At 33.6% G+C, this 72,089-nt stretch overlaps 6 protein-coding genes and 1 pseudogene across 9 annotated transcripts; 2 read left to right on the top strand and 5 right to left on the bottom strand.

Moving 5' to 3' along the window:
* Nucleotides 1-666: 666 nt before the first annotated feature.
* Nucleotides 667-4,680, bottom strand: LOC150027259 (uncharacterized; annotated as a pseudogene).
* A 17,788-nt stretch (nucleotides 4,681-22,468) lies between these two features.
* LOC137831150 (GCN5-related N-acetyltransferase 1, chloroplastic) lies at nucleotides 22,469-23,205 on the bottom strand. The gene has a single exon (XM_068638708.2). The coding sequence runs from the start codon at nucleotides 23,177-23,179 to the stop codon at nucleotides 22,595-22,597; it is 585 nt and encodes a 194-aa protein (XP_068494809.2). The 5' UTR covers nucleotides 23,180-23,205; the 3' UTR covers nucleotides 22,469-22,594.
* A 973-nt stretch (nucleotides 23,206-24,178) lies between these two features.
* On the top strand, nucleotides 24,179-31,352 carry LOC137831148 (ruBisCO large subunit-binding protein subunit beta, chloroplastic). Of its 3 annotated transcripts, none has more exons than XM_068638704.2 (14): nucleotides 24,179-24,551; nucleotides 24,617-24,742; nucleotides 25,238-25,375; nucleotides 25,615-25,710; nucleotides 25,880-26,122; nucleotides 26,342-26,576; nucleotides 26,938-27,107; nucleotides 27,230-27,307; nucleotides 27,414-27,485; nucleotides 27,566-27,670; nucleotides 27,847-27,939; nucleotides 28,629-28,721; nucleotides 30,138-30,357; nucleotides 30,448-31,352. In XM_068638704.2, the coding sequence occupies exons 1-14, from the start codon at nucleotides 24,393-24,395 to the stop codon at nucleotides 30,468-30,470; spliced, it is 1,851 nt and encodes a 616-aa protein (XP_068494805.1). In that variant the 5' UTR covers nucleotides 24,179-24,392; the 3' UTR covers nucleotides 30,471-31,352. The 3 variants fall into 3 exon arrangements, 2 of the variants coding, with proteins under 2 accessions (XP_068494805.1, XP_090159108.1); XR_016521294.1 differs by having other exon boundaries at nucleotides 24,256-24,551; nucleotides 27,393-27,485; nucleotides 30,448-30,755; XM_090302982.1 differs by lacking the exon at nucleotides 24,179-24,551 and having other exon boundaries at nucleotides 24,617-24,759.
* Nucleotides 30,631-31,324, bottom strand: LOC137831149 (GCN5-related N-acetyltransferase 1, chloroplastic). Its single transcript, XM_068638707.2, has one exon. It carries the CDS (start codon nucleotides 31,322-31,324, stop codon nucleotides 30,740-30,742), a length of 585 nt encoding a protein of 194 aa, XP_068494808.1. The 3' UTR covers nucleotides 30,631-30,739.
* A 13,044-nt stretch (nucleotides 31,353-44,396) lies between the features above and the next one.
* Nucleotides 44,397-46,185, bottom strand: HVA22F (HVA22-like protein F). The gene is made up of 5 exons (XM_068638702.2): nucleotides 46,044-46,185; nucleotides 45,582-45,608; nucleotides 45,296-45,418; nucleotides 44,729-44,981; nucleotides 44,397-44,622 (listed from the first exon to the last, which is right to left on the bottom strand). The coding sequence occupies exons 1-5, from the start codon at nucleotides 46,088-46,090 to the stop codon at nucleotides 44,596-44,598; spliced, it is 477 nt and encodes a 158-aa protein (XP_068494803.1). The 5' UTR covers nucleotides 46,091-46,185; the 3' UTR covers nucleotides 44,397-44,595.
* Nucleotides 46,186-46,641: 456 nt separating this feature from the next.
* Nucleotides 46,642-50,519, bottom strand: LOC137831146 (large ribosomal subunit protein uL14mz). 2 transcript variants are annotated; one of them, XM_068638700.2, is made up of 4 exons: nucleotides 50,327-50,519; nucleotides 50,152-50,212; nucleotides 47,416-47,507; nucleotides 46,642-47,199 (listed from the first exon to the last, which is right to left on the bottom strand). In XM_068638700.2, exons 2-4 carry the CDS (start codon nucleotides 50,183-50,185, stop codon nucleotides 46,825-46,827), a joined length of 501 nt encoding a protein of 166 aa, XP_068494801.1. In that variant the 5' UTR covers nucleotides 50,186-50,212; nucleotides 50,327-50,519; the 3' UTR covers nucleotides 46,642-46,824. The 2 variants fall into 2 exon arrangements, with proteins under 2 accessions (XP_068494801.1, XP_068494802.1); XM_068638701.2 differs by having other exon boundaries at nucleotides 50,152-50,240; nucleotides 50,327-50,444.
* Nucleotides 50,520-57,039: 6,520 nt separating this feature from the next.
* On the top strand, nucleotides 57,040-60,901 carry LOC137831145 (zinc finger BED domain-containing protein RICESLEEPER 2). Its single transcript, XM_068638699.2, has 2 exons — nucleotides 57,040-57,226; nucleotides 58,739-60,901. Exon 2 carries the CDS (start codon nucleotides 58,748-58,750, stop codon nucleotides 60,737-60,739), a length of 1,992 nt encoding a protein of 663 aa, XP_068494800.1. The 5' UTR covers nucleotides 57,040-57,226; nucleotides 58,739-58,747; the 3' UTR covers nucleotides 60,740-60,901.
* Nucleotides 60,902-72,089: the final 11,188 nt, after the last annotated feature.

Raw genomic sequence — 72,089 nt, 5'->3', positions numbered from 1 at the left:
ATTACTTAAGTATCTACCCAATACTCCCACAATGAATGCTATATCGGGACGAATACAAACTTGTGCATACATTAGACTCCCTATAACAGATGCATAAGGAATCTTCTGCATTTCTTTTCTTTCAAGATCATTTTTAGGGCATTGTTTGAGACTAAATTTGTCTCCTTTGGCTACAAGTATATCTCTTGGCTTACTATCTTTCATGTCGAATCTACTCAGAATTTTATCGATATAGGTCCTTTGTGACAATCCAAGAATACCTCGAGGGCGATCTCTAAGTATTTGAATCCCTAATACAAAAGATGCATTACCAAGATCTTTCATTTCGAAATTCTTCGTCAGAAATTTCTTGGTTTCATGCAATAATCCTACATCACTACTAGCAAGTAGAATATCATCGACATATAACACCAGAAAGATATTTTTACTCCCACTAAACTTGTGGTACACACAATCATCAACAACATTTGTGGTAATGACTTGATGAAACCCTCTTGGTTTTAAATATCCATTTGCAGCTAATGGGTTTCGAGCCTTTAGGCAATTCAACGAGATCCCAAACGTCGTTGTCATTCATAGACTTCATCTCTTCATTCATGGCATCGATCCATTTAGAAGCGTCTGAACTACGCATGGCTTGATAGAAGTTGATAGGATTTTCCTCTGTTAAACCAATTGCATCCTCATGTTCTTGCAGAAATACGATGTAATCATCCGAAATCGCATTGTTCTTTCTCTAATGGATCTTCTTAATGGAAATTCTTGAGGTTGTTGAGTTTGATCATTAGGTGGTGCGTGAGGAAGAACTTCATTGTCATTTTGTTGTACAACAATGTCAGGGATAGGAGCCTGAACATCGTTGTTGAGTTCTGGTGTTGTGTCATGAATAACAAATGGTACAATGACCTTGTCATTTTCAACAACAAACTCTTCCTCAAAACCGACATTCCTTAAATCTTCTTCCCTCCCAAACTCAATTTCCTCAAGAAATCTCGCATTTCCCGTTTCAAAAATAGATCTTGATGTGGGATCAAAAAACTTGTAGCCTCGAGAGCATTCAGCGTACCCAACAAAATAACAGTTAACTGTTCTTAAGTCTAGTTTTGCTTCGTGCGGCTTATAAGGTCGCGCTTCAGCAGGACAACCCCAAATGTGCAAGTGCCTAATGCTAGGTTTCTTGCCTGTCCACAACTCATAAGGGATTTTGGCAACTGCCTTACTTGGTACTCTGTTAAGGATATAAACTGTGGCCTTTAATGCTTCTCCCCAAAGTGATTATGGTAAAGAAGAATGAGCAATCATACTCCTAACCATTGTTAGAATATATGGCCTTAAACGAAAAGGGGGTGAATTGTTTAAGAGGGATTTTCGCAAACTTTGAAGGTATAATGAAAATCAATGCTGAATTACAGAGAAAGAAATCAAAGAAACAAATAACCAAAAATGTTTCAAGATGATATCAGAAAAACAATCGGTTGTTTCTTCGAAACAATCGGTTGTTTTTATCAGCAGTTTATAAAAACAACTTAAAAACAGAATTTAAAGAGTTAAGGGTAAGAGATAAGCACACAAGCAATTTATACTGGTTCACTCTTACACCAAGAGCTACATCCCGTCCCCAGAAACCACTGGGTATTCCACTATGCAATCAAAACCAGATTACAAACACCAACACACCAAAGTAGTGACCTTGAAACCCTCAAGAAACACACTACCTTTGGCAAACCACACCAAGAGTGTTGATCTTGAACCCCTCAAGAACACACAACACTCCTTAGCAACACCACTACAAAAATACAGTAATCAAGGAAGAAGGGAATAGAATACACCTGGGTATTACAAAGCTTAAAGATCAGAATTACAACCCAATCCTATTCCACACACTTAAGAATGATCCAAAGCTCTTTCAAATCTTGGAAAAACTGTTTTGATAAAATCTTTCTGTTATTCCAAGATTAGGAGCGTAAAACCACCTTTATATAGACCCACGAAGTGGTCAAAAGCATTTAATAAAGGAGCCAAGTTAGTTATGATCATTTAAAACATATTAAAATCGCTTAACAGAATTCTGTTAAGGTTTTCAGGAAAACAATCGGTTGTTTTGTCGAAACAATCGATTGTTTTGGTTTGACAGCAAAGTCAACCAAGTTTTTCAAAAATAGCTAAGGTAAAACAACCTGTTGTTAGGTAAAACAACCTGTTGAATTTTTTACAGCTTTTTAGAAAACACATCTTTTCAAAAGGTTAAAGATTCAAATGAACTTGGATCAACTTAAGAAGTGAATTAACAAGTTTCAAACAACTAGACAACACACACACACCCAGCAGCAAGGTCTTCAACCTTTCCTCTTGGATTTGGAGACATCAAAGCATCTTGTTCAACAATCTCCCCCTATTTGATGAAGACAAATCCCTGGTTTGTTTGTGTTGTAGTTTTTGAACTTGAAAGGTCCTGCAAAACAGAATTTGTGCATATACAAAGCAAGTATACCAGCAGAATACCAAGGCACACAAAACCAGTTTTCTGCATAAGCCTTTAAGCAGAAAAACCAGTCAAATAACCATAAAAACCAGTGCCAAAATGAGACTTGTGTGTAGTAGAACTATGGTGAATAATAACATGGCAGCAGCAGAATTTAAACCATGATAAAACCAGATAACACCAGAGTGTATCAGCAGCACCACAACACATAAAACCACACCATTCTCCCCCTATTTGTCTTCTCAAATAGAATGAAAGAAGGGATACAAACAACAGAATTTCCAGCATTGAAAACCAGCATATAGCAGCAACATAATAAACCAGAAAACCTGTGTGTTGTAGCACCACCGTTGCAGCAACAAATCTTTGATACCATATCAGAATTGCAGCAAAATCTATGGTGTATCAGAGCTATGACAGCAGCAAAATCAATGTACCATAGACCCCAGAAATTTCAGCAAGGAGACCACAATTTCTCCACCTATCTTTTCTTCATCCAGCAATACCAGTTGGTCAAATGATTGCTCAAGAGGCGGATTTGGTAGAAATATTCTTTCTTCTGTTAAGAGCAAACCTTCCAGATGTTCCAAAGATTACATTCACAAATATTCATCAACCCCATGACCACCAATGTGGTTACCATTCATAAAAAGCTTTGAATTTCAAGGAAAACAAAGAATATATCTCTTTATGATCTAATTCAGAGGCACAAAGAATGCATATTTGACTCATAATGGGTTATGAAAGAAAAGAAATAGTTGTAATCATGCATAAGAAATCATGATAGCTTTATTCATATGTTCCAAAGGTAAAACAATCGGTTGTTTCGTGAAAACAATCGGTTGTTTTTCTGAGACAGCAAGAAAATGTTATTTTTCAAAGCAAATCATCTTTCAAAGTGATGGGAAATGCATAATGAAATACATTGATACCTTTGCATTACCTCAAGCATTTTAGAATCTCATTTGGTCTTATGAAGCCAAAAGCATAGGATGAACATATATAACTTACTTTACATAGGTCATGAATTTTTGACTTGTCAAGAATTTGAGTAAGGTGTATGCTCTTGAACTAGAAGCATCACTTTGATCATTCTTCATCATAGCACTTGTACTTGAAGGGTCCTGTAACACAGAATTGATGCATATACAAAGCAAGTATAGCAACAAGATAACAAGACACACACAAACCAGTTTTCTGCATATACAACATTAGCAGAAAAACCAGAAAAAAAAAATTTGAAGTAATCAAGTGCTTTCAAGTGCAGAGAAGCAACAACATAATGCATCAGTTTTAAAGCTATCTTATACAACCAAATCAAGCATAAACAGCTCCCCCTATTTGATCTACAAATAGACAATGAGAAGGGTTGTACAAAGCAGAAATCATAATGATAATAGAGTAGTCCAGCAATACAAACAATTTTAGGACACTGCCTCTTCATGTGTCCCAGCTTCTTACAGAAATGGCAAATGAATTCACCATTCTGCATCTTTGTTTTCTTCTTTTGAGAAGTTCCCTCCGCAGTATCCTTAGCTCTCCTTTTCATCTTATTCTTCGAGGTCAAAGCCAAATGAGCATTATCAGCCTTATCTCATTGATGTCTCTCTTCCTCTTGCATGCAATGAGAAATAAGCTCATTTAAGGACCATTTATCCTTTTGAGTGTTATAACTCACCTTAAATTGACCAAAGTGTGTAGGCAGAGAGATCAAAACCAAGTGCACAAGCAAGTCCTCAGACAACTCTAACTTAAGTGACTTGAGCTTTGATGCGAGATTAGACATCTCCATGATGTACTCTCTTATGTTTCCTTTTGCCCTGATACTTCATGGAGACGAGCTTACCCAAAAGGTTACTCGCTTCCAATTTTTCATTCTTCGTAAAGTACTGTTCAATTCCTTCAAGGAACTTTTTGGCATCCCCACTCTCATAAATAGAGCCCCAAAACGCTCCCGGAATGGAACACTTCATGATCATCAGACACATTCGGTTAGAGCGATCCCACTTCTCAATTTTAACCTCATTTGGGTTATCCGAAGTAGGAGTGGGTTGTTCCACCCTAAGTGCCAAATCCAAATCCATACAGCCGAGAACAATTTCCACGGTTTCTTTCCAAAATTTAAAGTTTGTCCCGCTAGGCATAGAGATATTATTGGCTTGAGCAGAAAAATACGGAGCAGTAGCAATAGAAACTAAATTTAGAACAAAAGAAAATTCAATAAATCTTACATAAGTTTAGAAAATCATAAAATTAAATAAAGGTAACCCCATCCCAAGATATCGGGCACTCCAATAACATTTTATCTTTGGACAAAATATTAATTTGTAAATGACATCTTGGTGTTGTAATCAAATGATGGCAACAATAACATGTTAAATAATAAATCTTCCTTTGGGCCGATTTAAAATTCACATGTAAACCAAATAGTCATCACTCATTCTATCACAACAATCGTTCACGTAATTTCATTAAAATTCACCTTCCTTTGGGCCGATAAATAATTACAAAATTACATGTACGAAAACATCTATAATTCAAAACAAAATAATATCCACAAAAGAGGACACTTTGGAGACATATTGATTCAATTAAATTGTTTTAATTACAGACTTACCAATATTTAATTATAAAAAATAAAACCGTAAAATTAAAAGTAAACCATATGAGAATTAAACTAATGGGATTCTTCTGCTTAATAAACTGTATGACAATCACGACAAAGTTTCACCTGTATTGATTTATAACACTAACAAATTAACAATGATTTGATGGATCCAAAGTCCATATCACAAAAAATGATCAAATTTCATTAGTGATGGCCAAATAATTTAAATAATCACAATAACAACAATAGAGAATTGTTAGGCTTTAATAAAATTTATCAAAGAACCGCTTATGCCATATATATCTCTTGACATGTAGGTTGAATTAAAAAAAAAAATATCAATCAAAATAAATGCACACAACGCACGATTTCGGAAAAAAAAATTGCATAATTTGTTTAAAGCGCATTCCACATAAAACAAAAGCTATAGCATAATCAATAGTCCACTGGATCCACCGAAACAATAGTCCACAAAGAGTGTTATGAATTGATTTTATCAATATATACACAGCCATCAAAATACAATGGTTGGATCCATCCACTGAAGAAAAAAATAATAATAAACCAATAAAAGAATATGAGGAATTACATTTTACATATAAAACAAAAAAATGGATCCATAGTCACCCAATGAGAAGACCCTTAATATTGAATGTTGACTGTAAAGAGGCATATTCATAACTCAAACCAAATAAAAAAAATAGGGTTTAAGATGATAAAATTAAATATGTCTCTAATTCATCAAACATGATCGGCTCTGATACCACTTGTTAGAATTTCTAATTCTTTCATGCCAATTATCAAGAATATGAATTAAAATACCTGGATCCATGGTGATGATCGCCGATTGTTGCGGAATCTCTACGACAATCAAGAACAAGAGGTTTGTGGTATTCCTCAACCAAATAACCTAATTCCTCTATGGGACCTTAGTCTCTCTTCTTGATGGGGAGAAGAACGTGTGTTTTTATTTGGTGTGTTGGAGACCATAGCCACCAATAGCCTATATTTATATTGCTAATTAGAGTTCCCATAATCCCCTTAATTAGGCAATATTGATATCTACTCATTTAATCCACATTATTAAGTTAAATAGGAAATATAATTGTATATTATAACCCATTAATAGGAAATCAATCTGTTATTTCCTTACAATTATTTGCTAAGTATGTTGAAAAATTGTATGGAAATATGAATCTTGTAAGGAATGTGAAAGATATGAACCTATACAAGTGCCTATATATATGAAGCTCCATGCAATAGTTGAATCATGGCTTTTTAGAGGACCAATAATTGATCTAATTGTGCAAATATATTCTCATTATTTGAAAGAACATAACTACATATTAATATCAATATATTATTTCATAAAATAGGTTGAAGTAATTCCCTTGAAAAATGTAAAACAAATAGATGCTATAATTTTCATCGAAAATAAATAGATTTGAAATATTAAAAATAATTACCACTTATAAGGGGACAATTTTGTTAGAGATATAAACTAAAAAGTTATGAATTGAACTTTCAATAATTTTAAATTATTTTCACCAATGAATGAGTTTTTTTTTTAATTAAGATACTCTTTATGAAAAAACAAATTTATGTTTTAAGAGATACCAATAAATTTTTTTAAACTTTTGTATGGACGCAAATATTTTTCAATTTTGATTAAACATATAAGAGGGAAAGAATGAGAAAAGACATAAATAACTATATTAGTTTATTCTCATATCAAGTTGTTTAATCACTTTCATTAGATTAATTCACTACATTAAAACAAAACAAAAAATAAGAAAGAACACCAATAAACATTAATATTTTGAATTCTACAAATCTTATACCGCCACGACTTCTGAAACACTATCACAAGTTTTCACAAGTAACATTATTGACAACTTCAATCAAGATCAAATACAAAGGTCAAGATCTTGAATCCTAGAAGATCTCTTACAACCACTTGAGAAACACTATTACAAGAAACACATTGATCATCCCTAGTTAAGAACAAACAAATTCAAGAACATAAAAAATGGAACAAAGTCACTTGGATAAATTGTAGCACAAGACGAGAAAAAAATATACAAGCTTGATTTGGAATGTGATTATATGATCCAAAAGTCATTGATTCACTTTAATAATTCCAAAAAGAATTTTTAAGCATATAAAGTTTATCTTAAAGTATTGAAATATTCGAAACAATTTTCAAATTAAATGCTCAAAGATAGATCGAGATAGTTCTAATATAGATTTATCAGTTTTAATGGATTAAAATATATTTTATTGATGTCATGTTATTGAATTTTAATCCATTAAAATATTTTTTAATAATTAAAACAACATGATCATCGTACCTTACAGTGTTTTAATGAAAATTAACAAATTGAAATAAGTTTTTAATTGATTAAAATGCTTCTTAATACAAATCCAATAAATTTAAGAATATTTTAATAAATTAAAATATTTTTAATCTATCAAATGAATTAATCAATCAAAGCAAGACCTAATATAAAGAAACTATTTACAAATATGAAACACACAAATTACAACTCAAATCCAAGAGTAGACACCAAATCAATGTTTTCAACACTTGTGTCGGTTAGAATGTATGGCTTTAAACTAGAGGGGGGTGAATGGTTTAAAGAGGGTTTTCGCAAACTTTTAAGCCAAGAATGAAATTACTCCGAGAATAACTTGATTAAGAAATCAGTTTGCCAAAACACAAAGCAAAAAACACAACACCAGAAAAACAATCGATTGTTTTTGCGAAACAATTGATTGTTTCGCATAAACAATCGCTTGTTTATACCAGTTCACAAATATAAAACTGAAATTAAAGAGTTAAAGGATAGAGAGAATGCACACAGAGGTTTATACTGCTTCACTCTTAACCAAGAGCTACATCCAGTCTTCCCAGAAACCACTGGGGAATCCACTGAGTAATCAACCCTAGATTACTTACAACACAACCAAAGAAGTGACATTGATCCCCTCAAGACACACACTTCCTTTGGTCCAGCATAACACCACTAAGAATGCTGATCTTGATCCCCTCAAGAACACACAGCACTTCTCAGCTATACACACAGAGTTTCTTTCAAAAGTACAAAGGATTACACTTGTTACAGAACAAATCTGAAATCAATACAAGATGAAAATCCTATCTCACACTCTTTGATCAATGCAATCTCTAAGCAATTCTCAACTTTTCAAAATCTCAAAATCAGTTCAAAACTCCAATCTGTTTTTATGTATTTAATCAAAGTTGTTTGTTGCATAATCTTAACAAACTATTAATTGCATTTAAAGATTGGTCAAAGCATTAAAAACTGGAGCGTAAACAGTTAGAAAAACATATATTGCTCAGTCAAAGCACAAAACAATTTTCTGTTATGGTCCCAAAACAAACAATCGGTTGTTTCCATGAATCAATCGGTTGTTTTGGTTTGACAACAAGTCAACCATCAAAAACAGTTTTCAACCTTTCTAAAAACACCTAAGTATAAAACAATCGGTTGTTTTGACAAAACAACAGGTTGTTTTTAACTTAGTTTGAAAAACACTTTTCAATTAAAAGGTTTGAGAATGCTTATGCTTTGGATTCAATCAAGAGTGGATATATACAATTAATCTACCCCAGACCCTATCTACAGACAGCTTAGCAACAACAAGCGCATCCAGCCTTTCATCAACATTCAAAGGGTTTGGATTCTTCAAAGCTTGAACATACTTGGTTCAACAATCTCCCCCTATTTGATGAAGACAAATCCTTGGTGCTTGTGTTAGATCTGATTGAATCTGAAGCAGTACTTGCAAAAAAAAACATATATACAATCCAATGCTTCCTACAGCAGCAGTTTAGATTTTCACACATTGAAAGCTCATTTTCAGACAAACAATTGGTTGTTTATACGAAATAATTGGTTGTTTCTATCAGCAGAAGCATAAACAAATTTAATATCAGAGATTTGAGCATATTTAAACAGTTTCAGAGAAAGATACACAAGAACCAATCAATTCTCCCCCTATTTGTCTTCACAAATAGACTCTAACATGTATTAAAAAAGATTTAAGAGAGATTATTAAGGTCAAGGATACCTAACTCATTTCTTAGAAAGAAGAACCTCTCTTTTGGTAATGGTTTTGTGAAGATATCAGCTAACTACAGTTTAGTCTCAACAAACTTCACTTCACAGTCCCCATTGCTTACATGATCCCTGATGAAATGATGACGTATCTCAATATGCTTAGTCCTTGAGTGTTGAATCTGATTTTTGGTAAGATTGATGGCACTTGTGTTATCACACATTAAAGGGACCTTGTTGATTTGCAATCTAAAGTCTGCAAGTTGTTGTTTGAGCCACAGAATCTGTGCACAACAGCTTCCAGCAGCTATGTACTCAACCTCAGCAGTAGAGAGAGTTACACATGCTTGCTTCTTGTTATGCCATGACATAAGGCTTGAACCAAAAAGGTGGCAAGTGCCACTTGTGCTCTTTCTATCTAGCTTGCATCCTGCAAAGTCAGAATCTGAATAACCAATTAAATGAATGGGAGAGTGAGAAGGATACCATAACCCAACAGTTGATGTTCCTTTGAGATATTTCAGAATTCTTTTTGCAGCTTTGATGTGTGACTCCTTAGGATTTGCTTGATATCTTGCACAAAGACACACCGCAAACATAATGTCTGGTCTACTTGCTGTTAGATATAACAAAGAGTCAATCAACCCTCTGTATTTGGTTTGATCTACTCCTTTTCCAGCAGCATCTGCATCCATGTAGCAGCTTGATGGCATAGGAGTGCTTGCTTCTTTGCAATTCTCCATTTCAAATTTCTTGAGAATTTCTTTGCAATACTTTGATTGGCATAGAAAGATCCCATCCTTTGTTTGCTTAACCTGCAATCCAAGAAAGAAAGACAATTCTCTCATCATAGACATTTCAAACTCACCTTTCATAGCAGCCACAAATTCTTCACACAGACTATCTTGTGTTGCACCAAAGATGATGTCATCGATATAGATTTGCATAAGGATAATTTCAGAATTTGACTTTTTGATGAAGAGAGTCTTGTCTATCATTCCCCTTTCATAGCCATGTGACAGCAGGAAGTTGCTAAGCCTCTCATACCACTGCCTTGGAGCTTGCTTCATTCCATACAAAGCCTTTTTCAAGTTGAAGACATGATTAGGATGTTGATGATCTTTAAAGCCCGGTGGTTGATCCAAATACACTTCCTCATTGATGTAGCCATTCAAGAAAGCACTCTTGACATCCATTTGGAAGAGTTTAAAACCACTCATACATGCAAAGTCCAACAGCAACCTCACAGCCTCCAATCTAGCAACAGGAGCAAAGGTTTCACCATAATCAATGCCCTCCTCTTGATTGTAGCCTTTGGCAACTAGCCTTGCTTTGTTCCTTATGATCACACCATCTTCATCCAACTTGTTTCTGAATACCCACTTCGAACCTATGATGTTCATCTCAGCTGTTTTAGGGACAAGAAACCATACCTCATTCCTTATAAACTGATTTAACTCTTCATGCATAGCTTCAACCCACTTTTTATCCTTGAGAGCTTCATCAATTGACTTTGGTTCAATTTGAGAGACAAAAGCAGTGTGCCTGCAGAAGTTTGAGATGGAGCTACGTGTTGAGATACCTTCCTTTATCTGCCCTATGATGTTTTCCACTGACAGATCTCTAGGAATCCTCCATTCTTTGGGCAACTCACTCTGTTGCAGAATTTCAATCGGTTGTTTCTGCGAATCAATCGGTTGTTTTTGCGAATCAACCGGTTGTTTTTCTGCACTGATGCCCAGCTTTTCCAAACTGATGTTTTGCTCATCTTCTTCAGCACTGGTCTTCGGGATTTGGATGCTTTTGTGATCTACCTCATCAAAGACAACATGAACAGACTCTTCTACAGCCATTAGCCTCTTGTTATAGATTCTGTATGCATGACTTGTGAGAGAATAACCTATGAAGATGCCAAGATCAGCTTTTTCATCAAACTTCCCTAAGCTTTCCTTTCCATTGTTGAGAACAAAACAACTGCAACTGAAAACTCTGAGAAGATTGATGTTAGGCTTCCTTCCATTGAAGAGTTCATAAGGACTCTTCTTAAGAATTGGCCTAATTAGCACTTTATTCATCACATAACAAGAAGTGCTAACTGCATCAGCCCAAAAATACTTAGGAAGAGAAGATTCACTAAGCATTGTTCTTTCTAGCTCTTCAAGGGACCTATTCTTCCTCTCTACCACTCCATTCTGTTGTGGTGTTCTTGGAGTAGAGAAATTATGCAGAATTCCCATCTTTTCACAAAACTTGCTGAACTTTTCATTTTGGAATTCTTCTCCATGATCACTTCTTATTGAGTCTATGTTGTTGTTCTTTGTGTTTTGCAACCTTTTTGCAAGCTTCTTGAATGCAGAAAAGGCATCACTTTTTTATTCCAAGAAGAGAGTCCAAGTGAACCTAGAAAAATCATCCACAATAACAAGAGCATAATAATTTCCACCAAGGCTCATGGTTCTTGAAGGTCCAAAAAGATCCATGTGAAGTAGCTCAAGAGGTTTTAAAGAAGAAACAACATTTTTTATTTTAAAAGAGTTTTTCACTTGTTTCCCCTTTTGGCAAACTTCACAAATATGATCCTTCTCAAACTTGAGCTTTGGTAGCCCAATCACAAGATCCCTTGAAATTAGCTTGTTCAAGGGATTCATATGAATATGAGCAATTCTTCTATGCCAAAGCCAAGACTCATCTTGATTGGATAGAAGACAACCAATTGAACATAGTGAAGAGATATCTAGAAGATAAACATTATTGATTCTTTTACCTACCAACATTACCTCTTTAATGTTGGGGAGACAGATTTAACATGTGTTTGTTTTGAAGATAACTTGAAATCCCTTCTCACACAACTGACTAATGCTCAGCAGATTGTATTTTAAACCTTCTACATAGAGCACATCATGGATGACCAAGATATCTTTGTCTCCTATGGATCCTCTCCCAAAAATCCTCCCATTGTTGTTGTCCCCATAGGTAACGTGCCCTTCTTGCTTAAAGGAGATGCTCAGGAACTTTGAATTGTCCCCAGTCATGTGCTTGGAGCATCCACTGTCCAAGTACCATTGTTGCATACTCTCCTCCAAGTTTTCCTACAAAGAAGATTTTCAAGTACAAAGATTTGGTCCCCTTATGAATGTGGATCCATTTGGTTTACATTCATCATTTGAACCTTTACTGCACTTAGGAATCCACTTCATAAAGCCCCTAGGAACAGCATATTTCCTGATTTTACAGAACCTAACATAATGGCCTTTTTTTCATGCAGTAGAAGCATGTAACAACCGGTTGTTTCGATGGTCCAATCAGTTGTTTTTCTGGCATTTTCGAAAATGACTTTGAAAATCTATCTTGCTTGTTTTGCGAGTTAAAACCCAATCCAGCTTTTCCAAAAACAAAATTTTGAGATGCCAAGACATTCTCAAAGTTGGATTGACCTTTAGAAAGCTTATCCACAGTTTTAACAAGATAGTGGACTTTCTTTTCAAGATTTTCGCAATTTTCACAAACAAGAGTGTCACACTTGCAAGAGGAGTTTTTGTAAACTATTTCAATGTTTTCAAAATCTGTTTTTGAATTTTCCAATTCCGGTGTCTTGACTCTGTTTTCAAGCCAACTATTCATTCCCTTTAACCGGTTGTTCAAGAGGGCCAATCGGTTGGCTTCTTCATGTGTTTCTTAAAAGGCTTGAAGCAATTGACTATAGTTTTCAGAGTTTGAGGAGTTAGATGAACTTACACTACTTGAGTCATCTTCCTTTCTGGACATGAAGCAGAGGTTGAGGCTTTTCTTGTTTTGCCTTCTTTTCCTTCTTGCTTGACTTCTTGACCTTACTTCCTTTGATTCATTGATGTTCCCATGAGTAGCTTTGAGTGTGTCCCACATCTCTTTAGCAGTTTTGCATTTTGATATCCTGAAAAACTCATTAGTATCTAGTGCAGAAGCTATTATGTTTTGAGCAGTACAATCAAGCTTGGCCATTTTACATTCTTCATTGGTCCATTGGGACCAAGGTTTTGCAATCAAAGAACCATTCTTTTTAAACTTTGGAATGAAAGGACCATTCTCAATTGAATCCCAAATTCCTTGATCAATAGATTCCACAAAGATTTTCATTATGGCCTCCCAAATACTTGTAATTCAATTCACAGAATAAAGGTGGTTTGTAGATGGAAGCACCTTCCTCAAAAGATAGTTTTCCAGCCATAGAAAAAGATTTTCGGATCAAACATGATTAACTTTCAAGTACCAAGCTCTTGATGTCAATTGTTAGAATGTATGGCTTTAAACTAGAGGGGGGGTGAATGGTTTAAAGAGGGTTTTCGCAAACTTTTAAGCCAAGAATGAAATTACTTCGAGAATAACTTGATTAAGAAATCAGTTTGCCAAAACACAAAGCAAAAAGCACAATACAGAAAAACAATCAGTTGTTTCACAGAAACAATCGGTTGTTTATACCAGTTCACAAATATAAAACTGAAAATAAAGAGTTAAAGGATAGAGAGAATGCACACAGAGGTTTATACTGGTTCACTCTTAACCAAGAACTACATCCATTCTTCCGAGAAACCACTGGGGAATCCACTAAGTAATCAACCCTATATTACTTACAACACAACCAAAGAAGTGACATTGATCCCCTCAAGACACACACTTCCTTTGGTCCAACACAACACCACTAAGAATGCTGATCTTGATCCCCTCAAGAACACACAACACTTCTCAGCTATACACACAGAGTTTCTTTCAAAAGTACAAAGGATTACACTTGTTACAGAACAAATCTGAAATCAATACAAGATCAAAATCCTATCTCACACTCTTTGATCAATGCAATCTCTAAGCAATTCTCAACTTTTCAAAATCTTAAAATCAGTTCAAAACTCCAATCTGTTTTTCTGTATTTAATCAAAGTTGTTTGTTGCATAATCTTAACAAACTATTAATTGCATTTAAAGATTGGTCAAAGCATTAAAAACTGGAGCGTAAACAGTTAGAAAAACATTTATTGCTCAGTCAAAGCACAAAACAGTTTTCTGTTATGGTCCCAAAACAAACAATCGGTTGTTTCCACGAATCAATGGTTGTTTTGGTTTGACAACAAGTCAACCATCAAAAACAGTTTTCAACCTTTCTAAAAACACCTAAGTATAAAACAATCGGTTGTTTTGACAAAACAACAGGTTGTTTTTCACTTAGTTTGAAAAACACTTTTCAATTAAAAGGTTTGAGAATGCTTATGCTTTGGATTCAATCAAGAGTGGATATATACAATTAATCTACCCCAGATCCTATCTACAGACAGTTCAGCAACAACAAGCACATTCATCCTTTCATCAACCTTCAAAGGGTTTGGATTCTTCAAAGCTTGAACATACTTGGTTCAACAGTGTCTTCATCAAAATAGCATATTTTGGTTGAAAGTATCAAATCTCCATGCTTAAAAACATAAAATTTTCAAACTCCTAACTTCTACGTCAAAGTGTTTTCATTGATAGAAAAACAAAGAATCATACAACCTCTCGAACACCTAATAATTCTTACTTCAACCCCTTATTCTTCACAAGCAAAATTAACAAGCCAAAACTATTAACAAAATTTTCATAAGTTTGAAAAAAAAAATATTTTATCATTTATTTTATTATATTTCAAATCTAGTAATATAAAGTTAGTTTAGTTCTTAGTATCACATTAAAATTTTGATAAAAAATATTTATCATTTATTTTATTATATTTTAAATATAGTAATATAAAGTTAGTATAGTTCTTAGCATCACACCAAATTCTTGTGAATTTGATACTTTTACTTACTTTTAAAACTAGTGACAACAATGATAAGTAAAAAAAATCAATATAAATTCCAATTAGATTAGTTTTAGAATAGATTTTGAAGTATCAAATTAATATCAATCAAAAGATTAAGAAATTAACTAATATATAAATGATATTAAAAAATATTCAACAACTAATATTCAAGGATAATATGGTCGAACAAGGTCATTTGGTGTCTCCAAATCCAAGTGGAATGCATGAAGATCCTTGTTGTTGGTTGTGTGTGTGTCTAGAAGTAGTTCAATTTATTAATTCACTCCTTGTGATGATCAAAGGTTAAATGAATCTTAATCCATTTGAAAAAGATGTTTTCTAAAGAAAGTGAAAATTCAACCTGTTGAAATGTCGATTCAACCGGTTGTTTTACACTTAGTGGTTTTTCAAAAGGATTTGAATATCTTGATTTTGTTTGACTTTGTTGTCAGGTCAATTCAACCGGTTGATTCGTGATTTCAATCGATTGATTTTCTGAAAACCTTAACAGAATTTTGCTAAGCTGTGCAAATCTGTTTTATATGATTCAAACTGATTTTGGTTCTTGAATTAAATGCTTTGACCAACTGATTGGAGTATAAAAATGTTGTTTTACGCTCCTTGTCATTAACTAACTAAGAAAGATCAATCAAAATCAGTTTTCAAGATTTCAAAGAGCTTTTGGATCATTCTCAAGTGTGGAATATGATTCTCTGTATTCTCTGTACTTTAATATTTTATTGTACCCAGGTGTATTCTATTCCTTTCTTTCTTAATCACTGTAATTAATTGTGAGTTGGTGTTGTGCAGTTTCAGAGGTGTTCTGAAAATTGTGTTGATTGTCAAAGGTGGTGTGTGTTCTTGAAGGGTTTAAGATCATCACTTTAGTGTCATGTTTGTACTCAAGGTTTGATTACTTAGTGAATTCTCATTGGTTAGTTGAGGACTGGATGTAGTTTTTGGTTAAGAGTGAATTAGTATAAATATTATGTGTGAATTTCTATTTCCTTACACTCTTTAAATTGCTTTTTATAAACTGCTGGTATAAACAACCGGTTGTTTCACAAAAACAACAAGTTGATTTTCTGCAATCAAACTAAAAACAATTTTCTAATTGGTTGAACAGTTTTCTCATTGATTGATTCCTCATAGTCTTTCACTTTACCTTTTATACTTGCGAAAATCTTCCATAAACAATTCACTCCCCCTCTTGTTTAAGGTCTACAATTATAACGATTAGCATTAGGAGTTGGGTTCTTGAAAGTCATTCAAGTTTTCCATCCTTAAACCTTTTTCATGGCTGAAAAACTACCCTTTGGGGGAGGGTGCTTCAATAAACAGGTCACCTCTATTTTGTGGATTGAATTATCAGTTTTGGAAGGTCAAAATGAAAATCTTTGTGGAATCAATTGATAGAGGAATCTGGGATGCCATTGTAAATGGCCCTTTTGTTCCAAAATTTGGAAAAGATGATGTTTTCATAAAGAAACATTGGTCCCAATGGACTGATATTGAAATCAAAAGAGCTCAATTTGATTGTATTGCTACAAACATCATCACATCTGCCCTAAATTCTTATGAGTTTTTCAGGGTCTAACAATGTGTTTCAGCAAAAGAGATGCGGGACACTCTTTAGGTTACCCATGAAGGAACCACTTATGTGAAGAGAGCAAGAAAGCATGCTCTAATTCAGGAGTGTGAGATGTTCATAATGCTTAAAGGGGAGACCAATACTGATGTACAAAATATATTCACCTACATTGTAAACCATCTCATTAGCCTTGACAAGATCTTCAAAAGGGAGGAACTTAACATGAAGATCCTCAAATGCTTGGACAGATCTTGGCAACAAAGTCACTACTATCTTTGAATCCAAGGATTTGACAACCTTGACTACAGCCTCCTTGTCTGGTAAGCTAAGGGAGCATGAACTGAGATGAACCAACTGAATGATCAAGAGCATGAAGAGAAGCATGTGAGGAGCATTTCTTTGAAAGTTGTTGGTCATAGAGGTGGTCAAGAATTAAGTGAGAGTAGTGATGGAGAAACTCTAAACTTGCTTACCAAAAAATTCAGCAAGTTCTTGAAGAAGAACAACAACAATAACCAGTCTTCAAATAGGTATAACAGTAAGAAATTCAATGATTTTAATTCTAATAATTATACTTATTTTGGATGTGGTAAGAAAGGTTATATTAAGGCAGATTGTCCCAACAATGAAAGCAAGGAGAAAGGAGCAAACAAGAAATTTGAGAAGAAGGGAAAAGTTAAAAGAGCCTACATTGCTTGACAAGACAATGATGTTTCTTCCTCTAGCTCATCATCAAATGGAGATGAAGAGGCAAATATGTGCTTAATGAAAAAGGGAGAATCAGAAACAAGCAGTGTAAGTTCCAACACCTCAATAAACTTTGAAAATTATAGCCAACTTCTTGATGCTTTTAAGGAGACTCATGAAGAAGTTAATAGGCTGACTCTTTTGAACAACCGCTTGAAAGGCATGAATAATTGGTTGGAAAATAGAGTCAAGACATTGGAAGAAGAGTTGAATAATTCAAAAAATGATTTTGAAAATCTGGAAGTGATTTACAAAAACTCTTCTTGCAAATGTGACTTTAGCTATTGTGAAAATTGTGAATCACTTGAAAAGAAATTTCACTATCTTGTAAAAACTATGGATAAGTTTTCAAAAGGTCAATCAAACGTTGAAACTGTTCTTGCATCTCAAAAATGAGTTTTTGGCAAAGCTGGATTGGGTTTTAATTCAAACAGTAAAAACATATCAATTTCAAAGCCATTTTCTAACTTCTTTGAAAAATAACCGATTGATTTGTTGAAACAACTGGTTGTTTCGTGCTTTTACTGAATAAATAAGGGTCAATCTGTTAGATTTTGCATAGTAAGGAAAAAAAAAATTCCTAAAGGTATTTTAAAGTGTGTTCCTAAGAATTCCAATGATCCTAATGTTCCTGTTAATGCCCATGGACCCAAATTCACTAGGGGACCAAATCTTGTCTCTTGAATCTTTCTTGTAGGTACCCTTGAAAGCCAAGAATCAAATTGGTGTGAAGAATGAAGCCTCAAGGGAAAAGATCTAAAGTACGCTCTTATGTCTGCAGTTCAAAATTACACATAGCAGGATTCAAGTGATAATCTTGGCTCATGAGAAGTGGTTGGATAAAAGAGAAACTTCAACACCAGAGTTGTTGTGACTGCCGACTTCAATTGTCACATGGCTGTCGTGCTTTCTGCTGTCCACACAAAGTTTCCCTTTTTTAACAATTGTGTCAGGGGTCTAGCCATTCTTCCATAGTTATAAATGAACCTCCTATAGTAACCCGTGAGGCCCAAAAATTTTCTTAAAGCTTTCAAGGATTTGGGTACTGGCCACTGCAAGATGACTGAAATTTTTTTAGGATCCATTTGAACCCCCTATCCCGAAATGATGTGTCCCAAATACTGCACCTCCTGCTTGCAAAACACATTTCTTGTGATTTGCATAGAACTGGTTGTGTTGCAGAGTCTTTAGAACCTGCTCTAGGTGTGTCAAGTGTTCCTCCCAGGTTCGGCTGTAAATCAGAATATCATTAAAGAAAACCAAAACGAACTTCCTCAAATACAACTGTAATATGCCATTCATGGTGCACTAAAAAGTGGTTGGCGCATTAGTTAGTCCAAAAGGCATGCCAAGTGTTTCATAATGATCATGGTGAGTGCGAAAAGCAGTCTTATGTATATCTGATTCATGCATGCGGATCTAGTGATACCCCGCCCTAAGATCCACCTTGGAAAATAGTGTGCCCCATACAATTCGTCTAACAATTCTTCTATTAATGGAATAGGGAATTTATCCAGAATGGTCGCCTTACTCAAGACTTTATAGTCCACGCAAAATCTCGAGCTGCCATCCTTCTTCTTTATGAGGATCAGTGGACTCGAGTAGGGGCTATTACTTGGTCTGATTATCCCGATCTTCATCATTTCCTCCACCTGTTTTTCTATTTCCGTCTTCAGTAGATGGGGGTATTTGTATGGTCTTACATTTATAGGATTTCCCCCTGCTTTAATGGGAATTTTATGGTCAATTTCCCTGTTGGGAGGTAGTTGTTTGAGTTCTTCAAAAAACCCATTCATACTCCTTCAAAATCTCCTCCAAATCCGCTACTTCTGACAACGTCAAACTAGGGAGCTCCTGGTGAATCGAGGACTGATTTGGGCTTGACTAGTCAACGTTTTCCATCCCCCGTACAAAGGACACTGCCTCGACCTCCTTCCCTCTTTTTTAGTGCTTCCAGAGTTACCAACGTTCTAGCTAACCCGTGGTCTCCTCTAATGTGCACCTTTTTACCTTCCATGCAGAAATTCATGGTCAACTTCCTCCAATTTACTTTCACTTCCCCCAAAGTTGCCAACAACGCCGCCCCCAATATCTCGTCAACCCCCGTAACTCAAATAGGAAGAAGGTCTCCCTGACCATATAGTTTCCCAGTTGTACCTCTACCTCAAGACAACACCCGCTTACTATCTTTTTATGGTCATCCCTTAGCCTCACACTATACGTAGGTGTGTGTTCCACATGTAATCCCAATTGATTGACCAGTGTTGCGGAGATAAAGTTGTGACTAGCCCCACTATCAATTAACACCATTGTTGATCTACCCTTCACAGTCCCATGTAACTTCATGGTATGAGGTTATGTTAGTCCCCCAGCAGAAAAAAGGGATAAATCCATTTATTGATACTCCCTCTCCTCTTCTTCCTTGTCTACATTTTCCTCAATCTGCCCCAGCAACCCCTAATTCTCCTCCATTGGCCCTCCCTCATCTTCTGCACAAATAATTACCCTCAAATTCTTCTTTTGACAGCGATGCTCTGGATTGTACGCCCCTCCACAGTGGAAGCATCTTCCTTCTTCCCTTCGTCTCACATACTCTGAATAAAGGAGTGTCCTGGAACCCTTGTTCCTTGATCCTTCTCTTGGTCGAAACTCTCTGTTAGCGGAAGTAGTCTCCTTCCTCGCATTGCTAGCCACACTAGACGTCATCGCCCATTGTTTCCCCTATACAGTTCAGTACAACCTGTTATTCCCGAACACCCAAATGAAACCATACTTTTGTACCCATTGTTCCCCCCCTTTTCTTCCTTGAAAGCCTTTTCTACATCAAGAGCAATCTTCATTGCTCTCATCACCTCTTTTGGATCGTGAGGTTTGATCTGATTCTAAATCTTGGGGTGTAATCCAACGAAGAAATATTCAACAATTTCTCCTCCCCTCTCTATTGCGCCTGTGACACTAGCCCCTCAAATTCTCGAATGCATTCCTCCACTCTCCCATTCAGTTTGAGTTTGGCCAGCTTCTAAAAAATGGAACACCTCTCCTTTCCGCTAAACCTCCAGTTCAATGCCATGGAAAATTCTTCCCAATAATGGTTCTTGGAGTCTTTCTCCAAAAAGTGAACCACGAATTGACACTGCCCTCCATGCCGATAAAAGCTAGTTGCAACCTTTCTCGAACTGAGACACTCTACACTTGAAAAACTTCTCAGCTCTGGCGAACCATCCTACAGATCCGCACCCTCAAAACTAGGTAACTCCACCCTCCTAGTCTAGGGTTTCCAGTCCCCTTCCTCTTCCATATCTGATTTGTTCCTTTGTCTGGAGCGGTCTTCCCTTCTTTCTTGCCCATTCATCGAGCTTTCACCTCTATCGGGCACTTTATCTCCCTTCTTGAGGTCCCACAACAATTCTTTTATGTCCAAAATGCTCTCCTTTATCCCAATAATGTTTGTCTTCATCTCCACCATTAACCTCCTGATGACTCTCTACGGCAAGTGCACCGCGTTTGTCAGAAGTAATAATTATCCCTAAGGACGGATATCGATCCCACAAGGAACAGTGAATTATCAAGTACAATATTCGTTAAATATAACAACAGAACAATAAAAAGAGTTTTTGAAGTGATTGTGTTGGCAGTGATCAATAAGAAAACAAACAAAGAATTAGTTGCTTCAATTGGAAATATAGGGATTAGGTTTCATCTCTCTCACTCTCATGTGTTTTGATTAGCATGTTAATATTGAGTTCTTTGATTGAAATTGATGCCCGTAGAAAATACATTTATATCGATCCTCGCATATAAAATCCTTAAAAATGTTTCTTAAATATCGATCCCTCGCATATTTATAAAAGCAACTTAGAATCACACTTATACGTTAATGGCAATTAACATTTCAAGTCTATCCTTAGCACCCAAATATGTTAAGTATTGTTGTTCAGGTCCGAACCCTAAAAATACCTCCCGGTCAGATTTAAGATTCTCAATTTGTCACAGAAAGTTAAAAGTAAAACATCAATACTAATAATCAATCAAGAACTGAATATTAATATATAAGATATCACCTCAATACATAAGAGTTTGAGCAAACTCTCAATCCCAAAGGTAGAATTAGTCATGCATACTTCTACTAGCACCTTCCATTCTCCCAATTGGGTCACGATTCACTATATGGTGTTTTCCTCTCAATCTGGCACACTAGGGTTGAACCTCTAGCCCCTTATTTATCCTAATTTTCTAGGGTTAGGTGGCTTCCTATGTCACGCTAATGGGCTAAGTGATAAAACATAAGAAAGACTCAATCTTTCTTGCATCATTTTCCATTCTGGACCTTCCAGTTTTCTCTTTTTAGCTCAAATTATTCTCTTTTACTCTTAATCTTCAATCCTCCCTAAAAATCTACAATTAACACCAAATTTGAGAATAAAATGCTCTTATTCAAATAAAGCTCATAAAAAATGTAAAATGGTATAAATTCAAAAATTAAGAATTATTTTATATGTAAATTAACAATAAATCCTCATAAGTACTTATATTTAATATGAAATATTACTGAAATTAGACACATACATGTTCGTTGTTTGCTCTTTCTAACGCCACTATCCTCTATTTCATCCTCACTTCCTTTTCTTGAATTTTCTTTTGGATCCGACAAGTCAGACCCATTTGTTACAAAGCAAGAAAACACACCAGAGATAAACCAAGAGCATAGAAAAACTACTACATAACTACATGACCATTGTATTATTGCTACTACACTTTACACTCAAAACATCAAAAAAAAAAACTGATTATTCCTTTTTCACGAAACTTTTCCTATTTACAAAACTGTACTAAAAAAACGTAACCCTTTACTAACCCGGACCAACCCTGCCTAACAATTAACCGCTACCTTATTCTTTACCATTTATTCTTTACATTTTTCTTATAATATAGCTTCCAACTCCCTTCCTTATTTGTCCTAACATAATGACTCTGGTTTGCCACCAGAGGGCTTCTGAAATGGAAAATTGTAGACTTTCAGAATCATGGTTTTGCTTAGAGTGGAAGCCTTCAGTATGAGCAATGAACAAACACTGCTAATCAATGCACAGATACTTTGTACAGATAAAGGCATTCATCAATCCTAGGAACCACAATGAAGTTACTAAAACCTCACATTTGTAATGAATTTTGAAATTTTGAATATTGAAGCACTTTTACAAAGAAAAAATGTGAAAGACTGTGATTCATGGAAAAGGGGAAAAAGCTTGTTGAAAGACAAGTGAATTACAAAAATAAAAATCCTATTTTTTTTTGTTTTGTCTTTTGGAGTAAACCATTCCCCAGATGCCATCGGGATCGGCAATGAAGCCCAACGGCCGGTAGAATCCGAGAACGCGGGGCTCCGAATAAAGGGCAATATTGGAAATTCCTCTTCCCAGAAGCTCCTTCACCAGCCTCTCGATCACGGCCTTGCCGAGCCCGATGCCCTGGAACGACGGGTCCACCACCACGTCCCATATGATGGCGTTGAATACGCCGTCTCCGGTGGCCCTCGCGAACGCCACCGGCCGCTGCGTTCTCCTGTGCTCCACCCATAGCACCGCCTGCGTGTGCTCCAGCGCCAGGCGGATCTTCTCCGGGTCCCGACGTGGGAACCCAACCGCCACGAACACCGCGTTCAGCTCCTCCAGGTCCAGCCCCTCCACGCCGCGCCGCAACAAGAAGCCGCGCGACTCCAGCGCCGCGTCGGAGACCGAGAGCGGGTAGTCACCGCCGTAGGGGGAGGAGGACGCCACGGAGAGTTTTCGGGGAAGGGTTGGCACCCGGACTTGGCGGAAATTGAGACACCGTGGAAGAGGAACGGAGATGGCGCCACGTAACAACATCTTTTTATAGAAAGAATGAAAAAGTGCTTTGAATTTAATTTATGATGAAAATTTTGACTTTGAATTCTCTTCTTCTCTCTCAATTTTACTTTCAAACTAAATTCATTTTGATATTTTAAAATGGAAAAAAAAAATGATTCACTACACTATATATTTCATTTTTAATATATAAAACAATAATTAAAATAATTAGACAGTGTTTAGTTTTCAGTAAATTTTTATTAAACAGTAAATTAATGTTAACATGTAATTATTTTTAAAAGAAAACTTTTATTCTTTGTTTTTATATTAAACTTAATACTGATTATTTTTTAAATTAAAAAAACAAAAAAAATCTAGCTTAAATCATATTTTAAAACTATTCTAACTTGCTAAAATAATATGCTTTAATAATTTTCTATTTCTGTCTTGAATTTGTTTTTAAAAATCTTAGGGTAAATAAATAGATGAAAGTATATTAATTAATGTTTTTTGTTTTTAAAAAACGTATGGGTAAATTAATAGATGAAATTATATTTTTTATTTTATTTTTACCTTAAGTTCATTAAAATAAGATATCATTTTATTGGTAAATTATCATATTTGATATATTATTGTTTTGAAGAAAAAAAAGTTCGAAAATACACATTTGTTTTCTGTTTTTTATTTGAAGGATGTTTTGTTTCAATACGTTTCAAAAATCTTAAAAATAATGATGAAAGTGAAACTAGTATTTCTATAAAACAAATTATACAGCGGTTAATAATAATAATAATAATAATAATAATAATAATAATAATAATAATGATGATAATAATAAAATGATAATTATTATTATTATTTTATTTTTTTGCATTCTGATGGTGTGGCTGGTTTGTGGCTGAGAGAAAGCATTGGATAAGGTGGTTAGATGCGAGTTTTTGTTTTGTTGATTAAAGAGTGACTAACCAAAAAAATGAGAATGAAAAATACAAGAAAAAACGAAATAAGTAGAAATAGTTTTTGCATGGTGACAAAATTAAGTGTAAGATATTTTTCCTTTGATTTTGTTCACAGAATACAAGTGTGAGATATTTTTGTTCTTTACACCATTTCTCTTATCCACTCACATTCTCCAAACTCAACATTTCTTCAATTTATCATTGTTCAAGTTCAACCTATTGCACTCAACACCTCTAATAGCTGTTAGTTACTTACCTCAAACCATCCCAACCATTGAAAGATACTCAAAGCCATGGCATGTTCTCCTTCTCCAATATCTTCTTCATTCACATTTGCCAATCCATCATCACTTCCCAGGCCCAGAAACTCACTTTCTTCTTTTCTAAGCCCAAGAGCTATGGCCAAAGAGCTTTACTTAAACCATGATGGTTCAGCAACAAAGAAGTTGTTGGTAAGGATTAATAGTTTGTTTTGGTTCTTCACAAGATATGAGTGAATTGGTGTGTGATGGTGCAGGCAGGGGTGGACATGGTGGCTGAGCTGCTTGGTGTTACATTGGGTCCAAAGGGGAGGAATGTTGTGCTGCCAAATAAGTATGGACCACCCAAGATAGTAAATGATGGAGAAACTGTTCTCAAAGAGGTGTTTTTTTCTTTTGGGTGATTCATCATTAACCATGTGCTTCTTCTCTTTGATTGATGTTCTTTCTTTCATCGTTTTAAGGTTGTGGACAAGTGACAGATTTATGCATTGTTTGATTACTGTTTGGAAAAACAGTTCTTCATTTTCTAAAATATACAACAAGAGGTGGCTATAAGAAGATCATACTGTTTATATGTCATCCACAAACTTGAACAAGAGCATTGGAAGAAAACACAAGAAGAGAATGAGAAAACATTTCCCAGTTGTTTTCAAAATATTTGGTTTTTAAAAATAATTTTCAAAATATAATAGATGTTTGATGAGAAATTGATTGTTGAGCAGTAAATAATTGTTTTAAAAAAAAAATTAAAACAAAACAAAAAAAGTAAGAAGAAAATCAAACATGTACCTATTCTTTTTCCCAATTTGGTGGTGTTTTGCATGTTACTATTAATATGATTTTGTGATCAACTTCTCTTTGCTATGTTACTTAAGATTGAATTGGAAGATCCATTGGAAAATGTTGGTGTTAAATTGGTGAGACAAGCTGGTGCTAAAACCAATGACCTAGCTGGTGATGGCTCAACTACATCTGTTGTTCTTGCTCATGGCTTAATCAGAGAGGGGACAAAGGTAAACAAAACCACCTAAACATGAGTATCCTATTACATCAATCGGAACAAAATTATTACATGTTAGCACATATGAAAAGTTGACATGCATTGCTATATTAGAAATATACCTATGTTTTCAAATATGCAAATAAAATTGAAGAAAGATTAGTTTTTAGTCCATGCTTTTGTCACCATGTCAATAACTTCAAAGGGGTGTTCTTAACTCTGAGTTCTGAAGCTCCTTTTTTCTTTCTCTAGGTTATTGCTGCTGGAATGAATCCTGTTCAAATTGCTCGTGGGATTGAGAAGACAGCAACCGCACTTGTCTCTGAACTCAGTTTCATGTCTAGGGAGGTAAGATCAGTCCATTTCCTTATAAAAATTAAAACATCTGAATTGCTAAAATTTTGAGGATCATAATAAAATTATTTGGCTGTAGATGTTGATTTAATTATGATTTTTTCTTCGTGCCAATTGTTTCTATTATAGTTGCAAAGTCTAACAACATTGATTGTACTTGCAGGTTAAGGATCATGAACTTGCAGATGTTGCGGCAGTAAGTGCAGGGAATGATTATGCAGTTGGAAACATGATTTCTGAGGCACTGCATAAGGTAGGCAAAAGAGGAGTAGTGACAATTGAAACCGGGAAAAGTACTGAGAATAGTTTAGAGATTGTGGAGGGAATGCAGTTTGATCGCGGATATATGTCCCCATACTTTGTCAACAATAGAAGAAAGATGACAGTGGAACTCCACAATTGCAAGGTATCACAATTATTTTGGAGTTTGGAAGAACTTGTACAGTGTATAAAAGTGCTTATGATTATGAAATATTTAAAAGTATTTTAAGCTTGATTTAACAAGCTTCATGGTTGAGTTTATGATATCTTCTCTAACGTGGTAATCTTAATTAAATAATGATATGAGTAATAAAATATGTAATTAAGTTAAATAATTACATGATGCATAGTTATTTGGTTGCAGTTGCTTTTGGTGGACAAGAAAATCACAAACACGAAGGAGTTGATCAACATACTAAACAATTCTGCAAAAGAAAAGTACCCAATTGTGATAGTTGCAGAGGACATTGAGCAAGAAGCTCTAGCTCCTGTCATCAAAAATAAACTTCGAGGGGCGCTTAAGGTAGCTGCCATTAAGGCTCCAGCCTTTGGTGAACGCAAGACTCACTGCTTGGAAGACATTGCCATCTTGACTGGAGGTAGAACATCCAATACTTCGACTTATAAGCTTCAATATGTTTTGCTTCTTCATATGTTTAGACAACAAGAAACTAAAACTTCTATTAGGTGGAAGTTCCATTTTTACATGCATAGTCTTCACTTATAGTTCATTCTGTAACTATGAAATGTCCTTAAGATGGTATTATCATCTGATAAGACCAACAAAACAAACTCTCACGTAATAAGATCAACAAACTCTCACTACAAATAAACTTTAAATGACTTTGATATCATATTAAAAAGTAGACTTTAAACTTAACTCAATTTTACTTTATCACTAGTCGATCTGGAATCTCCCAACAAAAACATGTTTTTCATAATTCATATGCTGTTTTTCAGGTACTGTAATAAGAGAAGATATGGGTTTCACCCTAGAAAAGGCAACCAAGGATGTTCTGGGTTCTGCTACAAAGGTAGTCATAACAAAGAATTCTACCTTAATAGTTACTGATGGGAGTACAAGATCAGTTGTGGAGAAGAGGGTTAATCAACTGAAGAGGCTCGTTGAGGTGCATATAGAACTTTCAAAACCATCCCATCTCACACTTCACCAATGCTAAATGTTTAAAGTACCATGATATATGATTAACATATTCTGTGAGAATCTATACATCTATTTCATATTTCACAGAATACAGTGGATAAATTTCCAAAAAAGATATTGAATGAAAGGATAGCAAGATTATCAGGGAGCATTGCCATTATTCAGGTATCATAAATTTCATCTTATTTTGTTTGGAGATTTTGGAATTTAAGAATTCTGTTTCCATGAAGATAGTTCATATACCTTTTAGCAACTTGAATACAAATCATAGGTAGGAGCACAAACACAAGTAGAGTTGAAGGATAAACAACTAAGAATAGAAGATGCTTTAAACGCAACCAAGGTATTTCCTTTTCATGACTGTAATAACAAGTTGATTTTCCACCATTTATATGCTTAACCTTCTTAGTTGGAACATGGCAGGCTGCAATAGATGAAGGTGTAGTAGTTGGAGGTGGTTGTAGCCTTTTAAGACTATCCAAAAAGGTGGATGCTATAAAAGTGCTTCTAGACAATGAAGAACAAAAGGTTTCATTCCATTCCACTATGTTTTATGTATCATGTTTGAAGTTTATACTTTAACCAAGATCATGTTTTAAATATCCATGCACCAATACTTCAATTTGTGTCATGTTTTTGTTCATAGTTTTATCTTTTTATTGGCTGTTTAAGATATAGAAAACTTATTTGTGTATTATGGACAGATTGGAGCTGAAATCTTCAGAAGAGCTTTAAGCTATCCTGCAAAAATGATAGCCAAAAATGCTGGTGTAAATGGCAATGTTGTCATAAATAAGGTTGAAAAACTATTTCTATAAGATATTGTTAATAAACAAAAAACATTGCATAAAAGAAGTAGAAAAGAGCAAAACTGATCACTTGATACATCAATTTTGCACTTAGATTTTTCATGCTTTGTAATTTTACAAGAAGAAAAATGGTGGAAAAGCTATAAAACTCCTAAAGCTAAATAAAGTTGTTTTTCCAATTCATTGCAGCTTTCATGACCCCATGAAAAATATTTAATATAAATTCCAAAAGTTTCAAAAACTTGGTTTCCTTTTCTTCCTCTTCCTCAAATTTTTCCTCAAAATTTTTTTTGTTGAGGTTCATTTGAATCAATCTTAAAAATTTGAATACCTACTCAAGTGATATCTTTTTTTTTTTCCAAAATCTTCATCTTTCATAAAAATATAATGTATTTTTTTTCCATTCTATTGGAAAAAATTTATCTTTATTTTGATTTTGATGGATACAAACTCACACTTTGGAAGGGTCAAATATGCTGCAACTCAAATTTTCAAAACTAAAATGAATAATTCTTTTCTAACAGTTGTCCCATGTTCAACCAGCTTTGATTTATCAATTAAAAAAATTCAATTATCAACAATTTTAATTACCCAAAAGATTTTTTTTTTTTCAGATTTTAGTTTATTAAATAATATATTCAATAAAATGAAAACTTGAGGCAACTTATGTTTTGCAGGTTTTATTGGAAGATAACATGAATTTTGGTTACAATGCTGCTAAGGACTGTTATGAGGATCTCATGAAGGCTAGGATTATGGATCCAACAAAGGTGTGATCATTTTGATGATACCTTTTACATATGGAGATTTTATATCTAGGAATCTACAAAATAAATGTTTGAGTAAAGGTCAAATTAAATTATCAAAACAAAATTTCAATTCTAATTAGAGAAAAGTATAAAAAAAATTTAAAAAACTTCATTTAATGTGCAACCAATCAATATAATGTTTGTTTATCTTGTGTTCCAATACACAATAAAGTTTAAATATATATATATATATATATATATATTAAATTTTAACTAATTTGTTTTCAAATATTTTTTTTTGGGAAAAAAGTAAGTTTATAGCATTATTTTTTTAATAAAATACTCAATTTCCATAAAATATAAAAGTTTATTTTAATATTAAATAATATTTAGTAATTTAAAAATGTAGTTAGTAGTATTTTATGTTGGCCAAAGTTCAGCATAAAGTTATTTCAAGATTATGAAGAAAAGAAATATAAATGTGAAAGATAAAAGAACTTCAAGAATTTCAAATTCTAATATTGCACTTGACTCCTTTAAAGTAATACTAAATTATATTTGTATACATGTAAATTTAAAATATAAATTTAACTCCTTTGTATTTTTAATAAAATCACACGCTTCTCATAATTTTTAAAAAATAAACATTCACCTCTTTCATTCTTCCATAACAAATTACTCTCATCTTTATAAAACGACAAACACTTCGCTTATTTTATTTAAAACTTTTTTATAAAAGATTCTTTACTTTTTACGTTTTAAAATTTTAATTTTTAATTCTCATAATTTTTTATTTATGTTTTAATAAATATGATATTTTAAAATAAAATAAGTAATTCAATTTAACATATAAGAAATGAATATCGTTTACTGAACATATTTATTTAAAAATTAAAGGAGTTATGGATGTATTTTACTAAGAATATAAAAAAAGGTAAATATTAATTTTACAATTTAAAATTATATGAATATTATTTAATATAATATCAAGAAATTCGGTACGATTTTCATATTTATTTATTTTAATTAGAATTTTTAATAATTTTATTATTTTATTGAAAATGATTTAACTATTTTCTTATCCCTAAATTTTGCCACCATTTTAGCTTTTACTCTTTCTAAAAAATATATATCACACTGCACTTACAGCACCGTGAAGTTTCTATCTAGTGTTTGCACCAGGGATCAAAACTTGATTTGTATGCTTCTGCGGAAACTAAAACCTAAAGTTTTCTTGAGTAAGAACTAAAATTTAAAACAAAAACAACTATACAAACTAAATAAAGTATCTAATAACAGATGAAAAACAAAATGGAGCAAAAGCAGGAATGTGAATTAGTGAAAACCATGAAGAACCATGCTAATTTGGCAGTGGAGGTGCACTGAGATTAGCACACAATGACCAACTCTGTCATATCATCTTGAAAATTGGTGCAGGTAGTTAGATGTTGTATAGAACATTCAGCTTCTGTGGCCAAGTCATTTCTCACATCTCATGCTGTTGTGATTGAGCATAAGGTATTGCAGCCCATAACATTGCCCTCAAGAAAGGCCATGGCTACCCCAGATCTTGGTATATCAAAAGATCGTTCCTTTTCAAAAGGTCCTCCTATGTCAAAAGGTCTTGCTGTGGCAAAAGATCTTGCTATGTCAAAAGGTCATTTCATCATTTCATTATGTTTACTTCCTCTGCTACAATGTTTTCCCCTGTCGGTAGTAATGACTGTGTTGAAATTTGGTGACTCAGGTTTGGTACTAAAGGGCTTCTGAAATGGAAAATTCTAGACTTTCAGAATCAGTGTGTCTGCTTAGAGTGGAAGCCTTCAGTGTGAGCAATGAAGAAACACTGCAAAACAATGCACAGATACTTTGTACAGATAGAGGCATTCATCAATCCTAGGAACCACAATGAAGTTACTAAAACCTCACATTTGTAATGAATTTTGAAATTTTGAATATTGAAGCACTTTTACAAAGAAAAAATGTGAAGACTGTGGTACATGGAAAAGGGGAAAAAGTGAATTACAAAAATAAAAATCCTATTTTTTTTTGTTTTGTCTTTTGGAGTAAACCATTCCCCGGATGCCATCGGGATCGGCGATGAAGCCCAACGGCCGGTAGAATCCGAGAACGCGGGGCTCCGAATAAAGGGCAATATTGGAAATTCCTCTTCCCAGAAGCTCCTTCACCAGCCTCTCAATCACGGCCTTTCCGAGCCCGATGCCCTGGAACGACGGGTCCACCACCACGTCCCATATGATGGCGTTGAATACGCCGTCTCCGGTGGCCCTCGCGAACGCCACCGGCCGCTGCGTTCTCCTGTGCTCCACCCATAGCACCGCCTGCGTGTGCTCCAGCGCCAAGCGGATCTTCTCCGGGTCGCGACGTGGGAACCCAACCGCCACGAACACCGCGTTCAACTCCTCCAGGTCCAGCCCCTCCGCGCCGCGCCGCAACAAGAAGCCGCGCGACTCCAGCGCCGTGTCGGAGACCGAGAGCGGGTAGTCGCCGCCGTAGGGGGAGGCGGACGCGACGGAGAGTTTTCGGGGAAGGGTTGGCACCCGGACTTGGCCGAAATTGAGACACCGTGGAAGAGGAGCGGAGATGGCGCCACGTAACAACATCTTTTTATAGAAAGAATAAAAAAGTGCTTTGAATTTAATTTATAATGAAAATTTTGACTTTGAATTCTCTTCTTCTCTCTCTATTTTACTTTCAAAATAAATTCATTTTGATATTTTAAAATGGATAAAACATTTATTCACTACACTGATATATTTCATTTTTAATATATAAAACAATAATTAAAATAATTAGACAGTGTTTAGTTTTCACTAAATGTTTATTAAATAGAACATTAATGTTAACATGTAATTATTTTTAAAACAAATCTTTTATTCTTTGTTTTTTATATTAAACTTAATACTAATTCTTTTTAAAATTAAAAAACAATAAAAGCTCATTTGAAGGATTTTTTGTTTCAATACGTTTCAAAAATCTTAAAAATAATGATGACGGAGAAACTAGTACTTCTATAAAACAAATAATAATACAGCGGTTGGTATTTTATAATAATAATAATAATAATAATTTATTATTATTACTATTATTATTATTATTATTATTATTATTATTATTATTATTATTATTATTTTATTTTATTGGATTCTTATGGTGTGGCTGGTTTTGCTGGTTTGTGGCTGAGAGAAAGCATTTATGGATAAGGTGGTTAGATGAGAGTTTTTGTTATTGAGTAAAGAGACAAATAAAAAAGAAAATAAATACCAATGGTACGAAATAAACATGAGGGAGAGAAAGAGAATTATTGAAGAAACATTTTTGTGAGTTCTTTTTATGATTTTAGTCATAAAAACTTAGGTGAGTTTTGTACCTATATGGATATTGAGGACTGAGTAATGTTGATCCACGACGATATAAGGTGTCTGCTTTACTCTTAATTGTCTTGTTCTTCAAGTCTCCTTCTTCTCCGCGTGCCTCGGTCGGCCAGTGGGGGTACCTGCAATTGTGCTCCGACGCTCAAGTCAGCGATCTTTCTCAATGAGAATTTTCTGATCATGTAAAAAACGTACCTTTTTTCCTTCCAGAAGTTCCTTTAATGGGTTGACCTGGGCCTGGGCCATCTGGGTTAGGCAGTTGATGGTTAGAGACATGTTTAGTGATTCTTGGGTCGTGCTTGATGGTGTCCTGAAAATTAGGGGAGTGGTCCAGAGGACGTGCTTCGACTTAGTCAATGGTCATCGTAATCGCTTTCCACTTCACGCGAAATAATCGTAGTGGATTTGATTAGATTTAATTAGGTTTACTCGACGTAAACCACTAGGTCGTTCGGTGCCTACCGGTACAATTAGGTTTACTCGATGTAAACCACTCGGTCGTTCGGTGCCTACCGGTACACTAGCCCCCCAGGCTCGAGGGCGTGGATGACCGAAGAGTCGTATAAGATGCACGAAACTTTTGGGTTGGTGCTCGCTAGCTGGCATTATTAAATGCGTGGCAGAGATGTGACGCATGGCAGGGTCGCGACTTCGAGGGGCTGTCCCATCGTGATGCTTTCAACGGCGAGGATCTCGTGTCGTTTCATTTGCCGAATGCGCTTAGCCGTTGGATTGGGTTTGATCTGACGGTGCTGGACGAGTGTTGGGGTTTTCTTCTCTCACTTCTCGCCCTATAAATACTGCTTCATTTGAACTTTTGAGGGTTTTTGAATTTCACTTGCTCTGAGTTTCACATTGCTTGTTTCGATCGCCGAGTGCTGAGTTTGTTGTCCGTGTCATTTTCTTCATTCAAGGTTAGTCATGCCTTCTTCTGTAGAGTCTTCGAATGTTGTAGATTCGTCGATGACCCGTACTGCTTCTAGTGGTGCGAGTCAGTCGTCGGACGGCCCAAGCTATGATTGGGTTGATCCGTCTGTCCTTCAGATCCCTAGTAAAATGAAGTCTTCGGACGACTTAGATGGCTTTCTTGCTGTTCATAAGAATTTTCTAGCACTAGATTGTCCGACTGAGGCGCTGAGTGTTGATATATGTGGTGTGACCGACCGTGTCTGTCACGGTCGGGAGAATGCTCCTCACGACTTTTTCTTTGTGTATAGTACTTTCTTTTCCCATTTGCATATAAGTTTCCCTTTCGATGACTTCACTATGAGCGTTCTTAAGATTTTGAATGTTGCACCGACCCAGTTGCACCCTAATTCGTGGGCCATTTTACAAGCCTTTCGAATTATCTGCAAAATATTTGGCCTCACGCCGACCGCCGAATCATTTTTATACTACTACAACACCTACCTGAGTACCCCAGTAGGTTGGTTGTCATTGTCTAGTCGTCCGGGGAATGTACGTTTTGCCGCTTTTACTACTTCTTATAAAAATTTTAAGGACTACTTTTTTAAAGTGTTTGTTGAACCGGACGGTCGGGACCTATTTTATAATGCCGATGGGAGCACAAAATTTCCATTCCATTGGACGGAGAAACCCACCTCCCTTGACCATCGGTTTTGGGAATCTTTGTCTCCCATCGACCAAGAAATTTTGATGGTTGTGAATCAACTACCGTGTAGACTTCCTACACGGGAACTGATAGCCCTTTACGGGTCGTCCAAGCAATGGGCGGACCTAAATGGTGAGCTCTTTCTTCTTTCGATCGTTCAATTAGCCGCGTAGTGTTTCTTACCTTCGTGTTTATTTTGCAGATATTGTTGTGAGCATGAATCCAAGTTTGAAAAAATACATGAACAGTTTGAAAAGGCAGGCAAACAAAAGCAAGATAGCCACCATCGCTGGGATTGTGCCACGGCCGATCGAGCAGGAGGTTGTTCCGGTCGAAGTTGTGGCCGCTCCCGTTCAAGGTAAGAAAAGGGGGCGACCGGCGAAGGCACCCCGCATTGACGTTCGATCTTCGTCGGGCAGTCCTACTAGTATGTTGGGGTCATCCGTCAGGGTGGCCCCTACCATGCAATATGACTTGCGCCCCGAGGATGAGGATACCCTAGCAGCCATCCCCACCTTGGATCTAATTGAAGAAATGGTTGAGCTGCAGTGTCGTGCGGCCGTGGTAGGTAGGGCCATCGGGGATGAGTTAAAGAGAGTGAAGACGGTGTCGATTCCCAAATTGAAGTCGCAACTTAGTGAATCGACCGTTTCATTGAAGGATGCTCTGAAGGCTGTGGACGAGGCCCGGAACGATGCTCGGTTGGCTAGGGAAGAGCAAGAGACCTTGAGGGTTACACTGAATGAGGTCACGGCCGGACGAGCCGAAGCTATTAAAGAACAAGAAAAATTAGCTACTGAGAAGGAATCTCTCCTTGCCCAAGTTGAACAACTACAAGGGTTCATGCTAAGCATTAATGAACAATCCTTCAGACAAGGCGTCCGTCAGGTTGCCTTTTTCCATGGGGTACCGTCTGACGACGAGCGGTATGACTCGAACATGGATGTTGTGGATGGCCGTCTGATGCCTCTCGGGGATGAGGAGGCCGAAGAGAATGATCAAACCATCCATCCTGTAGCTGAGACGTCTCGTGGAAATGACACTATACAGCCGGAGGAGTCGGTGCAACCGGATGATACCCTTGACATCGTTTGACATTTCCATTACCTGAGCCCGGGGTGTGGGCTAAAGACAATTTTACTGCTTTGTGATGTGTTTCGAACCATTTTACCTTTTGTTATCGAATTTGTTTTTATGCTCCTTTTAACACGCGGATTATGACCGAACGATTGGTTGGCGGGTACTTTGATGAAGAATTTGGTGAGTGACATGGTTAATGATAACACTGATGGTGTTTCGTATATTAATCGGACCGAACGAACGGTTAATAGATTATTAACTTCTGACTAATGATTACTTGGTTATATATTCCGCCCGGAAGAAACGGTTAATTAATAATAACCGAAATATTAATTTCTGACCAAAATTGGTAGATAACGTTAGTTATATGTGCTGACCGAAAGAACGGTTAATTAATTCAGATAACGTTTTAAGTTATAATTCAGATACCCTTAGTTATATGTGCTGACCGTATGAACGGTTAATTAATTCAGATAACGCTGACCGTATGAATGGTTAATTAATTCAGATAACGTTTAAGTTATAATTCATATAACCTTAGTTATATGTGCTGACCGAATGAACGGTTAATTGATTCAGATAACGTTTAAGTTATAATTCAGATAACCTTAGTTATATGTGCTGACCGAATGAACGGTTAATTGATTCGGATAACGTTTAAGTTATAATTCAGATAACCTTAGTTATATGTGCTGACCGAATGAACGGTTAATTAATTCGGATAACGTTTAAGTTATAATTCAGATAACCTTAGTTATATGTGCTGACCGAATGAACGGTTAATTGATTCGGATAACGTTTAAGTTATAATTCAGATAACCTTAGTTATATGTGCCGACCGAATGAACGGTTGATTAATAATCTAAATATTAATTTCTGACCAAGGTTGGTAATTTAAAGTGCCTCGTTAAAACCTTCTCGGCAGAAAACCCTCCTTAGGGATAAAACAACCGAGCGAGGAAAGAGTGCACTAAATTCATTCATCAACTGTAATAGAATTTGAGATGCGTGGCATTCCACGTTCTCGGTATAGATTTTCCTGACAAATATTCTAAGTAATATGCTCCTCCTGTTGCTGCGTCGGAAATGCGGAATGGTCCTTCCCAGTTACTTGAAAACTTTTTGTCGTCCTTCCGAGCGTCGCTGCGCATGCGCCAAACTAAGTCTCCCTTCTGATAGCTTCGTGGCTTCACTTTCGAGTTATACCTTCGTGCTGCTCGTATTTTGCATGCTTCTTCTCTTATCTTGCATTTGTCTCTTAATTCATTGATGAGGTCGAGGCCGACCAGTAGACTTTCTTTATTCAAGTCTAAGTCTAATGTCTGTCGGCGCAGTGAAGGCTCGCCGATTTCGACCAGAATCATAGCTTCTGTGCCGTACGTCAGGCTGTAAGGTGTTTCTTGAGTCGTTGATTGGGGAGTACAGCGATAGGCCCATAGAACCTCTAACAATTCTTCAGTCCAGTTTCCCTTGGACGGGCCAAGTCTCTTTTTTAACTCATTGAGAATAACTTTGTTGGCTGCTTCCGCCTGACCGTTGGTTTGAGGGTGTTCGACCGAACTCGTTATATGTTTGATATGGAGTTTCTCATAGAATTCAGCTAGCCCTCGGTCGGTGAATTGTCGACCGTTGTCTGTGATAATGATCCGAGGTAGGCCGAACCTGCAGACAATGTTTTTCCATACAAAGCTCTGTACGTTACGGGCGGTGATGGCTGTCAATGGTTCGGCCTCAATCCATTTGGTAAAGTAATCTATGCCAACCAACAGGAACTTGCATTGCCCTTTTCCGGGTGTGAAAGGTCCGATAATATCCATTCCCCATTTCACAAATGGCCAGGGGGATAGGATGTAGTGCAGGTGTTCTGGTTTTTGGTGTGATAAGGTGCCGAACTCCTGACACTTCACACATTTTTGAACGTACTCGGTGCAGTCTCCCTGCACGGTCGGCCAGTAGTATCCAGCTCTTAGAATTTTGGCGGACATAGTCCGTGCTCCTGAATGGGTTCCGCATATCCCTTCGTGTAACTCGGTCATCACATAGGTGACTTGTTCTGGACTAAGGCATTTTAGGAGGGGACGGGAGTACCCTCTCCTGTAAAGATCTTGGCCAATGAGTATGTATCGGGCGGCTTGTATTTTCATTGTTTTCTCCAAGTGTGAATCGCATACACCATCGGTCAGATATTGTTTTATGGGAGTCATCCAGTTAGGTTGCGTGTCGGTCGCCATGCATTCTTCGGTACCGACACTTGGTTTAGCAAGGGTCACGTGTATGGCCGATCGGTGGACACCTTTCTTTTTTAGGGTAGCCAATCTTGATAGAGCGTCTGCCCGAGTGTTATTTTCCCTCCGTACGTGTTGGAATGAGATTTCTTTGAACCTGTCTACAAGATTTTTCACAAAATGAAAATATTGTTGAAGTAACGTTTCCCTCACCTCATACTCCCCTGTGAGTTGTCCGACGACTAGACGGGAGTCGCTCTTACAAGTTATACTTGTTATCTCTAACTCGATCGCCAGATGTAGACCTGCGATTATAGCCTCATACTCGGCCTCATTATTGGAAGTTTTAAATTCGAACTTCATGGCTTGTTCGATAACGATCTCTCCTGGTCCTTCAAGTACAACTCCCGCCCCGGACGAACGACTGTTCGATGACCCATCTACGTATAATGTCCATCTGGGAGTTTCTTCGGTCGGATAGGGAGTGAGCTCTGCTGTGAAGTCAGCAAGGGCTTGGGACTTGATGGCTCCCCTGGGTTGGTATTCGATATGGAATTCTGACAGTTCGACTGCCCAACCTATCATTTGTCCGGCCAGGTCAGGTTTGGTGAGAATCTTCATAATGGGATAGTTAGTCTTAACTATAACCTTGTGATTCTGGAAGTACATCCGCATCCGTCGTGCGGTAATGACTAAAGCTAAGGCAACTTTTTCGACCATTTGGTATCGGGTTTCCGCGTCGTGTAGGACTCGGCTGACGAAATATACCGGTTGTTGTTCCGCTTCAATTTCTTGTACTAGAACGGAACTCACTGCTTCATTGGAGACAGCGAGGTAGACTACAATGGGTTCTCGTGCGTTCGATTTCTGGATGACCAGTGGGGATGACAGAAATGTTTTTAGCTGTTGGAAATTTTGTTCGCATTCATCTGTCCATTCAAACTTAGTTGTTTTCTTCAAAAGTTTTATAATGGGTCTCGTTCGTTCGGCAAGCTTAGGTACGAACCGAGATAACGATGTAAGACGACCGACTAATCTCTGAATCTCTTTGAGTCCGCTGGGACTTCTCATTTCAGTGATTGCCTTGCATTTTTCTGGATTAGCTTCTATGCCCCGATGGGTGAGCATGAAGCCTAAGAACTTCCCACCTTCCACGCCGAATGCGCACTTTTCCGGGTTCAAACGCATGCGGTATTGGTGCAAGGCTTGGAAAACTTCTTTTAAGTCAGAAATATGTTGTTCGCAAGAATCTGATTTGACGACGATGTCGTCAACATATACCTCCACGTTCCGACCGATCATGTCGTGGAATACGTGATCCATAAGTCGCTGGTACGTGGCTCCGACATTCTTGAGACCGAACGGCATGACTTCATAGAAGAAATTATCAGAATCCGTTCTAAACGCGGTCTTCTCTCGATCACGATGGTACATTTGTATTTGGTTATAACCCGAATAAGCATCAAGGAAACTGAGGATTTGATGACCGGCTGCACCGTCGACCAGTCGGTCGATTGTAGGTAAGGGATACGAGTCCTTTGGGCATGCTTTATTAAGGTCTGTATAATCTACACACATTCTCCATTTTCCATTTGCCTTTTTTACCATCACCACATTGGCTAACCACGTTGTGTAGTGGGCCTTCTGAATAAAACCAGCTTGAACTAGCTTGTCTGTTTCTTCCCGTGCGGCTTTGCGCCGTTCTTCACCTAGTTTCCTTTTCTTTTGAGCGATCGGCCTGGCCTCTTTATAGACAGACAACCGATGGGTAATTACATCTGGTTTTACCTCTGGCATGTCTGCAGCAGTCCAAGCGAAAAGATCAGTATTTTTTGTTAATGTCTTACCGATCGCCTCTCGGTCATCCGGTTTGAGAGACGTTCCCATGTGTGTCTTTCGGTCTTTGTCACGGAGGAATATGGGTTGAAGATCTTCCCCTGCTTCCATCCGGGGATCATCCAGTCGAGGATCCAGATCAACTAAAGCGACCAAGTGTCTTCTGGATTCTCTTCCTTTAGAACGTCTTTCTGGCGACCGGCCTCTTCGCTCTGTGGTTCGCTCGGCCGACGTGATATAAAGCCTACGGGTCGGCTCCACCTTCAGGCTAGCTACATAGCACTCTCGTGCTATCTTCTGATCTACATGCACGGTTGCTATATCTCCATTGACCGAGGGGAACTTCATAGCTAAGTGAGGAGTTGAGACAATGGCTTTCAACCTGTTGATAGATGGACGACCGAGCAAAATATTGTACGATGTGTTGGCGTTGACGAGTAGGTATCGTATGTTGATGGTTTTACTGAGGTAATTGTCACCAAATGTAGTGTATAAATCAATAAATCCTCTCGTATCGACTCTTTCTCCTGAGAAACCAACTATCTGTTCGTTGTAGGGTTGTATCTCCGCCTCTGGGATCTTCATCTTCTTAAATGTTTCCCAGTAAAGGATGTCGACCGAGCTGCCTTGATCTACTAAGACTTTTTGCGATTGCGAATTTGTCTATCTCCACAGTTATTACCATAGGATCATCTTGAGATGGGTCAATTGCTGTGAAATCATCGTCGGTGAAAGTGATTGGTGGTATGTGCGGTCGGCGTTGTGTGGAGGTATGAACGGATTGAATTGCCCTTAAATGTTTCTTCCTTGCTGAATTAGAACATCCTCCACCTGCAAAACCACCGGCAATGTAGTTAATCTCTTGAGGGAGCTGGCCGAGTGATACCGGTCCAGCGATTGTATTGATGACCGCGCGAACTTTCTGTTTAGTTCGGCTCCTACGCTCAGGGCTTTCGCTTTTAGGTCTCGTTCGTCGAACCGAACTTTCGCTTCTTTTCCTTCTGTTCGAATGATAGTGATTGTCGCGGGTTCGGTCGTCTCTTCGTCCTACACGTTCTCGGGGATGATGATCACGCTGGGGTGACCTGGATATAGTAACGGTAGCTTTCACGAACTTACGGAGGTGACCGGCCTGGACAAGCTCTTCAATTTTATCTTTTAGTGCTTGGCATCCTTCGGTCGTGTGACCGTAGTTACGATGGTACTGGCAACGTTTACTGGTATCGGCATTAGGAGGGGTTTGCGACTGCTTTAGTGCCGGAATCAATTCAATCTGTAGTGCTTCGTCTAGAACTTTCCCCCTTGGTACAATCAAGGGAGTGTAGCTGTGGAAGCGGGGACCCCTGTTGGGGCGATGGCGATCTCGGTCGGTCGGAACTATGGGGGGATGAATCCCTTTGCCTCTGTCCGCGTTCTCTACATGTGTCTTTCGATGATAATCAATGTGTTCTTCTATCTGCATGAACTTTGTCGCTCTTGTTCTTAATTCATCCATATTACACGGGGGCCGTTTGATAAGACTTTCAGTGAACCTCCCAGGTAGTATGGCTGAGACCAAATGATGCATGGCTATTTCTGGATTAAGGTTACGAATGCTCATACACACTTTGCTAAATCTGTTCATGAATGTTCTTAATGATTCTCCCCTTTCTTGTTTGACATTCAGGAGGGACATGGAGGATGTCCGATGAGGTCTACTTGTGGCATATTGTGTGGTGAATTTCAATTCCAAAGCGTCGAAGCTTGTAATGGAATTGGGTGGAAGATCAGAGAACCATCCGAGGGGGCCTTCCCTGAGAGAGGTGGGGAAGACTTTACACCACACCGTCCGATCAGTTGTGTAAAGGGTCATTTGAGTTCTAAATATATTCAGATGTTCGTCTGGGTCTGTGGATCCATCGTAAAGATTTATCGTTAGGCCTCTCCACTTGTCAGGGAGAGGAGTGGCTATGATATCATCAGTGAACGGATGGCCTCTCGGGTTTGCTACCCTGTTTGGGGTTACCTGCTTTACACTCTGATGGGTGTGCTGAACGAGTGATGTGGGAGGTATAGTTTGGGCTATTGTTTGGGCTATTGTCTTCGTGCCTGACTGGAGTGGTGGTGGAGAAGGCGCACGTGAATGTCCCTCACGCTCAGATTGCTCGAGTCTTTCTATCAATCTTTTGTTCTGCTCTTTCAGTTGAGCTATCTCTTCTGCATGCCGCTGGCGTTCCTCTTCCTGTCTTTTCTTCTCTTCATCTTGACGTAGTTGATCAATGGCTCCCTTCTGGAGCAACTCCTACATCTGAATATGGAGGGTTTGGAGTATCGTCCTATGTTCTTCCGTGGCAGTATCATTGTTGTTGTTCGTCGTTGAACCCATCCTTGAGTGTTGGTACCTCTAGGTTTGGGAATAGTGATTACTCGACCCCACGGTGGGCGCCAATTGTACCTGTATGGATATTGGGGACTGAGTAATGTTGATCCCCGTCGATACAAGGTGTCTGCTTTACTCTTAATTGTCCTGTTCTTCAAGTCTCCTTCTTCTCCGCGTGCCTCGGTCGGCCGGTGGGGGTACCTGCGATTGTGCTCCGACGCTCAAGTCAGGGATCTTTCTCAGTGAGAATTTTCTGATCATCTAAAAAACGTACATTTTTTCCTTCCAGAAGTTCCTTTAATGGGTTGACCTGGGCCTGGGCCATCTGGGTTAGGCAGTTGATGGTTAGAGACATGTTTAGTGGTTCTTGGGTCGTGCTTGATGGTGTCCTGAAAATTAGGGGAGTGGTCCAGAGGACGTGCTTCGACTTAGTCAATGGTCATCGTAACCGCTTTCCACTTCACGCGAAATAATCGTAGTGGATTTGATTAGATTTAATTAGGTTTACTCGACGTAAACCACTAGGTCGTTCGGTGCCTACCGGTACAATTAGGTTTACTCGATGTAAACCACTCGGTCGTTCGGTGCCTACCGGTACAATTAGGTTTACTCGACGTAAACCACTAGGTCGTTCGGTGCCTACCGGTACAATTAGGTTTACTCGATGTAAACCACTCGGTCGTTCGGTGCCTACCGGTACAAGTTTAATCATGATTTATTAAGATTTAGACATTAGAAATATATCAATAAGAAGCTCTTAGTAGGGAAATGTAAATCTATATTTCTGTAAAATGTGAATATAATTCTTACTAAGATTTAATAAAATTATTTTTGTTTCTCATTGTTTGGATTTTATTTGATTTTCATCTATTTTCATTTATTTGCAATAACTTCATACGGAATATCATGTGGAGACAGAATTTCTCCTACAACATTTTGTTTAAATTATTTTGTCTCTAAGTCGGTTTAAGGTATTTTATTATTTTAACTTTAGGATGTTTAACTATTTATAATGATCGAGTTGGATTTTCTGATCTACGAATGGTTAAGTCGAATCCATTAGGGTTCTCGAGTAGTCGGGTAGTGTTTGAGACTCGATACTCAGTACTCGATAGTACACTGACTCTAATGCTCGAGTGTGGTGAAGAGTTTGAGCTTATAAGGGGAGCGGTTCAAGGTGTAGCTTTTGGGTGGTCTTGTTGGGGTGAAATTCCTACTACAACCTATTGTTTGGAATCTCCGATCTTCTTGGCCTCCTCGGTCTCTTCGGTCTTTTCGATCCTCTCAGTTTCCTTGGCAGAGTACCTTTAATGATACTCTGAAACCCAAGTCAATTTAAGGTTCGAGTAAGAGATAGTTTAGGATACATATTTCATTACCTTTAACCTTAAGGTGTTCATCTATTTATAGTAATGGAGTAATAGAATCCAATTATCTATTGATTGTAGTTTGTAAATGCTTATTATGTAATGACTATTAACGATGTTACTAATTACTCTCTACACCATGTGGTAGCAAAATTGTAAGGCATATCGAATTGTCGAGTAGTCGGATAGTGTTTAACACTCAGTAGTTGGATATATTCTTTAGTCCAATATAACTTTGATATATAATATAATTTTTAAGTTTTTATTTTCAAATTTAATTTACTAAAATTATTTATTCTCTAAAAATTAAAAAAAAATTATTGGATAATAATTGATAGTTACATTTTTAAAATTGAAAAATTATTTTAAGAGTATCCATGACAATTTTTCTAAATTATACTTACATTTTTCTGAAAGTAATGAAAGGCAACTTTTATTTTCTTCTCTCATATTTTTATCTCCTAAAAATATATTAAAAAATATACATATAAATGTATTTTATTTTAATAATTCATACTTTTTATTGCATTTTATGTTTTTATTTTTTATAATAAAATTTAAATAAAATAAATAAACATAACATTAATATTTACATTAAAAAAATCATTAAAACAAAATATTAAATATCAATTAATTTTAAAAAAATAATTAAATATTTTATAAACTAAAAAATTATTTTCTTATTGATATATAAAATAGTTTTTATTATTAATAAAAAAAATTAACTAACCCGCACATAGTATATTGTCATCCCTTGTGGTTGATATTTTTTATTAGTTTAAAATTTATTTTTTAACTTGGTAGATTAAGTTTGAAGAGGAAAATAGATAATATAAAAAAAATTGGTAATTTGTAGAAAAATGAATAAAAGTTGAATGTGCGATAACTTTTTAAGATAACTTTTTAAGCAGAAGAATAATGTTTATAGTATTAATATTTATTGGGAAAAAAAACATCAAATATGTGTACTAATGAGAATTTCTTTATAAATTATATATTCAAAATTATGTCAAATAATTTTAATAATCAAAAGATTGATTAAGTGAATTAATACCTTTAAAATAGTGTACAAAAATTTAAATGAGTTAACCATCAATTTAAATCTTTAAATTATATTTACCAGTCATTTTAGTTCCAAAATTATAAAATAAGTTATTTCTTTTTTAAAATTTTAAATTATCTATATGTTATTTACCTAAAACTAAAAATCCATCAATTTGATTCATAACTTTAATCACAATCAATCAACTTCATTGTTGACTTTAGTATGCAAACTATTCATCAAAACTGTGCCATGACAGTTGTGAAAGTTAAGCAACAAGTTTACCTTTTTATATTATATCATAGACTAAATTAACTGATACCAATAAATGTTCAGTGTGTTGTTGCTGGTTTTTTCCTTTCTTATACATTTTGCTGTCAGCTTTTATGTGCTTGAAGGTTTTTGGAGTTGATGAAGTATCTTGTTTCATATAGAACATCCTTAAATACTCTTTTTTATTTATTTATTTTTAATTAATAAAAAGATAGACTAAATTAACTAGTGTGTTTATAGTTTAAAGAATTAATTTTGCTACATTGCTCAAATTTAAACAATTCATTAACAATTGCATGATTCAGAAGTGTTTGATACCAGTAAATGTTCAAAATGGGGAACAAATATGAACTGAACAGAAGTGGCATATTAGAAAATGACTTCCTAGTTAGTTAGTTGTTTTGCATTGCTTATCTATTTCACTTCTTGAGTAAAAACCCAAATGTGATCTTGACTTGTGCAGTTAAATTTTCAATGGAACAAATTGTTGTTAGAATAGCAGTAATAACATAGAAAAATTAAAACTAATCTATGAATAAAAGCCCCTTAGTTCTCATGTCAAGGAAAACTATATACAGAATTTCATTTTCAGTGAGAAAAGCTCAAACTGTTGATTATATGGTTCTGAAACCTTGTTATATATCCATGCACAACAATAATTATTGATTACAAGATATGTGAATTCTTTGAAGCATCAAATTAATCTTCAGTGCCTCCTTGCTTCTCTATCAGCCTGCAATTAAATTCAAAATGCATGCAGTATTATTCATAAGGTAAAAAGGGTATTTATGTGATCAAAAGAAATATAAAAGTTGAAGAGAAGTTTATATATAACATACTGCTTTGACTACTCTCTCAAAGGCTTCAGAACCATGTGTATCTATATAACGTTCAACAGCTTTCCTTGCATCAAAACTCATCATCTGAAGAACCTTCTTTTGGTCCTCACGATACTTAGAATTTCCATAGAAGCTTCCTATATTCCTGACATATTGCCTCACATAGTTTTCATATATGTAAGCAGCCCCATTGAACATTGGCAATACCAGCCAGAGACAAAACACTAGCTTCATGTATGGCCAAAGTGGAAACCTAAACATATATACATAAAAATGTTAATTTCTCTCACAATTCTTCTCATATCTTATTCAATTCAACTACTTAAAAGAATAACTATCTTTCTATTAAGTTTCATGAAAGAACTTCAGAAAAATTCAGAGATTATAAACATGCTTGCCAGTAAAATGTGTTATAGGATAGGATCTCAAGAATAACTATTTTTGAAGTACAACAACTTTTTTTGACAGAATCTTGAGAAAAGTAAAACACATTTTACCCAATATTATATATTATATATGTACTTGTGTCTTTCTTGGTTATGATTAAATTGAATTTTAGGCACCTACCATGCTAGGATCTTGTAGCATGAAAGCTCAAAGAGGGTGATGAAGGAGTATAAAATCCAATATGTTAGCCACTGTTGATCATCCAAGGTTGAAGGACTCTCAATTGCCCTCATTGATGCGTATCTATTACATTTACTCATAACACAAGACATTTAGTTTTTGTATCCAATAATAATTCAAACATCAGATTATGTGCATGGATCAATTTGTGCATTCATATGTTTTCTTCTTGTTTCAATTAAGAATCAATTAGGAGGATAAAATTACTATGTGTCCATGTACTTACAAAGGATAAAGGAGCAACACTCCAGGCCTGGTATACAGAAAAAAAAAATAGAATGTTATTTATTACTGATAGAAGAATGAGACTACATTATATATACACAATTTTATGAAACTATGGAAAGGGAAATTTGTAAAGTATCAGTTCAATGAAAGATAGACATGATGATTGTAGTTAGCCATTGGAGCAGTAGACTAGAAATAGTATGTGCTTGGAAAACCCATTAGAAGGAAAAAATATAAAACAAGTTCCTTGTGTTCCTATCCATCAAATTCTGAAATTAATTATATGATAGAATGATGATTTATTTTCTAACATAAAATAGCCTCCATTAAGAATATGCTATGTAATTCAAAAAATTACATATCATTATTTGGTTTGAAAAATTTATGGTTAGAACATAATTTGATGTCTTGGTAAAAAAGATAACCTGCATACATGATAAAGTGATAGAGATTCATTTACCCCACTATTGTGTCCAAATGTCTTGCCATTGTTCCAAGGATGCCCATGATGAAGAAGCTGTTATTAAGATCCTTTGTTGGGAGCAGATTTGGAGTGTAGATTAAATCTTTGGAGTGTAGAATTAGATATATTTGCAAGCAGTTTGGAGGGTATATATAATGGAGTGTTAGCAGGGTGAAGAATGCAAGCAAAGAATGTTTGAGGGCCAATCCAAAAGCCTTCTTTTCCTTTACGAGAAGAAATAACCATAAAGGCCAAGTATATGGAAGAGAAGGGAAGGATATGTATTGTAAAAGATTATGGTTTGCATGTGCTTTTGAACTTGTAAATAGTATATTCTACTTCCATATTATATTCCTTCAATTCTCCTTTTTCTCTTGGCTTTTCACATCAATTTGTAAGCATGTGTTCTCACATTTGAACCCTTTCGTTCTACTCATTAGCAAGATACTGAGGTAGGCTAATTGTTGATGATCAATGAAAGCATTTCATTTAATATTTATAATACGTTGGAAAAAAAAAAGGAGAAAAAAACTATAATCATAAATGGTCGATATGCTACACATGGTAAACATATCAAATTTGTGTCTCTAGTTCCTTTTTAGGTCAGAAACCAAATAAAGTTGCAGTTATTTAAGTAAAAGACTTCTACACCTGTTTTACTTCTCATAAATAGAAAAAGTACTAAACTTACACATCACACCAAAAACCCAAAACATAAAAATGGTAGATGTGATATTGGAATTCATAACAAAGTTTAAGGATGACCCCTTTTTCTCATTTATGCAATGTGCCCTGCCAAGGTAAGAATCTTGACATGTTTCTTCTGTCTCAGCTCATGAGGCACTGGTCCAAAAACTCTGGTTCCAATAGGTTGGCCTTGCTTGTCAACAAGCACCACAGCATTATCATCAAACTTGACCTCACTGCCATCACAACGCCCCTTTTGCATTGCTGCACGCACAACTACCCCACATACAACCTTTCCTTTCTTCACTTTTCCATTGGGATGCGCTTCCTTCACCGATGCTTGTATTGTGTCACCTAATCTTGCCCCTTTCTCCCCTTTCAATGCCTTTATACACATCACCTTTTTAGCCCCCGAGTTATCCACAACCTTGAGAACGGTCCCCATCTGTATGAAGGTGCGTTGTTGCTGCAAAAAGGCAAGAGAATTTTTGTTAGGGGAAAGAGAAAGTATAGACTTTTTTCGAAACATACATTCTTTGCAGAACAAAGAAAATGTGTTCTTTGCTACAGCCTACAATATAGGTTCACCAAAACCATGTTGGGCAAACATCAGTACAGTGTTGATGAGAATATACAACTAACAAATGTCCAAACATGATCTGTATTTAGTTCATGCACTGACCTGAGTAAACAAATTGTTGCATGTTATCTCATGTGATGTGGTAAATAAACCAGGGGAACTGTTGCTTAATCCACCAAACAGAGAACGACCCACTATTTCAGTTTTTTTGACACATCAAACAAAAAAAGTAGCAAGTTAGATGTCAGAATATCAGCTGGTCAACATAAAAATATTCACTTCATGGTTCAAGTATAAAAGAAAATGACAGGAGGGCTGAGAACAAACAATATAGAGCTTTACACATGAAATTTAGTTCTGAATGCAGTTGTTGAACAAAAAGATTATTACAAATGTAACATTCGGTCACTGCTAAATGTTTCCAAACGACAAAGTCATCTTGTAATAGTTTAAGTACATAACAGGAGGGTCAGGAAACTTCTCAGTGCTACAAATGATACTACAACAAAATGAACGGAAAAAGAAAAGGCATAGGCACTAAACAGCAACAATTTCTTAACATGTTAGGCATAGAAAACATCCTTTCAGAAACCGCTTGCATAAACACAAAAAAAAAACTAAATGTACAAATGCATGCCACTCTTGCTAAAATGTGAAATTCCAAAGCAACTTATTAACTTTCCAAGTCTATATATAAACTTGTCTCATTTTCGCCCAGTGAAAGAAAGCTTCAACAGAGGCAAGAAGAAGAAGCTGAGCTTGCCTAGTGAATTACTACTTCAATCATTGCTATTCTTAAGTAGAATCTGAGAACCAATTTTTCCCAAGTTTACTAATTCATCTTGTGAATGTGCAAGTGAGTGGGAACTTATGAAATTAGCTTCATTTCTTGGGTTCTAAAAGCTGTTTTACGCATGTCGAGCTCTTACTAGACAGCTTATTAAAGTGAATTTTTTTTTCAGTTCCTAAGTTTTAGTCATTAGTTCAAGTTACACAAATGATAAAATTATATCAAATTTAGAGTCTGTTTGAACGAGTTTTTGCATAAGCTATTCTAGGAGAGAAAAATGAGAAGAAAAAAAGAAATTAACTTCTCCATAAGCTAAATTATTATGCATAAGTTAATAAAAATTTAGCGAAGTTATATGAGAGCTTCTACAAGTTAGCTTATGCATGTGCTAGTTTTAGCTTATAGAGAAGCTAATTTCAATTTCTCCTCTTATTTTTCTCTCCTACAAATAACTTATGGAAAACCCGTCCAAACAAACCCTTATAGTTCAATTAGAAAAAGGCTGGCAGATATCTAATATTGTGCAATTGTTTTCCTAACCATGAAACTTTCGCCACGGTTTGCAAAACGGGTGGTAGGAACACAAAGTATGAGTGCAAGGTCACAACTCAACTGCACACAATGTAAAGTTCAGTTTCCAGACAAAGCTTATTGACTTGACAGTAAAGTGAATGGGCTTTCCAGACTGCTAAACCAAAAAAAAAAAAAACCTTCTTAGGCAATCCTAAGTATTTCAAGAATTACATGAACTTTACATATCTACCACTATTCATAACTCGGTCTCCATGAAAAATAAAATATCTAACTTAAAGATGCTAGCAAATATATTAGATAGGAACTCAAATTCAATGTTAAAGATCCACCTAACATGAGAAAGGAATGGAAACCGCATACCTATAACATAGGTATGCCCATATGGCTACCATGCCCATACTAGGTACATATTCAACGCCAATATTCATTTGGTCCATGTGGTATGTAATTAATAATACCCTTCGGTAGTTTTCCTAACAAATGTTCTATTAGTCTGTTTGGACAAACTTCTCTGTAACAATTTCTAGGAAGAAAAATTAAGAAATAAAAACGAAATGAATTTCTCCATAACTTAAAATTAGTTTATGGACAAGTTAAAAAATAAAAAATTTAGAAAAGTCATATGAGCTTCTACAAATTTTCCATAAGTATACGCTAATTTTAACTTTTGAAGAAGTTTGTTTAATTTTTTTCTTCTAATTTTTCTCTCCTAGAAGTCCTTATGGAGAAATTTATCCAAGCATGCCCTAGGTACATGATAAAACAGATATCATAGTTCATAACAGTGAGAAAAAAGTGGTTTTTACTTCAAGAAAAAGGGAAAAGCTCCCTAGAAACCAATACACTGCTCAAGATATTTCTTACACGTTGCTCAATTAGCATAAGTCTCTTAAACTATTTACAAATTTCCTATTTAAACGCAGCTTCTTGTCTGCTAACATAAACCCACCCTCAATGGGCCAAATCAGTTGCAGGCCAAGTCCCCTTCTCTCTAGCACAAATCCTTGTATTTCTTTGGCCAATTAACCTAACTAGGATTAAATAATGAGTGTCTATCAGTACATTTCAATATAACTCAGTTCTCAACTACCAAACTAAATCAATATGATTCCAGTACAAACCAATCAGTGTGAATCTCAACATGTTGCCACTGAGCATTATGCTTTGTTACTATGTAAAAAAATACACAACACAATCGAAATAAAATTTCAGAAAAGCCAAACAACAATTAACACATAAGTGGAAAAAGATTAAAAAAGAAAAAAAATGGATCTGGGCAGGGCAATGTCCATTGGAATAAGCATCTGCCACTTACACAAACATCAATTAACACTGGAGACAGCATTCAAGCTCATAACCATAAAGCATAAAATATTATATAATTGTAATAAAATAGACTCTAAAGCTCTCCATTAAACTCGGAGTTCCAATGCATAATTATCAGGTTTGGGAAACAAAAATTCAATCTATGAAATAAAATAAAAAAACACAAATTGGGTTGTGAAATAAGATACCGCGAGAGCATCTGGAAGCGAAGGTTGCAGCCATATTCGAAATTTGAAGTCTTCTTATTCCCTATCAAAGTAAAGACACGAACTTTTCACTGAAAACGAAAAACGAAGAATACCCAGATGGGAAAATTTGCTCAGTATGCAAATACTAAAGAGATTATGGGTTGAAATGTCTCACCCGAACCTAAAACGAAGAGGGAGCAATGATGGTCAGGCTCACACGGGTCGGTGCAGCACTGCAGCTTCCGATTCTTCTACTCTTGCCCAAAGCTAAACGCACCGTTTCGTAATATATAATGTGCATATTATTTGGAATTTTGAAGTCCATTGTAATGTAGCCTTTCGTTATTTTTTTGTTTATGGTCTCCTCCTCTTATTTTGAACCAATCACCTCTAAATTAACGTGTTTAGACACGAGCGGAAAAGATTAGTTTGTAGTATTATTATTTATATATAAAGGATGATCTACTTTAACTTCTCAAAATTATTTTTTTAATATTTTGTTTTATTAATTTATTTTAATTATTTGATAGTTTTTTAATTTTAAAATTTTATTTATTCTCAATTAACTGAAAGGAAAGAAAAAATGGAGAGATTGATACGTTAATTTTATTTTGTTGTCACCTAACTCACAGGAAAGTTGAAATATTAACTTTTCTGTTTTAAACTGATATTCTTTTTATTAAATAAATCGTCTTTTAATTTAAAATTTTATTTCATTTGTTCTCACTTAACTGGCAAGGAAAGTGGAGAAATTGATAAGTTAATTTTATTTTATTTGTGATCACTTAACTGGCAGAAGAGTGAGACATTGATTCTCTTATTTAAAAGAGTTATAAGCAGTTTTGAATGTAGAACAGTTTTTTAATTTTTTCTCTTATTTTGTCTCTCTCATTCCTTAAATCTCTTGAAACCCAATAACATAACTCTCATATATACAAATAAACATAAATTTATATTTAAATATATATATAATAATAATAATAATAATAATAGTAAAAATAAAAACTAAAAAATGTGGATGCACATACGCTCCTGCACATGTGTTCCCGCTAGTTACTAGTAACAGGAATACAACACACATTTGTATTCGCATTTTTTATTTTTCTATTTATATATATTTATGTTTAATATTAAAATTCAAATAAACAATGATATTATTTGTATACTTGTATTAACAATATAAATTTATAGTATATTATGAATAAAAGAATGTTATTATCATCATGATTATGTAAAATCATTATATTTTGGTGTGAATTGGCTTAACCAATGCAAGTGATTGATCGTCCTTCTAAGTGTTTCATTCTTTACAAATTTTGTTTCCTACGAAAGAATGTCACTTATAAATAAATTGCAAAATATATATATATATATATATATATATATGTGTGTGTGTGTGTGCGCAATATACATATATTGTCAGTTTGTGTAGATAAATGTGTGAATACTTTGGGTTGATATCTTCATTCAACTGTAAGAGCTCTTTGTATATTATGTTACCTTTAATATATAATAACAAATAGTGTAAGTATATTCACATATACTTATATTTATAAACATAAATAAAATAAACAATACCTGAGTTTTAAGATAACAAAATATCTTTATAAATAACATATTTGGTAAAATTTCCATTTTCTCCTTCATGGTGTCCTTCTTTAATAAGAATTTTTGTAGAAGTTTGGGAAACACCTCTTGATAATACAACATATAATTGACTATGACTAAAAACATGGTAAATTTCAACATTAGGTATAGTTTGTCCCTATGATTTATTTATAATAATGACAAAACTTAATTTAATAGGAAATTGTTTCCTAATAAGCACAAGTGAGAGGCACGCACTTTCTGTTGTTTTATGTTTAATTCTTGAATATGTTTAATCCATTATATTTTATTATGTCATAAATATTAATAAAATATTTAAAACCATAATTAATTTTGTAATTAATATTAACATTTTTTCATTATAATAAACTTAATAGTTAAAGTAATTTCATAAAAATAAAATTAATTGAAAATATTCATTACAAATAAATATATTTTTTTCATTTTTACTTTTTTATTCTAAATCTAAATTTTCATGTTTCTTTTATTTCTCCTTTTTCGAATCTAACAATTAATCAATGTTTATAGATTTTGAACAAACAAAGATTTAAAAGAAAATACAAAGACTAAAAAAAACCCACCCATTTTAAAAGAATAATTAATAATTTTAAATTCTAAAAGGTGGAAAATCTTGTTTAGAAACAGAAAGTATTACTTTATTTTATAAATTTATTTGTTGAATTTTTCTCTTTTTATCCTATCATATTATTTATTACTTTTTCCCTTTTAATCTACCATGCTTCCTTTTATTATTGTTTGGTTGCTTGAATTTTTTATACATAAATTAAGAAATATTTAATTATGAAAATTAAGCTAATTTATTATTTTATAAATTTCTATTAATAATATTTTATCAATCCTTTTATGAGATGGTGTGTTTTATCAATGTTCCTCCTCCAATAGTATTTTATAAAAATAGTTATTGATATCTCACTAAAAATAATATTACTTACTCATGTATCTCTGAAAGTATAATTGAAAAATAAATATACATTTATGTATATGCTAAAATTATTCTTATAAATAAATTTGTGTCACACTTGCTCTGTTGAGTGGTGAGATGAAAGGTGTTACCACCATGTTACCACTTTCATCAACATCAAAAACACGATGAATTGGTTTTGTTGGCAATCTTTGTAGGAAGAAAAAGGAAGAACAATTTATTTTGGTTAGAGTCTTCCTCTATAGTTCTCCATAACTTATCATCACATGCATTCTCACAGTAGAAAATCTCCACAAATCAAATAAATAAAACACACACAATTATAAGATCCTTAGCATAATTATCATGTCTCATTCATAAATCCCAACAACGCACAAAGACCATTTATACTATAGGTTTACACCTCATACTCTGAAGAAAAAAAAAAACATGTTTTCAATCATTGACAATTCGGCAAAAAATAAAAATTTAACCCTCTAGGAAATAAAATAAATCACCGCAGATCAAAGAACACTTTTATATTCTATACAAAAAAATTATGATTTCTATTATTATCAATGAGAGCAAAGAGGGTAAAAGAAAAAAACCCTAAGAAACGAAATTTAAGGGGAAAGAACCTTCATGTTGTACAAATTAACGTTGGCCTTCAGGGATGCGTTTGGCGACGATACCATCAACAAAGATGATGAACTCCTTGAAGATGTGGTGTTGGAAGTAGCCAAAGTGATATTTATTGTCGGAAGCGTTCGTGAGAATCATGGGATCATAACCTTCACCTATGCATCTAAGCACCAACAATGTTGTGTGATCTTCATTGTTTTCTTTCTCGCTCTAGATTTTCTCTCTCTCACACTTTTTTAGTTAAAAAAACTCAGTAAAAGTTCAAAGAAAATGAAAGAGAATAGATCAAAAACAAAAAATTACACAAAATATTCAGATATGTACTTGCATAATATTGATACGAAAACATACCTAGGAAGAATGAAGAAGAGAGGGAAAAAAAGTGCACGAAGATACGAAAGAAATTTTTTTTCAAAGAAAAGAACAAATTTGCAAAGAAATGTACGTATTCTCTAGTTTTAAACTAACAAAAACAGTTTAATATAAATACCACCACAAACAATGTAAATAAAATACATAAATTACTGAGATATTTTAAAACAAAATAAAATTTTCAAAATCATCCAATTCCAAAACAATGTAGAAATTTCAAAATCAGCCAATTCCAAAAGAATGTAGAAATCATACTATAGTTAGTACATTTGCTCTTACCTTTCACTTCAATTTTATAAGGATCTTGAGTTGTTACATTTAGTCCAGTCCAGTCTCAAACTCCCAAAAGAACTAATATGTTAGCTCTCACATTTTGCTTCATTATTATAAATATAATAAATTTTAACATATTCTTTAGTCTCAAACTCCCGTAAGCATGTTAATATAAACACTACCATCACAAATTTTGAAGTAAAGGTAATGATAGTATAAATATATTAATGATATATTTTTAATATAAATAAACCTATATTAAAAAATTAAGAACAATTTAATTCCAAAAGTATGCATAAATCACAAATTATATTAAAAAACATATAATATGTTTGCTCTAACTTTTGATGTAGTTTTACAAAGACTTTAAATGCTTACATTTACTTCATCTCCAAAGTAATAGAAGCAAGTTAAGATAAATACCACCAAAAAGTCTAAATAAAGAAAACAACATAAATACATTGTGAAGCATCTAATTCAAGAAAAAGATGCAAGAAACATAAATTGTATTCAAAAGACAATTAGTTTGTTAGCTCTTATCTTTTGTTTCATTCTTACTAAACCTCAAAGTTACAAAATGAAGTGAATATAAACACTCCTAAAAAGAGTCATAATAAAGGCAACAATGCAAAAACATTATTGAGACACTATTAAAAAAAAGTAAAACTATATTAAAAAAGTTAAGAACACTCTAATTCAGAAGGAGCAAGAAACACAAAATTGTAATTAAAGACTAGTTTGTTGGCTTTTATCTTTTACTCCAGTCTTATTAAACTCATGAGCTCTTACATTTATTTAAGTATCAGACTCACAAAATAGGTAATATAAACACCATCATAAAAGTTAAAATAAACTTTTATTAAAAAGATCAGAACAATCAAATTCTAAAAAAATGTAGAGGTCACACATTATATTGAAAAATAGTTAATACATTTGCTCTTATTTTTTGTTTTATTTTTTCAAAGACCTTGAGCTTTTACATTAATTTTAGTCTTCAAACCAAAAAATCAGGTTAATGTAATTATCACCATAAAGGGCCAAGTAAATGTAACAAAGATCATATTATCTTTTAATAAGATTCATGTGTATGTTTGGAGACCAAAGATATGTTACCATAATATGAATGGATTGATAAGCTTTTTGGATGAACTTGGCAATTATTAACTATTTATACCTTTAAAGTATGAATATAATACACATCTATTGTAAGAAATATATACACTTTCTTTTGTATATGAGTTGGCACAAAAGTAGATTAATGTGAACACTACCATAATAGTATAAGTAAAGAAAATAAGTATTGTTGATTGATATGAATGTTTGGAAGTCTAAGTAAAGAAAATAAGTATTGTTCATATTATGTTGTGATGTATATAAGATTGATATGAATGTTTGGAAGTCTAAGGTGTGTTGTTGCACTATGAATTCATGAGTAAGTTTTTTTTAGATGAGTTTGATGGTTGTTAATTTTGATAGTATAAACGTACTATATCCATCTATTGCACAAATTTGTACAAAGATTTTGTTTTGTATATGGGTTGAAATCACAAACAATATATTTTCTCTTATCTTTTACCTGAGTCATATAAAGACTTTAAATTCTTACATTTACTCAGTATCAATTCACAAAAATAAATTAATATAACACCACTACAAAAGTGTTAATAAAAGTAAAAACAATGTAAATACACTACTTAGTATATTCTTAAAACAAAATAAACTTATATTAAAATATTAAGAACCATCAAATTCCAGTTTTAAAAAATCTTAAATTCTTAAATTTTTATTAAAAAAAACACCAAAAAAAAATAAGTAAATAAGTAAACACAACATATACACATTACTTATATATAAAAACAAAACAAGATAAAACTATAAGAATTTTTTTTAAACATTATTACCACACTGATATAACTGATATAAACTCAACCACAAACTTTATTACTAGAAAGTTATCACATTAAAAATTGAAATAATATAGCATACACGTCCTAATAAACACAAATACTAGATGAAAGCATGTTACTGTAAAAAAACAATAAAAGAAAATGAAATCTCACTATATAAACTATACCACACACTTTTTTTACAAACACACTTAGGACATTAGTAGGTCAATTATTAGATCACCATACAAATCCTAGTAAAACAAAAGAATCTTATAGCAGAAGTTTCAGAAACATAAACTCTATCATCAAAAGGTTCACTTTAACAACTAAATGAACATTGCATCATAAAAATATTAATAAAACAAAATAAATTTATATTAAAATATTCATAACCATATAAGTCTAAAAAAACAATGAAAGAAACATACTTAACACCTAAACTCACAAACACATGTTAGTATAAATAGGACAACAGAAATCTTAGTAAATGCAAGAATAACAATGTATAAATGTACACTGTAAAATCTAAAAATTTATAATGTTATATTTTTCAGACACAATGCATTACAATTGTATTATTTATAAATATTTTTTCTTAATATTTGAAATAAAATAATATAATATAATACGTATTAATTTTAAAATAAAAATAATACTAATAAGTATTAATTTTAAAATAATAATAATAAGAAGAATTAATTTTAAAATAAAAATAAGTATTAGTTTTAAAGGAATAATAATGATAATAATAATAATAACTATTAATTTTAAAATAATAATAATAATAACAATAAAAATTATTAGTGTAATTATTATAATAATAGTTTTATTTTATTTTTTATCATTATGAAAAGAATGAAACATCCACATGTAATTTTATTAGTTCATTAATAAAAAGATCCTCTTTTTATTTTTTTTTAAATATTTTTAGTATACTCAATTTGTTCTTAAACTTATTTTTGTCAATATAATTTATTTTATTCTTTAAATTTTATAATAGTTCTTTTAAATTCAATTAACTACCCATAATAAAAAAAATGATTATGATAAAATTATAACATTTTTTATTTTGTAATTCATTTTTATGAACATAATTTTGTTATAAATTTAATAATTCTTTTAATTTTAATAAAAGAAAGTGGATGCAAGATATAAAAAGACTGAATGCACATATATGAAACTGTGCGTTTTAACTTTCCACAATAGCAGATGAATAGGAGGCTTCTGCTTGTGTGACCACCTTGCTGTCTCTTCTTCCTTTTTCTTCTTCTTCCCTCTTACACCTTCCAATTAGGGTTTTCTTCAAAACCCCTTTTCCATTCTTCCTACGCACCACACCGAATCCGAATCCAATCCATTATCTGACGCGGTACGATGTTTCCTTCTTTATTCCTACGACTCCATTCTCTCAAGAATTTTCGTGTGTATATATATTATTGATTTTTCTATTCGTAAATAAAATAATTGACTTATGCTTTGTCGGTTGTAATTGAGAATTCTCTGTTGATTTGACCAGAATTTCTTAATGGGTGTTTCAAAATTTTCTCAAAATCGTGTCTTTGTTTATACACAATTTGTGTAGTTTCTTTACTTCTTGAAAGATGGAAGTGTTGTTTTGGATGTACCTTTTTTGTTATTATTATGTTTAATTTGTTACCAGAGGTTGGATTGGATGGTTGCATATTGATCTCATGTCAGGGATGGGAGTTTGCTTGCTGGAAAATGGTGAAATTTTGGTGATGATGAATCTGAGGGGAAGTGTTGAAGATAAATTTACTTAAGATATATTGTTTTTGAGTCTTAAAATTTGTAACAGTAAATTCTTAGGTTTTGTGTATCTTATTTTATTTTATTTTAATTTCAACAGTGTCCTGTGTACTGACCAAAAGTGTCTGTGACTAAATTTTAATATTTTTGAGCATGGATCACTATTGACATGAAAAATGAAAATAAACTAGTATCTTACAATCTTTTGTTTTTTCTTTTTCTTTTTGCTACATTTGTTTTGAACTTTTGAGATTGGGTTCAGCTGCATGTTATTTTCCATCAATCTGGGCTGAGTAATGAAACTAGGAACTTTGTGTAACTTTGTCTGATCTTCTTGACTTTTTAGTTTTTATTTTTGGATTTTATACTAGTAGTTCCTCTGGATTGTGTTTCCCTTAGTGAATGAAGTACTTGTCTTGTGAGAAAGGATCATTCTTCCCTGAGAGAAGAATCAAATGTCATTAAAGGATAGCTGTTAGCCTCTATGAAATTGTGAAAAAAATCCTGACTTTGTCTTTCTATTTTCAATTTTTAAAATACAAATAAACTTTCTTGATGTGATTGTTTTCATTATACAGTTCTTGCTTATTAAACATGGACAGTCTCAGGTACTAAATAATAGTACACTACATAGGTTTCCAGTGATGAGTTAAGATACTTTATAATGCTTAGAGGCAAGATTAAAAGTTTAAGCATCTATTATTTTGTTTGTCACTTATTGACATGAAGATTACTCAGATTGTATCTGGAACTTTGGTTCTCTGTAAAACTTTTATACTAGTAGCATTTGTATGCTGGGAAACTTGTGAATATTGTAATAGAGTTTTTTTGTAACTTTAGGGCTTAGGGACATTGTGTCCTGTTGTTCCATCCCCTTCTGAATCCTTTTGATAATGTCCTCATTATTTATTAAACTCTTTATGAATAATAGTTCTGAAAACTGGACTAATTTGTACTAACCTCCATGCATTAACATTTTTTTACAATTTAGATTTAAATCTCCTTGCAGTTTAATCATTATAAGTACACAGTCAACCACAGCACATAGGATACATTACATTTTGTCCCTCTAAATGGAAATGTTTTAATTGAATTTAATTGACACTTTTTTCAGGTTCATGCGATGGACATGTCTGATGCTGTCATTGTCAAATCTAGTAGGTTAAAATCGGTGGTGTGGAATGATTTTGATAGGATTAAAAAAGGTGACACCTGTGTGGCTGTTTGTAGGCATTGCAAAAAGAAACTAAGTGGTTCAAGTACCAGTGGAACATCACATCTAAGGAACCATTTAATTCGGTGTCAGAGAAGGTCTAGCCATGGCATAGCACAATACATTTCTGCAAGAGAAAAGAGAAAGGAAGGAACTCTAGCAATTGCAAATTTCAATATAGATCAAGATACAAACAAAGATGATAATACCCTTAGTCTTGTCAATATTAAATTTGAGCAGACACAGTTGAAAGATGACACTGTCAACACTGGGACTAGTAACTTTGATCAAAGACGGAGTCGATTTGACCTTGCTCGAATGATTATTCTACATGGATATCCATTGGCTATGGTTGAGCATGTTGGTTTCAGAGCTTTTGTAAAAAATCTGCAGCCATTGTTTGAGCTTGTGTCGTTGAATAGGGTTGAGGCCGATTGTATTGAGATTTATGAGAGAGAGAAGAAAAAAGTTAATGAGATGTTGGATAAGTTGCCTGGGAAAATCAGTCTTAGTGCTGATGTGTGGAATGCTGTGGGTGATGCAGAGTATTTGTGTTTGACATCAAATTATATTGATGAATCCTGGCAGTTAAGAAGGAGGATATTAAATTTTATAAGGATTGATCCTTCTCATACGGAAGATATGGTTTCAGAAGCTATCATGAATTGTTTAATGTATTGGGATATTGACCGTAAATTGTTTTCCATGATACTGGATAGTTGCTCTACCTGTGATAACATTGCTGTTAGAATTGGTGATAGACTTCTGCAAAACAGGTTTCTTTATTGTAATGGTCAATTATTTGATATACGTTGTGCTGCAAATGTTATTAATGCCATGGTTCAGCATGCTCTTGGAGCTGTAAGTGAAATAGTCATTAAGATTCGTGAAACTATTGGTTACATTAAAAGTTCACAAATTATACTGGCAAAGTTCAATGAGATGGCTAAAGAAGTTGGGATCCTGAGTCAAAAGGGCCTGTGTCTAGATAATGCATCCCAATGGAATTCCACATACTCAATGCTTGAAGTTGCCTTAGAATTCAAGGATGTTTTAATTCTCTTGCAAGAAAATGATGCTGCCTACAAAGTCTATTTATCTGATGTAGAGTGGGAGAGAGTTACAGCAGTTACTAGCTACTTGAAGCTTTTTGTTGAGGTTATAAATGTTTTCACTAAGAATAAGTATCCAACTGCAAACATATATTTCCCTGAGCTCTGTGATGTTAAGTTGCATTTGATTGAATGGTGCAAGAATTCAGATGAGTATATCAGTTCTTTGGCATCAAGATTGAGAAGCAAGTTTGATGAGTATTGGGAGAAATGTAGTTTAGGTTTGGCAGTTGCTGCGATGTTAGACCCTCGATTCAAGATGAAGTTGGTAGATTATTACTATCCACAAATTTATGGCAGCATGTCTGCAAGTCGCATTGAAGAGGTCTTTGATGGTGTGAAAGCTCTATACAATGAACATTCAATAGGCTCCCCATTAGCATCTCACGATCAAGGTCTGGCCTGGCAAGTTGGCAATGGCCCACTTCTCTTACAAGGCTCTGCAAAGGATTCCAGGGATCGATTGATGGGGTTCGATAAATTTCTCCATGAAACTTCACAGGGTGAAGGTACAAAATCAGATCTAGACAAGTACTTGGAAGAACCCCTCTTTCCACGTAATGTTGATTTCAACATACTGAATTGGTGGAGAGTTCACACCCCCAGATATCCTGTCTTATCTATGATGGCACGCAATGTTTTAGGAATTCCAATGGCAAAGGTTGCGCCTGAACTGGCGTTTAATCATAGTGGAAGGGTCCTTGATCGTGATTGGAGCTCACTTAATCCTGCTACTGTCCAAGCTTTGGTGTGTTCACAAGATTGGATAAGGAGTGAACTGGAAAATTAGATTGCTTTTTCCATGCATTCTAATTGTACATGCCAATCCTCCCCATAGAAATATTCCCATGTAAGTTATATATCTTCTAACTCTACATTTCAATTTTCTTGACCTTTTTAATATTCTGGTTCTATTTAGCCATAGCATTATGCAACTTAGCAAGTTCTTTTATGATTCTTTTACATTCCTTACTAGTAATTGTTCTGGTAGTCTGTGGCATTTTGAAAACTTAATTTCTTATCATGCAAGGCAATAGAAAAGTGTTAGCATCATACTTTTTTTTATCAGTAAGTAGGAATTGAATGCATCTCAGGAGTTTAAAACCAACTCACACACCCTCTTCAACCAATTAAGTTAGACATCCTTAACAAACATCATTCTTTTCAACAGTCTTGGTATCTAATTGAACACTGCATAAATTTGTAACTGAACTATTTTTAAAGTTGATTTGATGATAATCATTCATTTTACCACTTTCATTTGTATCTCACCATGTCATTGTGAAGTCAAGACTTCTGCAATTTTGTTTGAGTAATGGCCCGTGCACGTTATGATAGTTTGTATTAGCGATTTAGAAGACTATTTTATAGGAGTATATTATAAAGTTCACGTCAAGCATAAATAAATGGTTTGACTATAATTAAAATTTTAAACTTGTTCAACAGTTTAGTATTGAAAAAAAGTTAAAATTAGTTTTTGAGCAAGTGAATTTTTTACGGAAAGTTTGAAATATACAGCTTCTGATAAGTTAAAATTTATTCGTGAAGTGTGTTAAAGAATTATGAAAAAGCATATTAGTTTTTATAAATTTAAGTAAACTAAACTATAATTTGTTCTTTCTTCTGTCTTTCATATTGGAATTGGTTTATGGTCCAATTTTGGATTGTTAACAAATAAACTTCTATTTAATCGAAGTTAAATTTGAATTTGATATACTCCAATTGTTGACTGATATTGAATCAACCACATTCTTCAATAAGTGAAGGAAAACCATAAACATATCTTTCATATTTAGAAGAATTAATGCAGAAGAAAATTTTCACGAATTAATAATTTGATTAGGTGGGAGATATCATGAGTTCACAATTTTTTAATATTAATCATTTTAGTTCTTAATTTTGTAAAACGTAATTTATGTTTGTCCTTTTTGTTGTAACATTATAGTGAAAATGAAGAAAATCTAATATATTATTATTATTATTATTATTGACAGGGGACCCACAAATATCTAATAAGAAAATTATTATTGTTCAGTAGAAACACAATTGACTGGACCGTACGTAATATGAAAATGCAGAAATCAAGAATGATAAGGTAAAAGAGGGTATAATGCAGTGCAAAAAATCGCACAAAATAATTTATGATTTGATTATAACCCGTTTATGTCCACGACAAAGTTAACTGATAATTTATGAGATTTACAACTTAGAAGTTTCTCTATAAATCCTCAGACTGAAACTCTCAACTCAACTTTTACTTTTAAGCATTAACTGTGTCAAGTTCAAGTTTTTTAGTACAAGACAAAAGATAATTATCTTACAACTTTTCACTAAAGACAGTTTATCATACAAATCAAACACGTGTACAATTGTTAAATACTTGTCTTACAATTTTTCACTAAGGAAGTTTATCATACAAATCAAACACGTGTACAATTGTTAAATACTTGTCTTACAATTTGTTCAATTTTAAAATAACATGATGAGGTGTTAACAGTTAGAAAAATTAAACAAAAAGGATTAGACGATCTAAAATAGCAGTTTTTCAACAAATTTTGATACTCATTAGATGGTCTTGAACCACTACAAAGTTTGGAAAAAGTAGATGATAACAAACCACTAGATGATCTCAAACCACTAGGTGGTCTAACACCTCTAGATGGTTTAGGAAAACTTGAACTTAAATTTTATTTGAACCAAACTTCATAAATCTCCTCCAGGGTTTAGTACAAATCTCATGTGTGATAAAACATTCAAAATTTATCTAAGTCCATTATAGGCCCTCATAATTGGATAAAATCCAAACAATTAAAGAACTTATTGCCAGACAATACCTTCGTGATCATATTAGACAAATTTGATATGTTGAGACCTTTGTCACCTTCACAAATTCTCGAACAATCTTTTCTCTCATGAAGTGCAACTTCACATCAATGTGCTTCGTTCCTTCATGATAAACTTGGTTCTGAGAGATGTATTTACTATTATCACAGTGAACAATTACCACTTGGTCTTGCACCACCTTTAAGCCACAAGGCTTATTTTGTTGCTTTTGTCATGGAAATATACTATGCTTCAGTGATTAATAAAGCCATTGCCTTCAAGAGACTAGCCTTGCAACTGATGACAGTACCTTAAGCATTAAACACATAACTTGTTAGAGATTTTCCTATGTCCATGCACCCAACAAAATATGAGTCGACATACCCTGATATGAGAATATATACCCTTATATGAGAACATCTTTGGCTGATCGTCTAGCTTCACCATAAACTAAGACTTTTTCAAGTAACCCCTTCAAGTACTGAAGGATCCATTTAAGAGCTAGGTAATGAGCTCTTCTAGGATTAGACACAAACTATGGAAGCTATGTAAGGTTCCATGTTCTTGACATAAACATAAACTATGGTTCATTGATGTAATGTGCTAGCGTGCTAACAACACTCACAACATAAATTATGTTAGGCCGCATGCATACCATTACATACATCAGCGAACCAACCGAATTTGCATACGGAATACCATCCATATAGCGTTGTTCCTCCATCTTTTTAGGAGACTGTTCATTACTCAACTTGTAGTGGGAAGCAAACGGTGTAGAAACAAGTTTCAAGTTTGTCATGCTAAACTCATCAAAGAATTTCCTGAGATAGGTCTCCTGAGACAAATATAGACGCTTCAACTCACATCATCTAGAGATCTCAATCCCCAATATCTTTCTAGCAACCCCCAAGTCCTTCATCTCAAACTCACTATTCAGTTTAGATTTAACCTTTCTCACCTCAGGTTCACTGTTGTTTGCTATCAAGATATCATCAACATACATCAACAATATAATGAATAGGGTCTACAAAGATAAACAAAAGCCAATTAGACCCATATTTGCAAATAAGTTCATAAATAGACTCTAAGTCTTCATCCTCCTTATTATGTGGTTGTGTGTGACTGAGGGCTTTACCATCACCAACACTACTCGAAACCATGAGGACCTCTAATGATTTATAACTGTCTTCCACTAAAACTGCTTTACCAGACATAAACGATCCATTAGACAATTTACCAGACCTAGAATGTCTAGCAATATTTTCACCCTTTTGCCTCAAAGGACAATATTTTATTGTGTGACCTTCCTTCTTACAATGATAACATATGAGAGAATTCACTACCTTCCTATCATGAATCTTAGACTTAGATCTCCATTTAGCCCTTCCCCCAATTTTGCATGATTAGACGATCTTCCTTTTGTTACTAGGTCATCTTTGGAATTTGACGTTTTCACATCAAACGTGTCATTCAACACTTTCGAGTTCAAAGCATCCTGAACCTCCCCTTGAGAAAGACTTTCTCTCATATACAAAAAAGTCTCCTTGAAATAATCATGCGTCTTTGACAAAGCACATAGTAACAACAATGCTTGATCTTCATCATCAATGTTCTCAAGATCAATTATCAATTTATTAAATTCGTCCAGTTGTTCACTAATAACATTGTCACTACTCATCTTAAACGAGTATAACGTCTGCTTCATGTTAACTAAGGAGTTGGTCATATACAAGCTTTCAAGCTTCATCTATAATCTTGCTATAGTCTTCTCTTCGAAACTTGTCTTAGGACCTTGTCACCAAGACTCATAACAATTACATGATAAGCCTTTTTCTAACAACCCAATTTTGTCCTTTTCAGTTATGGGTTTGTCAGACTTGAAATATCCTTTCAAAGCCTCAAGAAGGCCTTGTTGAACCAAAAAAGCACGCATCATCAACCACTATAACTCGAAATCATTCAAGCCAATGAATTTCTCAACCTCATACATTGTAGAAGTCGTCTTGATTAAGTTTCTTCATTCCACATTCACCACACCAATTTGTTGAGCATAAACACAATTCACTGGATCGTATAAACAATTTATTTAATACAAAAATGCAGAAATTGAGAATGAGAATGTAAAACAGGATAGAACATAGTATGGAAAATCACACACAAATAATTTACGTGGTTTGACTATAAGTAGTCTACGTTCACGATAGAGTTTATTATGATAATTTCTGAGATTTACAACTCAAAGTTTATCTTTGAATCTTCACATTGAAAGTTTCAAAAGTAATTGTCAAGTTCAAATTCCTAAGTACAAGACAAAAAATAATTGTCTTATAACTTTCCACTAAGGACGTTTCTCATACAAACCAAACACATGTACAATAGCTCGACTTCAAAATAACATGAGGTACCAACAATTACATGGAAATTAAATAGAAGAGTTAGACGATCCAAAATAACAATTCTTCAACAAACAATAATACCCAACAAACGATGATACTCATCAGACTGTTTTGAAGCACTAAACGAATTGGAACCACTAAATGGTGACAAACTACTAGACTTAGCACCTTTAGACAATCTAAGAAAACTTCAACTTAAATTTTATATCAACCCGTCTTTACATTTTTTTACATTAGATTTAGTTTCACTAAAAAAAACTTTAACTATGAGAAAAAAAAATAAGAAATCAAGAACATAAAGAAATAGAAGAATTGAATTTACCTTTAATTTATTTTATTAAATAAGAATAAAATAATATAGTTTTCTAAATTATATTTTTTAAAGCATAATTATTATATAAAATAAAACTAAGGATATTTTAATTACTACAACCATAACTTTTTCTCCCGATTTGATAACCATGACAAATTATTTACAATGAAGAACATGCCATTTCTCTCTCTGTGTCCATCTCTCTATGTTTCCATTTTATGGGAACTTCATTATCCGATCTTCACCAACTACTTAAACTGTTCTCCACAATTTTAGTTTCACCAAACAATTATTATTTTATTTTGTTGGATTATACAATTGAATTGAGCTTTATAGTGTGCTTTGATTAGAATTATATCAAACAATGAATTTATCAGCATCAAATCTTATAAACTCAATCAAATATATAATAAATATATTATTATTTGTCTAATAATTTTACTTATATAAAGAAAACAATTTTATAATGGATAAAATTATTACAATATATTTCATATTACGTATGAAACATGTTTATGGTTATTATTTTCATATCTTAATATTTTAAGATTTTTTATGTTAGTTTTAAGTAAATATAAAGAAATATTAAATATATTAAAAACATGACAGCTTCAAATTATCTAGTTAGCAAGAAATTTTTGCCCCTCTCGCTACGAAATCTCCTTCACGTCTTGAGTATAAAAAAATTGGTCTTTCGGAGTTGATATAAAATATAAATGAATTTTACTTTATTTTGTGATATTAATTCTAAAATACCCTTCATTGATTGGTGTTGGATTTTAATGGCCTCTTTTATTCTTGTTATTAAATTTCAATATTTTTTCAGAAACTACTTACTTTTGAAATAAAGTAGTATAATTAAATATACAAGTAACTTAAATTGGTAACACTTATGAATTATATTTTAATTATTAAATATAATAGATTAATTTAACATATACAAGTATTAATTTTTTTAATTTATAAAATGAGAAACATTAACTAAATAAATTAAAGACTTAAATTCTTTTACATGATTAATTATGTTTTAAAAATAAATATATATTTTAAATACAAAAATATAAGAAAGAAATGACAGGATGGGCTGTACGACTTTCAACTTATCTATCTATTATGAGCCAACCCATTCTCTTCCACTTTTGATAGAAACTGACTTATTTTGTCACCTTTATTTGACAAGTGTTTTGTGATACCTAAACAAAAATTAAGGATATTGAAATTATTTTAAAAAATAATTCACAATGTGCTCTTGAAGGGTTTTTTTTTATTATTGTGTGGACTTAGATGCTAAATGATCCCCTATATGCTACACATTCAAAATTGGTATGTATTTAGCTAGTTAACCAACATTGACTTTGTTAACTACAAAAGCTATATTGTGTTGGTGAAAGTGGCTAAAGGGAATATGATTGAAGGGTTTGATTGACAAACTAACTATACTTAAAGGGAAGACAATAATCAAGGACTATGTGTGCGAACAAAATATATTGTCATCAAACAAAATATATTGTCATCAAATATCACTTCACACCAAGTAGAGAATCAAAGTTAAAAAGATTAACACAAGGAAAATCCAACATATGTCTCAGTCTATTCATGTGAAAAATAAGGGTGCCAAAGTAGGTCTTGACCTGTAGGTCAGCCCGCTAGCCAACAAATTTTGACGACTAGGTTGGTGTTTTCAACCTACTAGCTCGCTTTGACCTGCCAACCTATATTTTAAAAGATTTTTTTTTTGGTATTATATATGGGTGGCAAATGTGGAGTGGTTCGTGCAGGCCGATCCATAGACCGCAACAAAAAATGTGAGGCAGACTCACTATTTTAGCAAGTTTTGATCAGTTTAGGTCTGTCCAACATAACTTGCAACCCGCATGGACCAAGAACAGGACAAAGCGAGCCAACCCGCAAGCCCGCATAACATTAAAAAAGGTGTTTTTTTCCTAATAGTTGTTCTAGATTCCGAAAGCTAAAATAGTTGTTCTAAAAAGGTTATTTCAATTTTTTTTTTCTTTTCTAATTTTTTTTAGAATTGACTTTTATGTTATGGAAATTAAATTTTGAAATCAACAAGGTGCAAAAGAAATTTGGTGGATTGCAGGAAGAAACGCCTTAATAAAAAATAAAAAATTAACTCTTTAACTTTTATTTTTTTTATATATATTACAAGTGAATTAATATATTTTTATTTTTAATAAAATTTTAATTTTTTTTTATGTGGGTTGACTCGTGTGCAATTTCATATACGAGACAAACCAATAGATTGAGCTCACATTACTTAAATGAGAGACCAATAAATCAACTTGTATGGTACCTCCTAATATTATATTATTTGAAGAATGTAAATATGTAATAGTATATAACTTTTTTTATGTAATATGAAAAAGTTATAGCAAACCAGCCCACTAGTTCGTCAGTCCAAAATTTTCAACGACTGACTTGTTTTGCCATTTATAGTGAAAAAGGTTGTATGGAGTCTGTAGATCTTGGTATATTTATGATCGTTTAATCACTTAGTTTTATGTCATTTGATGAATCAATAGTCTATTGTACCATTCTTTTTATGTTAATTATAATTATTGTTGTGTAGTTATAACTAACATGTAATTGTTTTGTAGCCCTTTATAAGACAACCTATACTTGTAATTATCTTTATTCTGTTTTGCGTTTTCAGTTGCTTTGATTCACAATAACTATTTTACTATTTCTCTTTTTCTTCTTTGGCCTCGTTTTCATACTAACTGCACAAGATAAAGAATTGAGTTGAATGTAGTTGGAGGTTGAAATAAAGGCAAATTTTCTCATCACCTTCGTACCTTCTCTTACACCTCTATATTTTTTTTTTTTTAATTTTGAACTAAACCCTTCAATTCTATCACAAACTAAAATTAACAAAACATCTAATCTACATTACTTCATTTTAATGAGAATATGTATAAATAAAAAGAGACAAAAATCAAGATGTCTCAAATAATTTTTCCTATAAAAAATAACTCAGTAAAATGTCACGTTTAAATTAATTACTTTTTATTTTAAAAGATCTGTTTGATGTTGCTTATTTTTAAATACTAAAAAAAAAGTTGAATAAGAGTTAAATTATTTGAACTAATTTGTGTAATAAAAATATAAGTCACGATTAAATTATTTTTCTTCAAATAATGAAGAATCTGTATTAAACAAAATAGAAAGATATTTAAAAATTATGTTTACTTTTATTATTATAGTTTGAGTGAAATCAAGATTTTATTTTTCTAAATTTTTTAGTCATTCTAGATACCAAAATACCCAAAAAAATAAAAGCAGTGAGGTGCAAAATGGAGTACAAGCAAATGGGGTTATTTAAAAGTGTTAGGTTGTATTCATTTAGGGTTATTTAAAACTTTTAAAAAGGTTAAAAAGGATCTTTCATAATTAATATGGAAGTGCAAGAAGAAAGTATGGAGGTGGAGGGAGAATTTGCTGAAATAAATTAATATAAAAATAATCTCTTTCTTCCCACTTTTTTATTCTTTTCTTAAAAAATATCTTTATCGTTTAAAATATCTTTTAAATAAATAAAATTTAAAAGAAACACAATTCAACCTTTTTTCTTTTCTTTTGGATAACATGTTCCTTCACATAGTTAGGCTATATAATAAACATTCTTTCTACAATTTGAAGGAGGAATTAAAATTAATGTCCCCATATATTTGAGAGTCTCTTCAGAGTTAGAAACCAGTTCTATATAAACTCTTATTTTGAGTTTCTTCTCCAATTAAAATTTTTCTCTTTGATTTTTGCTTAATCTTGTGTTATAGATAAGCATCATTTCCCTTTCTTTTAACGAATTGTGTAACTGATAGTTTGAAAATGTTTCTTCCCATACTTCTCAGGTATTTATTCTTTGTTTTTTTTTATGATATATATATATATATATATATCATTTTGTTAATTTGGTTCTATAGTAGCATATTTTTAAAACTATTTATACCATTTGTCTTTTAAGTTTCTTTTATTAAAAAATATTATTTTTTGATATATAATTAAAATATAGCTTTCTTAAATATTATTATAACAAGTAAAGACTTATTTGACAATTAAAATTTATTTTTTGCTTATTTCTATACATATTAAATATTTAGTACGTACATTGTCTATCATGGTTTAATATCATATAAAATATTTTTCATAATAATAATTTTAAATATATAATGTAATAATATAATAAAATTATAATTATGAATCTCATTCTTATATGATAATTAAAATAAAAATAATATATATATATATATATTCAATATATTGTTAGTTTTCAATCTTATATCATATTCACTTTAGAAATACAAATGAAAAGTTTCCTTTACATGAAAATTTCACATCTTTCAGATGGGCTGCGTTCTGATTCATATCCATATAATTTTAGCTTTCAATATCAAAATATATTGTCTTTTACATTTTTAAATAAAAATAATAATACATTTTTAGTATATACTTAACTCTCAGAACTCTAATTTGATTCCAAAGATAGTTCTTTGTTTATAAATTTTATAACTTTTTAAATAAACTATGATAGAGACTCTTATCATTTTTAAATTCTTTATGATATCTCATATTAATTGCCACAAAATGGTTATATATATGTGTTATATATTTTATTATAGCATATTAATTGCCACAAAATGCTTATTATAGCACATTAATTGTTTTTACATATATGATAAAAAATAATTTATAGAATTTCTTTTTTAATCAACCAAAATATGTTTTCAGAGTCATTGTAAGTGAGATGGGTATAGTGTTTTTGCAAATCTACACAGCAATGCTCTCTCTTAAAAACAACTTGTTTATATTATGAGTAACAAGTTCTATGAGATTACATTGTTTATTTATTTTTTAGTTAATGTACTATATTATGTTATTTCAGATGTTTCAATTAATAACTAATTCTTTTTATATATGGATTTAGAGATCTTTAAAATGTCCTAATATTTTTATTTATTATTGATAAAAAAAATTATAAGTGAGCAACTAAACACCAACCAAAGTGATCACTCAATACAAGAAAATCATGACATAGAAACTAATTTTAAAGACAAAAAGTAATTAGTTGCTATAGTGACTAAATTAGAATCCATTTTAGGGACTAAATAAATTTTTGATTTCTAAATTAGTTTATATTATTGTTAAATAATTTCTAAATTGATATCTAATTAACAACCAAGGTTTTTGCTACCAAATTTAGAATCTAAATAATTGGTAGTTAAAACCTTGGTTGCTAATTAGATACCAATTAATAAATTATTTAACAATAATAGAAACTAATTTAAAAACTATTTTTTTTTTAGTTTCTAAAATTGTCTCTAATTTAGTGACCTAGAAATATTTATAGACTTATACAAAGATAATGTTACGAAAGGGTCTAAACCACATGAATTTCTTAATATAACAAATAATTTTTCAAGAACATAATGGTAACAAAGCTATAAATACAGCATATCCCTATTAGAAGAAAAAATAGAAACATACACAACACTGAAAGTGAAACAAAAACTAGTTAAAAGTATCTAAGGTTTCTGAAGTCATATCTAGATAGAAGTAAACTATAATTGTAATCATATCCAGAAAAAGCTAAACTGTATTGAGTTGTTGTTTGGCAACATCATAGACCTTTTGTAGTGTTCTTCATTTTCTTTCTTTTTTTTTCTTCTTCCTTACACGGTATTATATGTTTTTAGCTATAATTTTTGGTACGTGTTCTCTAACCAGTGGTTGAAGAGGAATAACTCAAAAATTGAAGTGGATGGACCATGTTTTGATTCTTATCTTGCCATGCTTAGTAAATTTCCAAACAAATTAAACTTTAGCTACGCTAGCAAGCTTTTCTACGTTGGAAAGTGTGTAGATCATTGGGTTGGGTTACTTACTATATGCATTTTGAAACTAATGGATGATTATGGTGGAGTTTTCACATGTTTTTTTCTATCTCATTACTTTTCATGCATGCTTGCGTGTGTTAGTACCACACACGGAAAGAAAAGACAATTAGTTAATGTTTGACACCAAATTTGTACAGTATAGTTAGGGTTATTGAGTATCTTTTAAGTTTATTGATTTTATCACTACTTTTTCATTTTATCCACTACTTTCTCTTTTTATCAATAAATAATAAAACGAATAAATAAGAATATTTAAGAGATATTTTAATTCTTAAAAAAAAACTCTATTTTTTTTTATCTGTAAAAAAAGAATGAATAAATATAATCACTTCAAAGATGATCAAACTCTTATGCATAACATGTTACAACAAAACCCACCAAACCCCTTACAACCTATCAAAAATTTACTACTCTCACATAGTCTTCAAAGATACTAGTACATGAGGGTTCTCCAAAACAGAATCCATATATAACATCATAAAAAAAAACTATATCTTATACTAGTTTAGAATTGTTTTTCAAAATGATTGACACAATAAATTGATCAATCAAAATGTTTACAATACCAATAAAAAAAATAAATAATCAGAATTTGTCAAAAAAGAATGCATTAATCCCTTTTACTGAAATGGTACAAACACCAACTTTCCTATCCTCTTTCTAGTCTACACCATTATTTTGTCTTGAAAAGGC

This window comes from Phaseolus vulgaris, chromosome 6, assembly GCF_051622355.1.
Source record: "Phaseolus vulgaris cultivar YP4 chromosome 6, ASM5162235v1, whole genome shotgun sequence".
Lineage (NCBI taxonomy): Eukaryota > Viridiplantae > Streptophyta > Magnoliopsida > Fabales > Fabaceae > Phaseolus > Phaseolus vulgaris.
This window is presented reverse-complemented; position numbering and strand designations above follow the sequence as displayed.

Coding starts and splice junctions, on each gene's coding strand:
- LOC137831150 (XM_068638708.2), bottom strand. CDS start 23,179: ATGTTGTTACGTGGCGCCATCTCCGTTCCTCTTCCACGGTGTCTCAAT.
- LOC137831148 (XM_068638704.2), top strand. CDS start 24,393: ATGGCATGTTCTCCTTCTCCAATATCTTCTTCATTCACATTTGCCAAT. Junction 26,123..26,341: donor TGGAACTCCACAATTGCAAG/GTATCACAATTA, acceptor ATTTGGTTGCAG/TTGCTTTTGGTGGACAAGAA. Junction 27,108..27,229: donor AACTGAAGAGGCTCGTTGAG/GTGCATATAGAA, acceptor CATATTTCACAG/AATACAGTGGATAAATTTCC.
- LOC137831149 (XM_068638707.2), bottom strand. CDS start 31,324: ATGTTGTTACGTGGCGCCATCTCCGCTCCTCTTCCACGGTGTCTCAAT.
- HVA22F (XM_068638702.2), bottom strand. CDS start 46,090: ATGGGCATCCTTGGAACAATGGCAAGACATTTGGACACAATAGTGGG. Junction 45,419..45,581: donor GTGTTGCTCCTTTATCCTTT/GTAAGTACATGG, acceptor TAAATGTAATAG/ATACGCATCAATGAGGGCAA. Junction 44,982..45,295: donor TGCTACAAGATCCTAGCATG/GTAGGTGCCTAA, acceptor ATATATGTTTAG/GTTTCCACTTTGGCCATACA.
- LOC137831146 (XM_068638700.2), bottom strand. CDS start 50,185: ATGGCTGCAACCTTCGCTTCCAGATGCTCTCGCG. Junction 47,508..50,151: donor CGCTTCCAGATGCTCTCGCG/GTATCTTATTTC, acceptor AAACTGAAATAG/TGGGTCGTTCTCTGTTTGGT. Junction 47,200..47,415: donor GCAACAATTTGTTTACTCAG/GTCAGTGCATGA, acceptor GCCTTTTTGCAG/CAACAACGCACCTTCATACA.
- LOC137831145 (XM_068638699.2), top strand. CDS start 58,748: ATGGACATGTCTGATGCTGTCATTGTCAAATCTAGTAGGTTAAAATCG.